The sequence below is a fragment of the Fulmarus glacialis genome, unplaced genomic scaffold (assembly GCF_000690835.1).
Source record: "Fulmarus glacialis isolate BGI_N327 unplaced genomic scaffold, ASM69083v1 scaffold44748, whole genome shotgun sequence".
Lineage (NCBI taxonomy): Eukaryota > Metazoa > Chordata > Aves > Procellariiformes > Procellariidae > Fulmarus > Fulmarus glacialis.
Window position 1 is genome coordinate 2,508 of NW_009227168.1, and position 72,089 is coordinate 74,596.

At 36.4% G+C, this 72,089-nt stretch overlaps 1 protein-coding gene across 1 annotated transcript; it reads right to left on the minus strand.

The window, feature by feature from the left end:
• Window positions 1-3,172: 3,172 nt before the first annotated feature.
• On the minus strand, window positions 3,173-47,863 carry PITPNC1 (phosphatidylinositol transfer protein, cytoplasmic 1). Its single transcript, XM_009583060.1, has 9 exons — window positions 47,719-47,863; window positions 43,735-43,823; window positions 43,279-43,286; window positions 31,286-31,357; window positions 20,226-20,321; window positions 10,987-11,142; window positions 10,172-10,235; window positions 6,555-6,673; window positions 3,173-3,600 (listed from the first exon to the last, which is right to left on the minus strand). The coding sequence occupies exons 1-9, from the start codon at window positions 47,844-47,846 to the stop codon at window positions 3,595-3,597; spliced, it is 738 nt and encodes a 245-aa protein (XP_009581355.1). The 5' UTR covers window positions 47,847-47,863; the 3' UTR covers window positions 3,173-3,594.
• Between the last annotated feature and the right edge of the window lie 24,226 nt (window positions 47,864-72,089).

A 72,089-nucleotide genomic window follows, 5' to 3' on the forward strand; every position in this document is an offset into this window, starting at 1 on the left:
TTGTAATGATTGTTCTATATGAAATACATAAAAGTATGAGCAAAGCTGGGAGGAGGTCTTAATAAAAACCCAAACAAACTAATCACGTTATTTGCTCTGAACTGTATTCTCCTTGATGAAAAATTGATGAAAAATTCCTTGTCAAGTCCTAGCAGAGTTGCATCATGTAATTCTTCAGTCACTGTGGCAGAGAATAGGAACGTGGCTATTGTGCCAATTCAGCACATACTCTAAAGATGTACTCGCTAAATAATCACATCATTTATTTTTGCAAAAGAAGTGATGAACACGTGCAAAATGCTCTCTATTTTTCTCCTAATAAACATGTTTGAAAATACAACAGAAAGCGCTGTGAAAAAATCAGTAATGAAAACAACCCCTTTGCCTCAAGATCTTATACTGAAGTATTCAGACCTTCCTTTTCATTTAATTTTGTGTGGTTTTTTGTGTTTGCTGGTAATATTCTAGAAAAAGTTATCCTACCTTAAAAAACAAACAAACAAACCCCAACCAAACAGAAAAAGATATTTAAAGATTATATTGACCAAATGGGTAATGACTAGTGGGGAAAGCAAAGCAGAACACAGCAGAGGGTACTTATATAGGCAATGAAAAGCTGGGGTATTTCTTATCCAAAGTAATGAAACATTACAGATCTTTTTATTTGCCTTCATTAGGAAGCAACATGGAGGCAATGCGGCTGATCATGATCCTTGTTGTGACCAACAGTGAATTCAGGCTGTTCGGTCAATAAATCTGGTTGGTAATCCTCGACAACAGCACTGCTCGGTGGAAGGGCTACGGCAGCAGCACATGCGGACGGACACGCAGCATTAAGCTGTGATTTTTCCCATGACGTGATCAGTGTCTTTCTCCTACATCTCTGTCATGCACCTATTAAGATGTGTCCTATTCAGGTATGTTAATAATTTTCATACATGCCTTATGCCCAAACCTACTTAATATGATAATCAGTGTATCCACATGGGATTGGAAATCAGTCAGTTAAATATAAGTAAAGGTATGACTGCTTTGGTCTAATAATCTCTATCAAACCCAGATGCCAAAATGTATATAGAAACAGTGATATGTAAGCACAAGGACATTATCACTAGAGCTGAGCAAATTCTTCTCTGACAAAGAAAAAAATCATTGAAAAATAGATTTTCAGGTGGAGCAGACATAAACCATTTCCATATAGGTCAAATTCAGGAAATGAAAAAACAACCAAACAATGCTTTATGTTTTCAAAGGTTTCCCTTCTCTGTCAATGTTCCAATCTTGTTACTAAATAAATAATAATACAAAGACTAGACCAGTTATAATCATGAATACTTAATCTGCACACTTTTTAAGCTGAAATCATAAACTAATGTAGGAAAGTTTTGTTTGCATCACTACAGCAGCTTCTTTTTAAACAAAAAAATCATCACCCATTAGTTTACTAATCACACAGAATTACTAGCTCTGAGAAAAAAAGCAAAGCAAAACATGGACAGTAAGAGGGAGAATGCATGAAGTCAGACCACAGCTAACCTACAAAGAGCTCCCAGATTTTGCTAGCTACAGGATTTTAACTATCAAACAAATAAATTCTTGTTTTCAGTGCAGGTTGGCAGTGGAATTACCTCTCCTGCTATTAAAACTACCCTATAAATATCACACATTCAACATAACTTCTACTGGATCTACAGCCATTGAGAAGTTCAGTGCATTTAAGCCAGCCAAATCACAGCATTGTGCTGAGATGGCACAAATGCCCCAGCCAGGTAAAAGGCCATCCCCAAACTGATTGTTCAATATTCAATGATAGTTCAGCTCTGGAGAACTCTCTTTTTTTTTTAATCCATGTACCATGTCACTGGCGGTACAAAATATCACCTGCTTTGATCATATGATTCAGGTAATAGCTGTCATTCACTGGGAATTGAACAGTGGCTTATTTAACGTCTGCTACAGGTACCAATAGAGACAGATACCGACAGCATTCATTCGATAGCAATTTGTATGAAAGAGAACAAAGTACCCCAAGTGGGGGTCAGTGGGGAAAGTTTCTCACCGAGCTTACTTTTAAAAAGGAAGGAAGGAAGGAAGAGACCACTTCTGCCATTTTTTTTTCTCCTCCTTCCACAATCTACACTTCCCTACCAGGAAACATCCTTTTCTACATTTTAATTCCTGAGATTGAAGAGTGATTTCACATGCAGACCAGGAAGAGCACTTCTGTTTCCTTAACGTCACCCTACATGGGACTGAGCAGCCCCACAATTCATTTGCTTTTTAAAGGGACTGATTTTGTTCACCCCTTCCCTAGACGATGGTAAAGCCTGGAACCAGCTTTCTGTTAGCAGAGATTGTGCTGTTTAGGAAAGATGCGAGGCAGGAAAGAAAATGGAGTCTCATATTTTCTTTCCTTTACATTCAAGGTCTCACAGGGTAACTACCACTCTTCTTCCAGTGAGGAAAAAGACAGAATTCATTGGTTTGCTTCTCAACTGGCTCAATTTAGCTGCTTTTTTTCAATCTTACATATGGAACACCATTGATGAACACCAATATGGACTTCAGAGATCACAAAAGGACAGGAGAGAGCTATTAAAATACATTATCTACAAGAAATAGGTGGTTTCTTTTACAAATTCTGTGCAAGATAGAAATAGTTCAATGGCCTCAAAGTCAGTATAATTAATTACAATTGGGGCTTCAATACCGTGATATTTTAGGTTTGAAAAGTTTTGTGTTTGTTAGCTAGGCCCCAAATCCTGAGTCATATTAAGCAAAATGTGAATCTGAGTGATTGCTGTTGGTGTTCAAGTACAATGAGTTACAGGTCAAAGGTTTATGAATACATAGGAGAAGCCTGAGAGTAGGAAGGATTTTAAAATCGGCTATAAAAGAAGAAAATGGGAGGGTTTTTTTCCTGTTAACCCTGCATTCTAGTTGGCACTAATTTGCCTCAGAAGTCCTTGGCAGCTTACTAAATACCTACTCCTAATTATAAATGCTATGACCTAGATGAAGATTTGTAGGTAGAACACTGCTACAGAAAGATTTATTTTCTTTTATAGGGTTCCCCTCAGACCATTTCATTGTACGTCAGTAAGACGCACCATATGGCTTGAAACACTACTTTAGGAATATATAAACTACGTTCTCTTGCATGCACTTCTCTGAAAGTTTTAAGGATCAAGTCTGAGGAAAGAAGTAATCTTTCCACACCAGTAAGATTATTTTAAGAAAAAAAACAACCAACAAACCACCATGACCTTTGTAGAAATTGAGTTACGTCACTCTTGCTGTGGTAGACATGGCTTATCAGGAGGAAACATGCTGGGTTAATTTAAAGGGTTTTTTTCGCTGGATCTGGAAGAGTGAGAGTTTCTGGAGCAGACTTTTTCCGAGGCCGGTCTTTGGGAACTGTTAGGAATTCAGGCGCATCTGTGGAGAGAGGAGTTGACGGAGCACTAGATGGAGCACTGCGGGTTGAAGAAGGCATGGAAATGTTAGAGATAGATATTGCAGGTGGGAAAATCCCAATCTTCTTGTTGGTAGCTTCCTGAGTTGCTCGTTCAAACTCTCGGACTTCATCCATTGTCATGTCTTCAACAAGAAGGAAAGAAAGATAAAGGCACATTAGAATAATTTCAAATGATCATTTCATTAACTCAGTTAAACTACTTCCATCCAAATTCTAAATCAGGGAATGATTGCTTATCATGCATATCATTAAGTGATTCTCCACATGAATGCCTTTCTATTGTAATGCATTGATTGGAATACAATAAGTGGCCAATTTAAAGAAAATGAAGTTAAATACATTAATCACATACTAATGGTTCTTCTTTTACCTGGGTCTGAACTGATTAAAGAGTGCTACCTCTGTAATTGCTGGAAAAATCAAGCTATTTCATAGGCAATTAAAGAATACATTTAGAGACACAGTAAGCAAGTAGAATTTTTCAGAACTCCAAACAAAATAAAACTAATAGGTTGTTGGGTTTTTTCCCCATCTAAATTATGAGCATGAACAAGTAAAGGGTTGTCATCGGTTTGTTTGTCTACTCTAATTATCAAGGGATGAAAAATTCTCTCTCCCCCCATGCACAGCTTCTATTGACTTCCAGTTGCAGCTGCATGCACATAACTGAGGCTGTTTTGCTTTTCTACTAATAAAGCCTAAAGAATTCCCTCTCACTTGATAAAGCCACAACACGCTTTCCAACTTTTCCATCCAGAATCTGTTCTGAAACATTTACGGCCAACTGACAAATCCACTGCTTAATTCCCTGCAACATAGAGGCAAAATGAGATGAGAGATTAAAGCCACTTTGCAATGGAAAATCGGGTCCACAGAAAGCTTTAAAAGCAGCAAGTGTCTTCTCATGCAGGTGACAAACGTGTCACAGTGCTGTGGAAACCCACAAGAGGGCAGAGCGATCCCAGCATAGATGTGCTCTGAGCTGAGCCGTGCAAAACTTTTTAGATAAAATCCCAAACGAATGACATCTGCTACAAACTGGTAAGTTGAGCAAAAAAATCAGCAAGACTCTTCTGAAACCTGCTGCTTCATGTGTACATTGCCTGCAAGATGTCCATTGGGCCAACTGAAATAAATTTTATGGTTTTTACTGAACGTCATGTTAGATTTGTAAATTCGAAGTATTTATTTAAACCATTTTATAGATTTTTTGAGCTCTGAAAGCTCAAAAAAACCAGAAATAAAACCACTAGATTTTAATAAATTTAAAATTCTCACACACTTGGGTGTCTGAGAGATGGGACTGGCAATGGTGCTTACCGTATGTATGACAACTTTAAGTACATCGATACTTCTTAATATTACCCAGCTGCATGCATCTGTAGCCTTGGCTGCAAATGTTATGTAGAAGAAGCTTTATGTTGTATTACATCATCATATTAAATAAACAAAAGCATACATGTTGCCAGCTGCCTTCTCTCTTCCCTGCAGAATACATTCCAGGGACCTTTTCAGCCTACATTGCTGTGCCAGTTATTAGGAGTGAGGACTAAGCTATTTTCACATCTGAGGTAAGTGGTAGAAATAAACAGATGGTCTCAGAGGAACTGTACCTACTTGTGTTAGAGATAGATTTGAACCTGTGTTGCTGATTTACATTTTGTTTCACACCCTGTAACACTGTGTATAGTGTTTCTGAACTCCAATGTTTTAAAAGCACCCTGACATCAAAGGGAGTCTATGCATTCATTTCAGCTATTTTTGATTGAGGACTTCTGTATAACATGAAACAAAACTTGTCTGGGATAAATGAAAGAGGACAGGAAGATGTCTCAATTTGCTGGCCATTTAAGTGAAGACTGATTAAAGTCTTACTAAATGGTATTCTCCAAGACTTGTCCATTTTAAACTCAGACATTAAATACTTACTGTCTCTTCTATTGGCTTTTTAGCTTACACTTGCTTTAAATTCACTTCACTTCTGATACACACTCAAGTAAAACCAGACCTTATCCTGAGCTAAGAAGGCTCAGACTCGCTTTTTGTTTCATTAATGACAAATTCTATTCTGACCTCAATGGCAATTTTCCACCTGGGAACTACGGATGGCAGACTTCATTCAAAGCCAAATCCTGAAATGTAGAGCCGAAGTCAGAAGTGATTCTCAATTTACTGCTCAGCTAAGGAGTAACATTGAGGAGCAGCAGCATTAAAAACACAAGAGTCACCTTCCTGGTTATTGCTTGGACAACATCTTCTCAGGCTGATGAGAATTTTTACTGAATAAGAACAAAGGAAAGACTTCAAGCCCTTCAGGCCTTGCCCCATACTCGTTACATGAGTAAAACCATCACTGAGTTCTACAGCGCAGTTAGGAGAAATAAAGGAATAATAACATTTCAAAAGCAAATACCACTGCATCTTTTCTATTTGCAGATAGTAATAATTTCTAATTTTATGCCTCTACTTGAGGTGCCCAAGTTAGGAACTTAAATACTTTATGAATTTCCAGACTCTGAATCAAAGAACCTACACAGAAGTCTGCCCTTCTCCACAAACTGCTGTTACATACTTCCGAAAATACTTCTCACCTTGTTGGTAGCAATCAATGACAACATTAAAATGAGTTTGAAAAGAGTGAATAATTCACTAGCTTTTTTTTTTCCTGGTGAAGCAAACAATTTTATCAGTCCCATAGAAATTTTCCACTCCCCATGTTCCTGACTTTTTGACTGAAGCACTCTGAACTCTTGCATTTATTAACTATTCAAATAATAGAAGGTAAAACTGATATTTAACTTCCTCTTTATGCATCCAACGGAAATTTGAGAATTGTGTTTTCCTGGAAGACACGGAATTGTATATGAGCCCAACCCCACCCTTTCTTACATCAGTGGCAGTTTACAGTGCAAACGAAAGGCAGCATTGCACTTCATGGAGAAAGATTCTGTTCCTACTGAAGGAGAACCTCCCCAAAATTCCACTGACTGGTCAGCAAGATCAGTTCATTGCTCTTCTCTGATCTGTGCAGTTGTATTAGCTGAGGATGGGCAATATGTTTTAAGAATCGACATACTCTTGCTTTGGCATGGCTCTCTATTTCATCCACAGTAGATGAATGTTGGTTGCAAACTTTAATGTTGGTTTTTTCATGCATATTTTTCTCGTATTCTCGAACATCATCCATAGTCATATCTGTAAAAAGTTCAAAATTGTTGGCATTTTCCATTGATTCAGTGCAAACTTTATTTTTTTTTAAGGAGAAGGTTCTAGGAACACATAGCCTTTCAGCAGAAGCCAAAAAAGGATTTTAAAAAAAGCATGGTGCAACTAGCTTTATGAAAATTGACTCATAAAGGTAGTTATATCAGCCAAGGAAGGTGTAAGAAGGTTAAGTCAAAGGGAGTCAGAGAACAAGAAGGAGTGGAAATTGTTCAGGAGTATCTGTGTAACATAAGGTAGGCAAAAAGTACTGAAGTGCAGGCCTTGGCAAAGGCCAAGATCTTCTAAAAAGATTTTTAGAAGATCCCTTGGAATAAAGGATAGATACAGAAATATTATAAATATTTACTTACCTTTCCAGGAACTTTCAAAAAGATTTTATGTTATCTTTGCATAGTACATCTCATGACTAGCAAGCATTCTTACTGTTAGAACACACATCAGCTTAGATTCCAGAAACTAACACTTAATTATACTCGTAATTAAATTAATAGTGAATACGTTAACAGTTTTGTAGCCTCAAGCAATTTAATGAATTGTAAGAATTAGAAATATTCCACAAATCAGGCTGATTCTACCAGTAGGATCATTTATCACTGTCTAGGCATGCCTGATGTCAAACGAGTGCATAATCTGTTAGGTGTTTGCTATGTAACTCAAAGCAATTATTACAGATTTTAAAAAGATAACCCACACTTCCAGTAAAAACATAAAGAATCCAATTAATTGACTTGTGACCTTACTCTTTTGAGTATTCCCATGCTTTCAATAAATCTACTTGCAAGTGTGGTATAAGCTGTCAGAATTTTGGTCTGTTCTTTACAACGGTTTGATAACTTCAGAGCTTCATGAAAATAGCCATCAACTTTTTACTGTGGTAATGTACACTGTGTTTTTGTTCTTGAGGCTATCATTTTTCTCAGGTTTATTATGTGCCACTTGGATTTGCAAATTCTTATATCACACCACTCCTTTTTATGTGGTATAAGGTTCTTGCTGCATTTTACGAGCTAGCTTTTAAGGAAAGATAAAACTTTAGCTGTTATATCAGTAGCACAACGTAATACTTCAACAGTGAAAATGAAATGCAGTCTAAAATTTTGATCAAAAGGAAACACAGATTACCACTAACTTATACTCTTTTAGCCTTTTCCTTTTACTGTTATCTGGAATGAAAAACAAGCTCATAGCCATGTCAGTAACATGCTAAGGATGCATTTTGCCAAGCAGAGAACATGCTCTTTATTAGTAAATAACACTGTGAAAATAGATTTTCTTAATAATAAAGCTAAATACAGTTTAGTAAATTTAATGACAAGACACATTCATACTTACAATATCAGTAAGAGTAATCAATCATTAATACCCATAACATAACATGTTGTTTAATAATTGATTTTATTACACTGATTATTTGATTCAGTTTAGCTGACTTATATCATCTCCAAGTCCTTCTCAAACTTTTATTTTGAAAGATGCTAATAGACACGTTGAAGGCACACAGATGCTTTAAAAATTGTATTTTTGAAAAACTCTCCCTACACACATAAACATGTCAAGAGCAGTACCACAACAGTTTTACAGATCATATATATTAAATTGAACTGGATGTATACAAATTGGATCTCACTCATTTTGGATAATGAAACACTTGGTTTCTAATCAGCAAGTCTTACCAACTGTTACACTTCAGAACAATGCATAAGGCTACAGACAGCATAGAGAGTTACCTAAACTAACTTTCTGCACTTTTTTTTTTAAAATGTCTTGCTATATACTTGGCCTTTATTCATACCTATTTTAGTAAGCCCAGATTTTTTAGGTTTTGTACTTAGCCTGACAATTAAGTTCTAAAAGCACACTACATTATTTAGTAAAAAGACTCACCGTGACAGTAAAAATCCACAAGATAATTGTGTATCATAATATTTCATTTGTGGAAAGAGTATTTTTGACAGGGTGCATTCAGAGTTAAGATGGGAAAATCTGTGGTTAAATGTTTTTAGGCTAAACCTATTCCGTACATTTAACTTCACGATTACTCACTTGTTATCATTATCAATAACTCTGCTGAAGTGCAGACGACTCTTTGCTTCCCAGTAACATTTCTTTATGTCTTGCTTTAATAGATATTTTGGGTAGATTTGGGGCAAATTTGTGGGCTCAATTTTTACATGAAGTCAGGCTTCTGTATTTAAAGTTATCAGTTTCCCTGACTTCGTACAGGGAAAATAACAGATCACTATACGTCAGGTAAAAAATGAAAAAAAAAAAAAATTACAAAATAAAAAATATAGTATCTCTTAAGGACTCCTTCTCACTGGATACAAAATTCTCTCACTAGTTTATGGCTATCCCAAAGTAGAAGAGATTTTTAGTACATTTCAGTATTTCTATGATCACTGCAGCACAGGATTTTCATGCACTATTAAATTTATAAGAACATGGTGATTTCAAAAGCAAATTTTTCTATATTCTGAAAAAATCAGCACAATGAGTTTGTTGTTAGATTCTAGTGTCAAATTATGCAGGTTTATGAAGTCACTGTTGATGTGTGTGTTTACACCAGCTGGGCTAATTGACTATTTTTAAGCAATGCAGAATGTTTCTGAATTTTGATGAAAGACAGGTGTCATTCCTACCCATGAAATGCCCAAAACGGTGCTTCCTGAAGCTTAAAGAGGGTCTAAATAAACATTCTAAATATATTCCCAAATTGCTATTATACGTTCCAGGAATGTCTTGGAAACTGTTGTACAAGTATCTGTGATTATGGATACATCTTACTGAAAATAGATGTAGAAAGCACAAACCCTGTGAGCTTATTTTACAAAATATAATTGGCTGTTTTGATATTCAGGATTACTCTGTACTATTGGAAGTGCCCATTCCTACAGCTGGTTCATGGATTCAGAACAGTTTTTGCATGCAGCTGCTGTTGAATCAGACCCAGTAGGTTTTACATTTATATCCATTTTTCAGAAAGGACATTAGAGCTCCATCTTTTCTTTATTGCAATCCATATTAACAGTTTAAAACTTTCCTAAAAAGCTAAAATTGTGTCGGATCAGAGACCTTAGGAGTTTGCAGTATGGAAATGACTGCATTTTAGTTCAGTCTTAATAAGCAGCTTTATTCAAACCTGCATGTGGTTCTCCATATAGATGACTCTTGGCAGGGTCAGCTTCTATCTGCCTACAATGCAGGGTGACTGGACTGATGCATATCTGAGATGTATGGGATGTAAAGGTGTCCCTGTATGCTGCCTACTGGCTGCCTAAAATACAGCCTACTCTTGTTACAAATAACCTGAGCTCCGTATGTTCCAGAAAAACTGAACATAGTTCCATCTCTTTCATGAATAACTTATACCAGGACCTGATGGTCCATGAAAGCAATGGAAATCTGTTGTTAATTGTCATAAGTTTTGCATCAGCCCTTTTAAATGGGCTAAATTTGGAGAATACTTACCGTACCACTCATCAACCCAGGCAAAAGCCTGCCGGTGACCAATCAACAGTATATCTCTGACCACCTGCAAAACAAGGAAAAGGTCAAATAACTTCTCTAGCCACAAAACATTTTAGAAAAGTAACACTGTAGTCTTTCAACATGACTTAAACTGAAAAATATTCTGACAGTTTTGTCTCTAAAACGTCATGCCCTAGAGAGTCAGACATACTGGCTCTGCAGGTCTTGTAGTCCAACCTCCCACTTGAGGTGGATCTGTTCCAACACTGGATCACATTAGCATGGCTTTGACTAGCACGGGGAGCCATTTGGGATGTGTACAGAATCCATTAATCTTTGGGAAATTAGACGTTCTGGAACTCTTCTTTTTCCTTGTTAGTTTTTTAAACGTGGAAGGTCAATACTTTGAAGACTATTATCATTTGGCTGTTATACCATTAATTAATTAATTTTTTAGCAGACTGATTGGAAAACTTTCCCACTACCTGTTTGTAAGAAATTCTGCATATCATTGCTACATATATGGTACTCATGTATACTCACAAATACTTTAGCTCACATATTTATAACAGTACTGAAAATGTTACTGATAGTTTTTCTCAACCTTAGACCTGAGCAGCTCCAGGTTTTGTCAAGTTTATACCCAGAGATGAACTCTTTGGCTCTGCTCCAGATCTTTCAGACCTTGAGAGAGGTCTGAAAGCAGATTCGGCTGAGCTCCCTAGCTTCTACACAGCCATAGTTACCTTCCTGTGCAGGGTGGTACTCAAGTTCTGCTTACGTGAAGGACAAGAAACAGCTCCTGTTTCACTGACCTTGTGAACAAATTGCTCTACTCTGGTTTGAAGTCCCCAGACTTCAAATTTCACAGTCACAAGTTTGTAGGAACACATAATTGGCTGATGGGTCTCTCTCCAGCCTTCTTTTAATTGGCCTCTCCCAGTCTTCTGTGACTTGAAATATTTAGGATCCTGCAAAACAAAGAAAACATACTGAGAAATGCAGGAGAGTAAGTCCTGTTTGTCAGTTTGCTAAAGTATATGCTTTGATAAGACATAAAATATGAAAACATGCTAATAAACATTATGAAAAAGTAATATGAAATTGACTTAAATAAGCACTAGGATATACTAAAATCAAATCCTGTCTTTTATCCAACAGCCAGAGAATCGATGGCAGCATATTCTTGCACATGCTTTGACAATCACAGCATCTAGGACGTTTTCTGCTGTAGGAAAATACATTATTGCAAGTCATTACAATACAATGCACTCCAAGTATTATTTATGCCTTTGAAAAAAAAAAAGTGGCTTCTTCAGAGCTTGCTTTTCCACTGCCTCAGTGTGATTTACTAGTACCTTCTGCCCATGCCTGTCTTCCTGAAGTCACATCCAATTTGAGCTTTGACACATCAACACTGATGTGACCCTGACAATGCCATTTTCGATTTTAAGTGAACTTGTATATCCAGGTGGGCAGCTAAGTATGAAACTCCTCCAATTTAGCCATCTCTGGTTACAACTGAGTTACGGTATCTTTGGGCAAAACACTGAATGACTACTTTCAACTCTATCTCTCTTTTACTAACTGGAAAAATCAAATAAATTGATGTTGAAATTACAACAGCAAGACCAAAAAACCAATAAGGACATTAGTTCATCTTTAAGGTTTACTTTTATCCATACAAGATACAGTTTTATCTATCAAAGTGTTATTTTCTATATTGGTATAATTCCATCTCACTTTATGTCCTGCTAATTACATCTTGTAAATAGAAATAACTTATGGTCAAACCTTGATTTTCAAACCTTGAAAATAATGTGATTCCAGTAAATTCATAGTGGAGCTTCTAAAATCTGTCTTCAAGAATAACCACCAGTGCCCATCAGTGTTGCCTTCCCCAAAGCTGAGATCTGGGAAGACCTTTTAAATCCCTCCTTTGTTATAAAAGCAGTTAAACATGTATTTAAGTATGTGCTTAAATTATGTGCTAAATGGAAGACAATCAGAAGAAAAACTAACAAATTGATAAGACTACTCTGATCTCAATTTTCTTTCATTAATTGTGAGCTTGCATATCATACAGCGTTCTTTTTTTCTAATGTTTCATTATCTCCTGACTTGCCCTCTGATTTTATCCATAAACTGAAGCTCTGTCATTAAAGCTTCTTTACAAAGCTCTAATGAGGTGATAGTCTTCCTTCTCTGTGAAAGTCATTGCTTTTATTGCTGACATATTCTTTTCTAAATAGAAACTTTAAGCTCTCGGTATAATAACGTTTCAATGTTAAATCACCATAAAAAACAATTCAGCGTCATCATATATCAGAGCAACATACCACTGTATATCACAACTCATAGTCACATGCTGTTGCCAATCTTCTCACTCAATAAAGCTTGACCTCAGATTGATCTACATATTTTCTGGTTGAGAGTTGTTTTATAACTGATAGTACTGACTGAAGCAATCAATATAATAATAATAATAAAAAGAAAAAGAAAAAAACAAAAAGGGAAGAACGAAGACGTAATATTCAGAAAGGAAAAAAAGGAAAATCAAAGGAAAATAGTTTAATGTAAGGAAGGGTCTGCTGTTTCTTACATACACATATGGTGCTAGGGTGATGGAACCATTGTCTTGATTAAGCTTTTCAGATACACACTTTAATAATGAGCGTTACGCAGCGATACTTAATACCCCTTCAGCGATAACCAGACCTATAATGGAATAACTTCAATGCAGTCCAAAGGGATTTAATGTAATGGATTTGAGTCAGTATCAAGTACTCAGAATTTATAAATAAAAATTAAATAGTGAACAGCTACCCTGCATGACTGCTCAGTCATGCATAAAACTTGGTGTCTCGTTCAAACTGCAAGAACTCTCTGGATGCTGTGAAAGCAATGTTTTACTTTGCTTTGTTTTGTTTTATTTTTGTGAAGTTAACCCAGCAGACAAGGGGATTCATAGCGGAAATTGTTCTTCCATTGGTGACCTACAAATAACCCACTGACTGCAATGCAATTCATCCATGACATCACTCCTAGTTGCAAATTCCTTTAACAGCGCTCAGAGATGGCACCTTTGCTTCCCTAAATCATGTCCATTTTTCTTGAAGGACATGATGTTTAGTCACAAATTGGCTGGACAATTTCAAGCAAAGAGCCAGGCAATGATGGACAGTATGGGCAACTTATATCTAATAGCTTTTATGGAAATTCCTGCCTTTCTGAAAACACTGACATACTGATACTATAAAACTGTAGACTGATGAATGGAAGCCAGGAAACAGAAAGAACCCAGAGGAATAGATTTCCAGACTGCTGTGTGAAAGATCAAGATGTTAAAGATTTTACTGAGTGCTTGCTCAGGTGCTAAAACTCAAAGGTTGCGTATAAACTGAGTAGTGGGATGTAAGATACACAGCAACATTCAGCAAAGTGAACTTGAGAGTTTAACCTCTGGGCCATCAATTCAAAGGGCAGGAGTGTTTTACAGAGGTGAGTTGTTACCATAAGTAAAACTACCATCACTGGGCTTTTTACCCAGATGCTAAAAAATTAGGTGTTTAAAAGTCTTGGACTATTTTAGAAAGACACAAATTCTGGCTCAGCGATTGCTTGTGCTATGGTTCATAGGAGAAAGTATTTAGGGGAAGAATCTCTATATTTATCTCTATATTTTGCATATATTTACACCTTTCCTAGGCCTCTGCTATTGGCCACAGCCACAGGGAGCATACCACGCCAGAAGGACCTTTGGTGTGACCAGGACTGCTAATCTTTTGCTCTTCAATGTCTGATCCAAAGCCCACTGAAATCAATGAGAACTTTTGACCTTTGAAAGCCACAACCCAGAATGATTTTATGTGCCTAACTCATGGCTTCAAATTGTCACATTAAGATTCACAGCCTGAAATCCTTTCTGCAATTACGCATATAAGGTCCTTCAAAAAAAAAAAAAAAAAAAAAAAAAAAAAAAGGGATAATAATATAGAGGGGGGGGGGGGAAGAAAACAAAAGAACTAGAAGGTTGCTCCTCCTGATTTTCATGCAGTACCTCACTGGTTAGGTTAGTCAGATAGAACAAACTAGACTCGTGCCATGCTCACATCTCTCCTGGTCCCAGGAAAAGCCTGTACTTATCACGGCCGTTCTTTATTCTTCCTGTGAAAGGTATGGCAATTTGCAAAACACATACCACAGGCACCAGGCTAGAGCGAAGAAGCATACTCTCTAGGCAGGAGTTGTGGCACACATGAGTTTGAAACACTTCTGTCAGTGACTGGAAACTGGGCAAACTAATCTTTGGTCTGACCCCATTTTTATGTTATTATTTAGATCATTAATTTTGTGTGGCCTTATTTTTGCTTTTAGCCACCCATGCCTTCCTTTCTAGAGAAGCCATCACCCAAAGAATACTGCGTCTATTCACTGTTTTCCCCTTAATTTATCTACTGCCAAAATACTCAATCTGTTTTAAATGTAATGGCATAGCTAAAATCTTTTTGTTTAAATAACCTTCTCGTCCTTTTATCAGACACAATTTATTAGGAAAGCCCATCTGGCAAATCCTTTTGCTACAGAGGAGCAAAACCTACTCTGTATTTGCAATACATTATTGCCAGGTGCAGAGTGATTTAAAAATAGCACTTCTGCTAACATAGCAGAAACATCATTACCCATGAGCTAGGCTTATTTGAGAATAAAATGTAAAATTACAATAAAATAAAGGCCACAGTGTGATGGATGTGGTTTCAAATATAGCACTCTCCCAGTGTTTCTTACTTAGGCCACGTCTGGCGGGTCCTGGCTCAACATGCTTATTGTTGGAGATTCCATTATTTAGCATTTAGCATTTATTTACTTAACCTTCCTCATGGACTGCAGACGTCATGGGCATCAGATGTGGAATTGTAACCCCCTTTCCAGGAGGCAAACACTAAGATGTTGACAATATGGCACTGGATTGTTGCAATGGCTTTTCAGATTTAATTCTGGAATGTTTTTTTTTACTTCAAGTTAAATAATGAAACACAGAAAACTTCCAAATCTGAATGGGCATGCTTTCCCTTAGCTTTGTCATGGTACCAGACATGATTTGAAGATCCCATACTATTCTGCAGCTGACACCACCTCCTTTGTCTGTATGCTGGAATCCTGTATGTTTCCTATAAGGAATCCTATGGAATGTCTTGTTATCCTCGTCACCGATCTGTCTCGAAAATGACTTGCTGCTTGTATGGCCATTTTAGCATGGAGGAAGATCCCCAAGCTGAATGTGTTCTCCAGAGGTGAAGGCGCATTGTGTTAACGCCATACATCCTATTCTCTCAGTGGACGCTACTCAGATGTCCCAGAAACAAAGGTTCTTCCTTCCTTTTAATGCATGGATTTGTTTTTTCAGACTCCTATTGAAATATATTGCACCACTGTGCTTTTGAAGTGCAGTGAATTTTTTTCTCTCTTTAAGCTGAAGACATTTTGTTTGATTTCAGAACCAATCCTTCACGGTTTTAATACACGTGATCTGGCATTTCACCACCAGCTGTAGTTGCTAGGTTTTGGATTTCAGCTTATACAGCTAGGGCTCTGGAAAGATTTATTGATGTAAAGATGCTACTATAGAGATTTATGTGGAGTCATTTTTTAAAGACTTTTTTTTCTCTTTTTGAATTTCCATTAAAATGTATTTTCTGGAAAAGCCAGCTAAATACTTCAGAATTGTAAATACTGGGACAGTTCTGAGGTGTTAAAATATGATAATCCAGCCAGCCTTTATGTAATCTCACAACTGAAGTTAGTAAGGAAAAGGAAATTTTCATCTGTTTTTGCTACGCCCTGTACTGAACTACTGCACTGACACGTTGCACACATTCACTGTGGGGGCTTGAGACAGCTGTATTATTTCAACTACCGTAATTTTCTGGCTCCGTAATGTGACAGCGGTTTTGTTATTCTGAAAGCACCTGGACAGTAGTAAGCTGGACCTATTACAGTGCAGCTGTGTAAAAGTCAAAAAAGACAGCAATTCAAGAACACTGCATGAAATCTTTCTGTTTGGAGGTAACTTAAAAAGTTTATTCCATTTGTCCAACTCTCAACTGCTTTGTTATAAACAGGAAACGAAACTGTTAATTTTGAGAACTTGAATATGGTGGCAAAGAACATTTTGCTCGATAGCTCACATCTACAGTAAATGTTTCATTTCAGTGAATGATTCACTTGAGGCCTTCACTCTTCAGCACAGCTCAGTTTTATTCTTTTCTATAATTCAGATAAATATATATGTCTATATGGGGAATACACGATGGCTGGTGATACATATTCATTGATGGTAAAGTCACAAGGGAATGACTTTACAAAATGTACAACTACTCTTACCTGTAGGCTTGTACATTCTTTATACAGAATTAGAAAATTCAGTATTCAGTGTAATACGTACATTCAGATTTGGAAACATATGTGACTCCTTACAGAAAAACAGACAAACCTGGTAGCTTGGATCTAGATTCAAGCTTTCTCAATTTGGAACCTCACATTTAAACTTCTTAAAGGTTTAAGGCCTTTTAGGTGAATGCTTGCAAAAAAAAGCTTTATTTAAGATGTGGCAGCACCACTATGTATTCTGGTGGCTACTTCACAATGAAGTTTGTAGATGGTCATTAAGTTAAAATTAAGTCATCTGCTTTGGGATACCCAGAATTGCTGCAGTTATACCTCCTCCAGCCTTCTACAAGGGCAACTCTTTTGACAGCAGAAATCAGTATACGTCCACGGAAGACAGAATTGGACTCTGTGTATGTGTTTGTAATAGCTAACAAAACTGTCTTCTGATTCACTGTTTACTTGGTGATTTAAGTCCTTTTGACGGATAAGCCCTCCATTCTTAAGGGAATTCAAATCACTTGGATGATTCTGGTCAAGAGATCACTCAGTATTATTGGCAGAGGTTCCTTTAATGTGTTCCTCAATGAAACAATAGCTCTCCTTAAGCCTCCAGCTAACTATATTTTTTACTTTTCAATTTTAGTTAATATTTAGAAGAGAAAAAGCAGATATACACGAAGTTGAATTCAATAATTTTCCCTTCAACCATCATGATATTTTCATGAAACACTTGTCCTTCCTCATCAGTACCAGCACAAGTCAAAATGAGCTATGCAATTCAAATGGAATATTACACACATGAAGATGTTTTATACATTTTGTCTTTTTATGTGTGAATCATTATTATGTAAGTTACAATGGAAGGAAGAATATAGATCTGTTTATAAGATTCATGTCAGGGCAACTGGAAAATAATTTTTTAGATCATAGGTGCTAGGAAGCAGAGAACGGTTGCTTCACTTGTTTGTACTGAGCCTGATGCTATGAGTCCCTTGGATATCTCCTGAACCCTCCTGTGGTAACTGCAGTATTATTACCTCTGTTGATGATATCGGTGTAACACATATACAACCATATCTTCTGTTTATATAAATGAGAAAAACAACACTAACGCCGCTATGGTTCGTTCTGTTACAATCAATGAGTTATCTGATGCACTAACTCAAAGAAAGGTTGCAGTCATGTTGTAGAAAGGGGCTTTTCATACAGAGGACTCTGAAAGATACATGATATTGACTCAAACAGCTCATGAAAGATAACTGAGCACTTTAAAGCTAAAAATAACCGAAATCACAAATACTAGCTTAATAGCAATTATGTAATTAGTGCTGTCTGATCACATCAGAAATCACCCTCGACAAGCAGGCTCATAAGCATTAACAAAAAGCAAACAGTTTAAGTAGTGTGTAAAAGGTTTAAATTATTTAAGCTACTTCTCTAATATACAGTAATACAACTACATAATGAAAATTGCAGTTAAAAACTGAAGTATATTTTTAATTGAAGAGGGATGCACTTTTGTCAGAATATAAAAGAAATTTAAAGCTCATTTCTAGACGGCACTAAGTATGCTGACCCTGATACAGAACTTGCTTAATTTTAAGCATGTGAAAGATCCATTGAAATGAAGAGATTACTAACATGCCTGAAGTTAAAATCATTCTCATCGGTCTTTCTGGATGGGAGTCCAGAATCTATCGTGTGGAATCTAATTCTTAAATCCTGAGGATTGTACTTCACTTTTAATCTTTAAACTTAGTATCAATTCAGATTAAATGCTTTAAAAGCAGCCAAATTGTTGTTATTAGTGTTAACTAAAATACCTTTCAAAAGCTTACAGTAAATGGTTTTTAGTTGTCTCTGAAACTGTTATTTGGAAAACAGAGGCCGTTTCTCATTTAAATAGAGTTACTTTTTTATGCTGTTCTAATTGACAACAAACATAAATTACATTTACAAACATTAAAAATCTTTTTATAGTCCCTAAATTATGTAAAAGGCCTAATCAGAAATGGGAATTTGGCTTCATATTTATCATATGGTAGCATAAAAAGCCCCATAGTTTGTAAACTTTGGAAGATACTGAATTAAACTATTATTAATTCAATATCAATTACAGTATGTGCACAGTTAAATGCTAAAGTGTTCTTAGTATTTTGCATGAATTCTGAAACAGAATTTGGTAGCCAACATACAAATCATCCATCAGTACAGAAAAAAAACAACAGATGCTGGGCTATTTTTGTTGTTTAAAACCATAGAAAATTTTGCTTGGCATCAGGTCTCTAGATTTGTCTTTGAAATAACAACACAAAGACTCTGAAATTCTTTTCTCACCTAACATGAGGCTGTTTTTCTATATCATAAGGTTAATCATATGGAAATTATGCTTAATAGTTGGCTATTAAAAATGGGAAGGAAAGCGGAAAAGCTAGATGTTACCTTCATGTTTACAATTTCTCCTCCTTCCAGAATGAGGAGATGAAAAATCTTACATGCTTTCTTTAAAACACAGTCAAATGCTGACCCGTTGAATAGCAGCAGTCATTCCTAAATGGAACCGGAAGACCGTGGAGTTCAGATAAGATGATGGGACCAATAAGCTGTTTCATGAGGTGTTATATAATTTTTGGTATGTAACAGATGGGTTTCATTATCTAAGGAAACTAAAAAAATTACTTTTCATTCTATTGTAGACCCCATTGTGTTTTATGACCCGTGCATAAAATTTGAATAGGACCTATAAATGGAAGATAACAAGTACCTGACTTTTTTAGTCTGAAACTCATGTCTCCTACGGTATAGAAATATATTCATTGGCAAGTCTTCATTTTCTATCCTAGAAATGATTATGTAGTCTCATTTTGTATAGTCAAACAGCTGCCATACTCATTGCCAGCTATGAATATATACTTGGCTCCAGAGGCAAATCATATCTCCAAAATTAAATGCAAGCATAGGAGGATCATTCCTCCCTAGCTACTTCTTGTGAACCATCATTTTTCAAGTCTGAGGTTAAAACATTGAGACCTCATCTTCACTTGCATGGTGGTTGCTGATTTCAAAACAGTGAATTGCATTGACCTAAAAGAAACAGACTCTTCAGAGATGTGCACTATCAAATATACATGGGAGCAATTTTCAAGGGAATTTTAAGAGAGTGAATGTGTCTGCTGCCACTGATGCTCTTTGGCAGATTTACTGCAGTATGTAGTACGCTTCAGTCCCTCTTGGTCTTGTGTCATGGTCGCCTCTGAGCAACTGTGCATCAACCCTATCCTCACTGCAGCATATCTGTCCTTTGCCTGGGCTTAGACACTCTGCATGACTTGTTAGTTGGGGCGGGATGCAAATAAGGACAACGGTAAGTTTGAAACTGCTCAGACCTGCAAACACTTAACTGAGCTTCGTGATTCAAAGAAAAGTCCTTTTCTACTTTGAATGAATTCAGCTGAATATCAAAGGTCTGGTACAGGATACATTCTGATAAGGGTATGAAAGCATTTCAAAAGATTGGAGGAATCATCTGCAAAAGAAAGTGTCAGGCTTTCTAAATACTACTGACCAGCAAGTTTTCGTACAAAAATAAAATTGTTTTGATTCCTGTGAAGGCTTTCCTGCAGCCTCTTACATTCCCTTCTTCACCAATCATGTTGTCTCTTACCTCTGATTCTTTGTAGTAACGCTCAGGAATTTCATCGCTGGCAATATCAATAAAGCAAACTTCTCGCTCCAGATCTTTAGCTTCTTTGTCAAAAATCTGCAAGAGTTAAAGAAATTCAACACCGTAACAGAACAACACACTTACAAAATTTACCTGGAATAATGGTTACAAGTCATTTTTAGTGACTTGAATAATGTATTCTAGGCTTGCGCCTGAACAGCTTCTGATGTAAGATACTGAAGTTTTTGCAGGGACAGTCACATTCTCTAGCCTACTGCAGACATTAAAGAGAAGAAAACGGCTGTCTTCAAGATCATATATAGGCAAGGTGTTCCTAATCAAGATTAACAACAGTTTGAATGAACGACGCTACAGACTTTTTGGGGAACAATCCACTATGTCAGATCAAGAGACAGTGGACTGTTAAATATAACCCATCGTGTTCAGCACTCGCTGCTCACACCACTGTTCTTCCTTGCACTGTTTGCAATGGAGACTTCGGTCACAAGTAGTAAAGTCAACGACTAGGATTGGTTTTATTGTGTTCTCTAATCTTTGAACTAGATTCCATCACTGTGTAAAAAACCTGACTTTCTGGACTCTGGATGTTTCTAACCTTTTCACTCTAGGGGCAATAATGAAATGCAGGTGTGTCATATGAACTAGTCAGGCTAAGTTGCCATTATACCGAGAATCAGTATGCCCTCAGTGGAAGCTGGAAACTTCCACTATCCATTTGTGCACACATAAAGCTTATTTTCATTTGAATCCTTTAGAACCTGGTTTTGAACACCAAGTCTCTTGTTCTGTGCAAGGCAAATGATGGGTATATTTTGAAAATGCAGGTCATCTGCATCTGCAGCATAGTATACTTCTGTGCCTGTGTCCATAATTTAATTATTTAGGCATCTTAGTGATCCACATGACTTATGCTATCTCTGCAATAAGTTTCTACTCATGATTCTGGGACTTGGAAATAACAGCTAGTTAAAAGGCTATCATGAATTAGTGCCATAAAATTCAGGGAAGTTGTATATACACTGTCAAGATCAGTAACAAGTTAACGATGTGTTTTTTCCTTTGGGGCACAATGTTCTATAGCTAACGTTTCCAGGAAGCATAAATATTTTTGTGGTTTTTTTTTTTTAAATCATGTAGGGAACGCTCTGTTAATTTAATTTCATTTCATCCTAGAGGAACAGTTAAAAATACAAAATGCCAGCAACTATTCAGTAACAAGAATGCTACTTTATTATTTCTGAAAGAAATGCGTCTGCCTACGTAAAGCATTCGAAGTGAGCAATGGGCTACAATGAACAAGTACACCAGCTGGTAAGAACAACACTGCTCAGGAAATCATCATTTAAATAAATGAAAAGCTGAAGTTTGACTCTACAATTTTAACTTGTCTTGGTAGTTAACAGCACTGGAATAAAACAGGCAACACTGAATGCTTACTGAACTGGATATAAAATGTTAACATGTCTGAAACTGCAGAAGAACAGAACAAAGGGAAACTCCAGCCTGTTTTCATTTGTGTGCTTATTTTCCTTCTCCAATCCATGTTTTGCAAAAAAAAAATGTTGATTATTTGAACAAATTTGAGCTGAGAGGTCCTTCCCTTGTAGTGCTCTTTCTTAGAATTGGGGTACATTTTTAAAAATAACGGTTATGATTTATATATATTATATAGGTTGCTTTTTATAAGCTTCCTCACTTGCTTTTTTCCTAAACAAATTCAGATATACAGAGCAGTCCCTAGATGAAATCAGTTGAACTATTTCTGAAACATTTCACCATAATCTCTGAGCTTTAAATAAAATAATGGAGATTTCTCTTCAATGGACATTACCAGGTCAGCTGAGGCTCTGAATCAGTATATGGTTTAAGTACAAGCCTAATAAATTTAAGCACATGCGTATCTCTGCATATTGGGACTATTACCCAGTATCTTATCTGAAGAAATGTGCCCTGCTCTATCACAGGTTTGATCCACATACTGCACCTCTAAGTAATATAGTTTTAAATTCTTTTTCTCTTTTTAAAATGCTTTGATAGAAGTGGGAATGACAGATGCCTTTGCCAATCTGTCAAAACCTGGAGGAATTTTTCAACCATTTCAGCTACGCCGTATTTGCTGCTTAGGCTATCTCTGACCATTTCCTCCATTCCAAAAGTTTGTTGAATGACATTCTCACTCTCCTTTGCTGGCAGAAGTTGTTGTCTAATCATTTATGCTTCTCCCCTTAGATTGTCCTCACAAGATTTGCAGATAGAGATTTAATCTTCTCATTCTATCAGCAGTAGAAAATAAGAAGTCATTAGAGAACAAGACTGATTTCTTTCTTAGCTCCAATTCTCTTATTGCCTCTCCTAGCCACATAATCTGGGATTGTCTTAAAACCTGTAGGGAGGATGGGTTTATTGCGTTTGTGATCAGAGAGATTAGAGAAATGTAAAAGTTTTAAAGGAAGAGATTAAAGGCCACAAAAAGAAGCATAAGGCTCCCAATCTGTGCAACTGTATTTGCAAATGTGCAGAAAATGAATGGTGAGAACAATCTGTATCCTTAAGAAGATGATGTGGAAAGACAGAATATTAAATATTATATTGGAAAGAACTGGACAGGCTTTACATTTGGAAGCCAAGTAATTAATTGAGATTGAAATACACAATCAAATGGAAAACAGAGAGTAACATTCAGGCTGAAGTGTCCTTTTTGCTGTGGGTTTTGATTTTTTTGGGGGGGGGTGGGGGGTGTTGACAGCTTTTTTACAACGGACAAACATTTATACACTTCCACTTTCTGAGAGGAATGAAAACTCATCATAATTTAGACAAAAAGTGGAAGAAAGGTTTTAATTGTGTCATCTTTACAATTGTCAATAGTTTATTTTGGGGAAAATTTTCAAAAAAACCCTGGCAGATGATTTTAGTACCTCAGGAAAGAAAGATCATATAGGATTACTGCAGAAATATAAGTGCTGGTGTATTTAAATTTCTTTCCTTCGTTTTCCTCATGGCCTACAATGCCATGTCCTAGCACATACTTTTCTGGTGACTTCTCTTTTCCTTGTAGCCAAAGCCAGAACAGAAAGTCAGGTTATGAGACGATGGTAAGTCAACAACAAATTTTGTATTTTTTCTACAAGTTCCTTTCCCATTTTTCTTCCTTTTGCTCTATCTTCAGGCTAAGTTGCTGGCTTCAACCTCATTCAGATGTAGGTAATCCAAAATTTAACTTTCATGGCCAATCGCCACAGCTAACCTGGTTTGAATATAAATAGTATAAAGCCAGACTCAGCTGAGTCCATTGATTACATTCACACTGGTAAACCCCTCCCTCAGCTACACTACTAGGACTCCAGGATCAAATCTGTGCTTGTTTGGCTTGGCTGTGTTCCATAATATATGATTCTCTCTTGCGATGTTTTTTTTCTATCATCAAGAGCAAAGAAGGTATTCAAGGGATTACCAGCTGGAAAGTTGTTCGTCTTGTCTTTACTGCAAAATGGTTTTTTTTTACCAGCCTAGATACAAGGAGTTTGTGGTCAGAGGGCTGTAATAAGGCAGCTAATTCACGTTTTAAACACTAGTGCATACAGGACATAAAATTTCCTGTGGAAATGGTTAAATACCAAGTCAACTTAAAATAAAGACAAGTTGTTAGAGATGAAAGTGATAAGGCAACCTATATAGAAAATTCAGTTCTATAAACAAACAAGTTTGAAAATGTGTGTGGTTTTTTATGGAAGCTATTTTTTCCGACCCTTGTGAGGCTTTAGGTGAGAGAAGATCTCTATGTTTTTCTTACTTGTTATGTTAGATCCAGATAGTCAGCCATTGCTGAGAAATGCAGCTAACACAGAGAAATGAAATGGGTAAGAGCTAAAAGATTTTTTTCCAAAAAAGCAGAGCACTCCTAAATTAATTACAGGCAGGTAATATGGTAGCAAACATGATTATTATCCCATGTGCTAAGTAATCGGACACCTATGCCTATCTACAAACTTAAGCCAAAATGACTACATTGTTCAATATACAACGCATAAATGTAATTTATTGAGTTGAGAATTTTGACCATAAATCAAATTTCCTCTTCTATTAAATCCTTCTTTGAGTTAATATCTATGCCTGAAAGCGTTGTTCTTCTCTCTCTGCCTCCCCATTTTCCCTGCCCTGCCAACAAAGCCAACAGGCATCCCAACAAACTTAAATCTTGACTTTGCAGTAGCTGGACATCACAAGATGACATCTTAATGGGATAGGCAGGCTATGACATGAATGGCATGACAAAAATATCTTTAAACATTAGAATTTTAAATTAAATCAAATTAATCTCTGCCTTTCTCATTATTATATTAATTCATTCATTGTCATTGAGCTTCAAGAAAATGGAAAAAATACAGTATGCAGCTAGAAGAGTCCCCAAGCTTAGATGCATATATGTAACACATATGCTCCTTTTTTAACTCAAGTATTGACATTTCACTGAAGCTTTTGGGTTTTCTCTGTATTTTCTCTCATTCCTGAAATGCAACTTGCATTCCTAACTATGCAACTTGCAGGTATTGAGCAATTTGTATGATGAAGAGCACTTTCGGTGAGTAGAATACATATGTAGCCATCATTTGTAGGATGGTTTAAATCTAGATTTCATAGTATATGAAAGTTAGAGGTATAACTGCAGTAAGGACTGCAAGAATAAGCTTTTCCTTTTTTTTTTTTTCCCTACAGGGGAAAATCTGGCACAAAACCTTCTCTCCAACTTGAAATTCTAATCTCCTTAGATTGCCATCGTCAGAACTACTGGCTAGTCTCCAATTTGTTATTACAGCATCCTTTCACAGGTTGTGTCATCTGGTCCACTTTAACTCTCATTTTTCTGAAGGAAAATTTGGTCTAAAATAAAAAACCACCTACTCAGAACTTCATCTATGGAGTTTTATTCAGTGTGTAACTTTTCTGTAAGTCATGTTCCAACCTCAGTTACCCCCAAAGTCCGTTAATTTGCTTTTGAGATTTACTTGGGCAAAGATGACAGGAATTGACCAATTTCAACCTGTTCACTGGTTATAACTATTTATGTGGACACACATAATTGGGAGCAATTCTTCTGTGGAAAAAGATTGAATCCCTCCCTGAGAGCAGTAAATTTGGCTCACTGAACAGCACGAGAATATCATTGTCTGCTGCAGAGTGGAACTCACAAAGGCAGTTACATATTTATCAGCAGCCTTGCTTCCTCCACCTTTTACCTCTATGTCACGACTCCTCTATTATTCCATCTCTTATAAAATATCTCATTTAGCTTTATACTTTCTGAACAGAAAAATGTATTTTTATGTAATTATGTCAAAGTAGTGATGCTTCCAAGATCATAACACACTATCAATAATATTTACTGGGATTAGTTTTTTTAAAGTCACATCTATTTCAAGTACTAGATTTACTAATTAACTTCAGTAGTTCATTTAGAAAAATCAAAAAGTGGAGGCACAGCCATATTACTTGTTCACTCTCTGTCAGTATCAGCCTTATCTTACGTTCTGCGATAGCCATGTGTGCTTGGGACATACTATTTGTAGTTACGTTCAACAAAAAGAGAGCTCTTCACACATAAGGAATTTTAGCCTCATCTCTCCACTTGTTTGCCTGTATTTTTTGAGACTTATTAGAGGAGGAAAGCTTCACAAGATCAAGATTTTTCATTGCAAATTATACAGGAGACAAACAGATACTCAATACCATCATACAGAAAAAGTCCAGGTACAAATGAAATCATCCCTAAAAGTGACCCTAGCTTTGATTTTGACATATTTTGCAGTGATGCCTAGCAATCCTTTAGACAATTTACAGAATGATATCCTGTAGTGCACTGAGGCTAAGCCAGGGCACAGCTGAATCCATTTCAGCTGAAATCAGTGTTTCATGGCAGTTTCCTTAAATAGTGAATTTACATTTAATTTACATGTGCTGTACTGAAGTTTGTTACAACCTAGTTTCATGTTACTAAGATAGGAGACAAAAATAGGGGGAAAAAACTAGAAATGGCTTTTCTTCTTAGCGGGCCATGCCTAAAATGGATTTTACTTTAGTCAAATGTTTCACAACCAATACCTCAGAAATACACACTAAGGATGAAGCATGATGAATGACCCAATACTGCATACTCGGTCACCTGTAGGGCTGCAGAATTAGAACTCACTGTCAGGAAAGGATTTTCTGACTTTAAATGATGGCACTGCAATTTACATAGGTTGCATATCAAATAATATCTGCTATTAGCTGGCTGGTTTTAGCGTGCTCAAGCTATTAATGTGTCAAATGATACTGGTGTTAATTTATAACTATGTGGAATACAGAACTACCTCTTGTTTTCATTTGGCAAATGGTCATTCTAGGACATGCATTTTCAACGCTAGATTATCTTTGAAAGGCAAGAAACACATTAATAATATATTTTTCTCTTGATTAACAAAGAATTAGTGCTGTAGCTCTGATGACTTTATCATCATTAACTGAGACATACTTACAAAAATGTGCCCAATGATACCCATACTTTGTCATCTTGAAATATAACTCTACCTCAAAATCTTTACTTCACACCTTCATTACTCTTAAGAATAATGCTATTCTTCCTAATAAATATCATGGCCCTTTAACAAAAAGAAAGACTACGCTATTTTAAGATCTTGCATGTCATTCTTTAATAATCAAGAGCCAGCCACTGAGTTTTCCAGTGCAAAATGTTATGCTACAAAGAGCAAGGCACTGCTAAGTTTTATGTACAGTGAATTTCCATTATTGACAACTACTGGATTATTTTTACAAGCTGTGCTTTTTTACTTTCCCCAGACACTATCAGATGGTACAAATTCACTGCCCAAATATCAGCAGAAATTAATTCTATGACTAAAAAAACAAAACAAAACAAAACAACAAAAACCAGTCAAACATAATGATCCTTCTGCGACAAATAGGAACATTGAAATGTCTCTGTGATTCAGTGATTTGCTTGAACAGTGTCTGCCTTCACTTTACCTTTGCTTTACCTGCAACTACAGATGGCTTTTTAGAAATTTTCACCAGGACTAGACTGTGGCACGCAAGAACAGACACGGAGCTGCAGTGTGTGAGATCATCGTGCATTGATTACACTTATCTACTAAGAGCCATGCGGTGGAGCCTTCGTAATCAACAGAAAGCCTAAGTTGGTGCATTCCCCACTAAAATTAAAAACAAACAAAATGTGCACCTGTAGTGTACACTGAAATAGTAAGATTAGAGATGGGAGAAAAGTGAGAGCAATACACCCTTTAGAAAAAAATTAGCCTTACGTGACATAAATACTGATCAATCAATAGACTGTTAAAAGAAAACAGTATCTGCCCAAATAAAAATAAGAGGTTAACAAAGTCTGTTCATGAAAACCACAGACTAATCATTTATTCACAAACAAGCAGTAACTTATACCACTCCTGCCTGTGATTTCTGACCATTTCATGAATTAGATAGATAACCTTAAGAATTTTCTTGTATTTAACTTATGGTTTTAATATTCAAAATACAGACTTTGTGTCTCTATATTCAGATTCCCTATTTGGTACTTTTTCTCATGGGGAAAAAAGTGTGCACTGAGTGATTAACATGCACTTTTATAGCTTGTCTGTGTTCACTGAAGCTGTCGTAGGCACCTGGCACTTCCCTCTTCCCAGCAGTTCCCACCGCAACCTTGACGTACGTAAGCAGCTGAAGATGCAATAGGGAAGCAATATTTTCACGTACTCTACAGATACCACCTACAGTGTCATTTACATTTTGTAACTTAAAATAAAAGTAAAATAAAATTTCTCTTTAAACTAAGAAGTTTACTTTTTAAAGGACCCGTAAGAGGAAACATTGAATGGACTGACTCATTGGTCTAGTTTCTAACACTATTAATGAAGCTATAAAGCTGCAAGGTAGCAGTGACAATATTTGATGTACTAATGTGTTCATCCAACACTGATTCTGTTTTTCGAAGGAGAGAGTTGCCATGCGAACATCTAGATGCGATACAGCAAAATCAGCTGTGCTGTAGCACTTGAAATCACAACTGGATGGATTTATGGTACTGCACTACTGCCATCTACACAAGCTTCATTAGTGTTTTATCTAAATAAAGGGGTTTTTTGTCCATTGTTCTTTCTGGCAATATTTGTATTTGTGCAAATCAAGTGCAAACTTTAACAGATCGGAATAACAGTGCTTTAAGCACATTTAGAATAGGTTAAAATGATGACAAGTCTAAGACATAGAAAAATCAAGTTCCAAAGCAGATATCGTTATCTTTCACTAGTTTCTTCTATCATGACAATTGGGAAGAAAAATCAGGGGGACTTTTGCATCAAGATATATTGCAGTAATTAGGTAGAATTTTACCAGGCAATGCAACACATTGAATAAAATAATTCTAATAATATACTAGCCTGCTAAATGACAACAAAAACCCGAGAACATTTATATTGCTTTCTTCCACTCATCAATGGAATTAGCTTTAGTATCCTTATACCTAATTATTGCTTTTTTCAATAAATATCTACTTTATTAGATAGCATGGCAATGAAGAATAGACCAGAGTTCAAAGATTTCAAAAAACCTGTATGGTCTCAAAAAATATATCTAGAAATAGTTGAGTTAAAATCAGATATGCATTATTACCCTCATTACTGTAATATTAATATTAATTCAGTATTTTTTGCATTACAACTGCAAAATTTACAGAAGTATTTTTTGGATTAATTATTTCTTCATCAGCCAAGATTGATAGTTGTGATGAAGAAAAATATAGTGTATCTCTGGAAATCTATAGAAATGGATGCTATGTTTCCTGTTGTTTCCTGACCAGGCAAATGCAGTGAAATTTAATCTAAACTTTTCTGATATGAAGGAGAAATATACTTCACATTTTTTAAGTGATGTTTAAGCCTACCCATTGAGTAATAGAAACAAGTTTGACTCTTAGACCTAGTTCGGAGGTGTTTGGTTTAACAGAAGTCTCTCCACAGGCTCAGTGAGGTCTCTCCGTATTTACTAACCTTCCAGCATTTCAGTGCTGTGCCAGACACATCTGTCACCAGATCAATGTCACTGGATCAACAGCAAAAAAATGTAGACCTTCCACTGGTTTATTGTGTTCACACTAGTGAACAGCATAGCTCTCAGAATTACAAAGTCATGGAAATAAGGGCTGGAATGCAGCCCTCTGATTCAGCTTCTCTTTCTCCTCCCTTCAAGTAAGGGTCAATTAAATCTGTTAATCTTGGTTAATACTTGCTTAGTCTGTGATTCAGGTACCTGAGTATAAAGGTAATATAATAGTACCCCACAGGCACTCTGGTAAAAATTACATTTGAAGAGCTGGATTCAAGCAGAGTAGAGATCATCATCTGAGTACCCTATCTCTGTGTTACCTTCACTTTAAATTCACTAGTTGGGTACTATTCAGGGCTTGATTCATAGTATTTTAGCCACAAAGCTGACACACAGAAAAAAATTGAAAATTCACTGATTAAATAGCTTCAGTTCTTCCTCTGTTAGGCATTAGTACAGAACGTGTCTTCTCACTGCTGACATTATAATGTACCAGAAAATTAGTCTGCACCCTCCCAAAACCAAAGGTGTGGGCTTGCTCTGAATTAAAGTGCTGCCAAAAAGCAGAAGTGAACATTAAAAATTGCATAAATTACATAATGCTCATATAATTGGTAATGTAATACACTTCTTTTTTTTCCCTCTCTCACTGATCTGGATCTGGCTTAGACTAGCAGTGACTGAAAGTTGTTGGTATCTGGTGGCTAATACATGATCTCTGTCCTGTTCCCATTGGGAAAGTGTCTGTATGCCAAAAACATTATGCAAAATTATACCTTGTTCTTTTACATGTAATTATTCTGCCATAAGCAGTGCAACAGCTGTCAGCCTTATTAACGTGCGGGTCCAAGGCGGTTAGGGAAATGTACCTCCCATCTGGAGAACAGAACACTTTAACCTTAATAAGGCTGCTAGAGGGACACCCCTGGAAACTGAGAGGCTCTGTATCTCAGACCCCTTAAAATCTGCTTTACTGCCTTCTTCTTTCTCAAGAATGAGTTTAAACACTCCTTCATTAAATCTCTGTATTACAGATCAATTTTCCAGACATTTTAACCTGTATTTCACGCCCATAAGAAACTTCTTCCCTTAAGTCTGCAACAAATTACTGTTTAAAGCATACCAAAATAAAACATATAGAAATATATTCGTGTATTCATCCAAGGGTGGAATCTTTACATGCCTGGATTTATCGAATGTTATTCTTTTCTTGCAAGTTGTATGACTCTGCTTTGTTCCCTGTCAGGGCAACAAAGTCTGACTGACCTGCCTTCTATTCCTGAGCATCACTCGACAGGCAGCTGCTGCCTACTCACTCCCACCCTTCCTCCAGAGAGGATTTTGCATAGTTAATTACCCTTTTCATCTCTAAGCTCTAACTCAGACCTTTGTAACTTCTGGTAAGTGACTGCCAGAAGCATCACCTCCATAGTCCAGCCATTGTTCCCTTGAAGTTGTTTACTGAGATCTCTCATCTCTGACCATTGTTTAGTTTCCTGTTTGCTCTTCCTAACAGCTCCTTTGAATTCAACCCCCTATACTCAGAGAGAATAATGTGAAACAGATAAAGTGGAATACAATTACACCCAAAAAAAAAAAAAAAAAGAGCGATCTTTTCTTTACTCTCCACAAATGTTCATCAGGACTAAATTCACATATGTAAATTACGTTGTGTTTAGAGAAGTAACAAGTAGAACATGAGATGCAGCAGGGAGGTTGTGTACATGAATCTTTCATTTCATGGTGCTTTAGAGGTAACTACTCTGCAAGCTGACAAGCTGTTAATGACCAGGATACCCAGGTAGGTGCAAAGACACAAGCATGATTAGGCCTTTTTCCCAGATTGAAAGACCTACAAACCCCAGATACAGAACATGATTAACTAAAAGGATTAAATAAAATTTTGCAAAAGCCATCATACTTACACTGTCATTGCTTCCTTTGTTGTCCTCGTATTTTGTCTCTATATGAATGGAGAATTTAGGCAAAAATGAACACTGCAATAAAAGAAAAAGTATGTTTGACATAAAAAAATATGCCTTGCTTTATCAGCTGACATATTCAGTACATCCTGTCTGGTATCAGCTTTCTTATTTTTTTCAGATTACTTCAAGAAAAAGAGTAGGTGTACACAGAACATAAGAGCAAAGGGTTTTATGATTCTGAAAGGATGCAGAGATTCTATCTAAAAGCTGAATATTATAATGAAGGTATAAATAAATTAGTATAAGTACTCTGGAATAACTAGATACAATAGTTTTCATGCTCACTATGCCTAAGAGTACAAATGTCCTGAATGTGTTGTTATAAATTCAGTTCACTAAGATCTCGAGAGCAACTAGATATTCACCATCATAGATTAGTCTATCCCCATACAAAATAAATCAAGGACACTTCACTAGCTGCAGGTGCTAACCAAATAGACAACAATGCTTTGATGTGTGACAGCTTTTTTGAACTGTCAGTGAGAAATGAATTTTAGCATAATTTCCTATTAATGAAATTAAGATGGATTATGAGCTGCTGTGGAAATTCCTTTATACTAAACCCAAATCAATCTTTAGATAATAATGCAAGAAAATTAGGAATGCACAGATGTTTTTCTATTAAAGATAATATTTCTGAATTTTACATGGGAATAAATTTATTTTTCTATGGAATGCTCAATTTAGTTGGCTTATCAAGACTAGAATTTATAATACTGGGCAACATAACTCCAGTGGAAAAAATATTTCTAATATCTTTTCTTTAGCATTTCACAGTTGTTCTTTCAAATCAACTTTTCAGATAGGCAGCAGAATAGATAACTAAAAAACTCTGAAGGATACTAGTTCAGCATTTTTACCATTAGTCATCAGGTCTTTTCTTGCATTAACTGCCAGTGAAACTGAAGTGCCAGTTCCTTGTATGATGCATCACTAATACCCTACGGCAAAGTGTCTTTGTAAAGACTATGACTATTTCATGTGCTGTACATACAGATTATACAATGAGGACATTATGATGCCTCAGTGTTCACATTGCTGTTGGTCCAAGTTTGGACTTGATAAAATTTGGAGAGTTCTTCTAAGGGAGAGGCTGATGACTAAGAACAGAGGTGATTTAGAAGGCCAGCGGTAGTGCAACAAAATTGAAATGAGAAGCCAGCTCCTTTGAGACTGCAGAAAATATATTCCCGATTCCATGGATTTCGCCCAAGTCATTGTTCAATCTTCTTCTGATCACAGGATATCTAGTACTCAATGAGCACATCTAGAATCAATCCGTGTTGGAAAAAAAGTGAGAGTTTTGCCAGAATAAGGTTCTGGTGCCATGGAAGGCTTCTGGTCAAACTGTCTTCCCATTAACATAATAAAATACTCCCATGCAACATGTTGGTGCTGCAGATGCCCAAACCGCACAGGCTTCTCTTCAGATCTTATAAATATTTTGCCTTTTATTAAAGATGTCTGTGGAGCAGCACATTTATGAGTTTCAATCCAATCTGAACTGTGAGTAGCTCTCAGTCTATGCAACTTGTTCATTGAGTGAATATGTGGGAGGGAAAAAAAAAATCAGCAGGATGTGGAGTGCAGGATGGGGCAAGTTCAATGACAGATCTGCTAGCTCCTATTACCCATATTTTGTGGGCAATTAAACATTTCCTATGTATACATCTCAGGAAGTGCCAGCTGAAAATATACAGTATTTATAAGCAGTCTGTCAGAACTGGGGATCTTGTAACACAAATTAACACCAAAAAAAATCCAGATATTCTCCCAACTGAGGTTTCACCATGTATCTCAGTATGCTGCTCCTATTCTGGCAGACATCCAAAGGCATCTGCAAACAAAAGCCTCAGCAAACAGTAGGCACTACAGGGAAAGAAGATGGGGGGGGGGGAAAGCACCAAGCTTTGTCATAAGGTTCTAATTTGTATCTCCAAAATTAACCAAAAGGTGGAATGAACATCTTTGAACTATATTAACGTTAGCTGGATGAAGAGATGAATAAAAGGGGTTGATTAAAAGAATTCTATAATCAAATGTTCCTAGAGTAAGAAAAGTTATAAATGTGATGTTACAAAAAAAAAAAGGAATGACCCAGGAGACACAGGGATGCCAGCATGTCCTAAAACAATGCTTTATGTCACTCAGAGGATTCATATTCAAACAGCATACACCAACATTCTAGCTGTTTTCTGTGTTTGCAGGAGAATATGGAGGGTTGAAAAGCAAATTATTACTGGAGGTGGATTATGAAAAGCAGATTTTAAAAAAATGTATAATCTAATGACAGACATCTTCTACTGCATCGTTTTTACAGCATTTGGAAAATAACTACATTGGTGCTAGGGTGGTAAAAACATGGGTTATTGATCTAAAAAATTTAGTATATGGCAGCCTTGTATTTTACAAAGATGTAACTACAGCGGTCACAGTCCAGGTGTACAGAGGTCTTGCTGACAACAACCTAGACCTCTGCATATGGGCATCCTATGGGAAAGCATCCTTGAGGAAATGAGAGGAGACTGCCAGTGAGTATTTTATCAGCAGTTACTAGTACTGCTTACTGAATGCAGTAACTGGTACTGCATTACTGAGGACTCAATGCTTAGGTCTGAATAACAGCTTTTAAAAACATTTTCACTGAAAATGGTAGAGATGTATGCCATACTATCTACGATACACTAATTGTTCACAACAGTTATCAGGAAAACACAGTTTACTAGCATTGTGTCTGCGTATTTCAAGATTACTGCTCTAGGCCATGTTTTACTTACATGTTAGTGTCTGTTAAGTATCTGCCCTCTTGATTTGAGGACCAAAATTTAATTTTCTTTGTTACACAATTAAACAAAATCAACACCCGCTAAATAAAGTCTAGTAATTGATAAAAACAGAATGACATCAATGATCTATCACTAGTGGAAGGGCCATCAAGTCTATAATGCTTGAGCAGATTGAGTATCTAGGTCAGAGCTTTGTGAGTTTGCAAACTTTTAAGTTATACAGTCTGAGTTTAGTGGTTTGCCGGAAACCTCAGTGGCTATGGAAATTGCTCTGCCTATGCTGACCTTAATGGCCCTGGGCAGTGCAGTTCTCTCAGCTCTTTTAAGAAGTAGCAGGATCCACCACAGGACTTGGTGCTGCTTTCTGTCAATTGTCAGAAAATTCTATTGACAGAAGGAACTTCAGTATAGCATCTTTCACATTTACAGCTAATACAAAGATAACACCCTTACCAAAACAGCTCTTCATCCCTGGTTCTGATTAAAGCATCTTTGCTTATGATCTAACTATAGAAATTCAGGAGCTGTTGGATTGAGTACATTTTTCAACACTCAAACACATTTTTCTTTGTTGCTTTTTAGGTCACAGTTTCAGGTACAGCAGAGGACAAAAATGCAAAATACGAAAATCCTTTGTCCTGTTGATCTGAAGCATGGCTACAGTTTCAGAGGAAATTCTGAGTAAAGCCAAATTCCAGATTTCTGTTTTACCTTGCTATCAAAAAATATCTACTATTTTCAACCACTGTCTAGAGTTTATCAGCAATGAGTCAGATCATGATATTTTGAAATGCAGCCATTTCATATATTGAACTTAAGGCTGCTTTAGGCTGCCTGTAGCAGCTCAGCAAGCCACTGCTTGAATCTAGTTGTTGTTTCCTGTGACCCAGAATCTAAACTCTAATTAAAAAAAAGAGATCTCCTAGTCTGGTATTTCAAAAAAGAAACGTTAAGAAAAGACTAATGATCTTCAGAGTATTATAGAAGAAGAGTAAGTGCCATTTACCTCAAGCCACCTCATTAGAGAGCACAAAGTAATTTTCTGCACAAAGCTACCAAAAGTCAACCTCCCTGTGTATTTAGTATAAAGGCAAGGGCTATAACAATCTAATTTGAGATTATAAATGGTAACATGAATTTCCCCCAAATGAAAACTAAAATTCACCAAAAAGTACTCCATTGCAAATATATCTCTTAGAAACTCAACTGACTGGCAGCCACTGTTTTAGCAGCTGTGGGGGGTCTCTGGCTTTCAGGAACACTTAGCAGGGTCCAAATTTTTGAACATTTCACAGAATGTGTCTCATGATTCATCAGCTGCACTCTGACTAATTGGCAGAGGGCTCTGGCAGAACCAGAAAACTGTTTATGCATCATTCAAAAGACTTTATTATTCACCATGCAAAAAGTTGTTGGGTTTTTCTCCCCTCCTTAAGTGGCTGCATATTTACTTAGCCAGGGATTAAAAGTGTTACGCAACAGTCAGAATCAAACTTGGGAGTGAATGGTAGGTAATAAACCTTCCAATAGATTTTTTTTTTTCAAAGCACCACTCCCTTTCTGCTCTGCCTCCCCCGGGGCGTGTGTTCTTCCAGCACAAACCTGGCAGCCGATCGATACACTGAGCGCACACAGGAATGCACAGGGCACTGTTTCCAATTTTCCATTTCGCTATCTCTACAGCTTGCAAGGTTCCTCTTTGAAAAAAATAGTGGCAAACTGCATCTTTAACTTGAAATTAGACTTAAATTCTACATAATAAGACAAAGTCTTCCTAGTGTCTTCAATGATAAGGTTTCTTTGTGTAAAGCTCTCAAAGGTGGCGTCTTTCATATTGTCACCTCCAGATTTTTTCAGATGTGTTATAATCTGGTATACCTATGACACTCAAAAACAAACAAGGAGAATATGCTGGGGGTTTTGTTTGTTTGTTTTTTGTTTGTTTTTTTGTTTTGTTTTTTTTTTTTTTTTTAAACTTTCTGTATTTTGCACCTCTTTTGGAAGAACCAGGAGAGGTTGAAAGCTCAAGAGAGTAACCAGTGAAATAACCGGAGTCTGTAATAGTAATTACCACACATAAGCATGGGTATTTCCAGATTAAAATAAAGTGAAATGAAAGCAGCATATGGAAAACACAGACTGCAGTTGCATTTTCAATTCACTACAGATAACCTCTTGAAAAATGAAAGGCCTATTTTTAGCATGATGATTGATTAGTGTTGCCATAGCAATAAGCAACACTTAGAAGAACAGGGTAGAACCTAAGTATGCCAAAACACTATGCCAAAGTCTTAAAGAGACAGTCAAACACATATGGTGTTTCACAATTGTTTTATGGAGAGGACTGTAATAGTCTTTGCATAGTAATTACATCCGAGGTGGCTGCAGGAATTACTATAGTTGCCAGTAAATACGTTGGACAGAGGGTAACTCATAAAGGTTTCTTTACCCTCTGTAACCTGCTTTGTGTGAGTGCTATTTCATCAATAACATTTTAGCTAGTTTCATTTCCATTTGGTTTCTTTCTGCAGAATGTTCAAAGAACTGCTAGAGACCTCATCATTGCACTTCACTTCTCCTGCTCCTTGTGAATATTAATCCACAATCCTTGGGAGTTATTTTTGTACAGTAAAAATTAATTCCACTTTTTTTTTTAAGCAGCAGAAGCATATCCCCCTAAATCTTAACATAAAAACCTGAAGAGGCAGACATTTCATGTAAATGTTCTCTCTGATCTCCCACCACTTTTCAGATTGACGATTTTTTCTTTTGTATGGTCACATATACATTATTTTGGCAACACAGGTGGAACTGGATCCTTTACAGAGCAACCTCCATGGAGCCTAGAGCTAAAGAACACAGTAACTGCTACAATGAGGTGAGACTGGCCAAGCAAAATTAGATTTTTTAATAGGGCTAACTTCTAGATACCACATCCTTTGAATTCGAAATTTTTGGGCACTGTTTTGGTAGTCAGTGGGTAACAACAGCATTTCTTTATTGAAGATCAAAAACCTGGAAAAGACAAATGGAGTCCCCACTTCTCATTAATAGGCAAAGGAAAAATGGGGACCATGGGGTAGTGGAAGGTCCCCAGACTTACTGAAGCAGGAGGGGATGCCCAGCACAGCAAGGGGCAAGGGCAGGAAACAGGCAGACACACACACACACCAGCCCCGGAGCAACAGGGGGCATTTATAAACAAGAAGGATGGATGGAATGGGAGGAGGGATGTAACATGGGAGATTGTCAATGCCTCCGGACATGGCAAGGACAGAACCGAGAGACCTGGATGCGGGAGAAAATCAAAATCACACATGGGTATGGATAAACAAGATGTCGTCTGTACAGTTTATATGCAAGAAGATATGTGAAGATAATATAGTGATATCTCTACAGCATATTTCAAATTACAGTATTTCCTTCAGCTATTTACAGAAAGAATAAAGATAGTTTCTTTAATTGATTATTCAAAGTTTTTTGGAAAACAGCCACCGTGTTATTGACTACCTTCAGAATACTCCGGACAGCAGGGCGTGTGAGCACACAGAGCTGCTATGTGATACAAGATACTTACTGCACAAACTAGCACCAATCAGGATGACAAAGTCGAAAGAGAATAGATGGAAAGGGCTGGGCAGGGTGATGCCAGAACTTGGAAGATGTGACTCAATGAGAGGGAGGAGAATTTGGAAAGCAAGATAAGCACAGGAAGGTGGCAAAGAACAGAAAAAGCACTGTTGAGCGGAAAGAGCAGGAACAATGCAAAAAAAGGGCTTGAAAATAAGCAAGGGAGTTAAACTCTCATAAACAAGCTCAGGAAGAAAACCACTATTTGTTTGTATTACATACAATAACTTGAAGATGAAACAGTCAACTAACAAGTTGCCTCCAACTACTGTGAAACTCAGCATTTATCTCTGTTTTGGCCCTCCCTTAGGATCTCCTTCTCTGATACATGGGAAAAGTAACCTGTTTATTGAGGAAGAATGGAAGTGAGAAGCAGCACGCACAAGTGAAAACAGTCTGATGAATTAGAGAGGGGTTTGGATTGCTTTATAATAAGCCAGTGGTGGAAAAAGGGAATTCTCCCAAGCAGTTTGATTTACTCTGTTTCAATGGGATTAAGCTATTAAATAAGAATACAGGTTTGCAGCTTTCTAAAAATATATTATTTGTTTCTTATAAATACTACAGAGGTCCCTCCTTTTGCTAGAATCTCTAAAGGAACCAAATCTGTGTTTTACTAGAGTAATGTCACCAGTTAGCCTGTCTTCTAAGTTGGGGGATGAGAGGGGAGGAATTTTGGTAGTAACTTTGTATTAGGCTCTAATCCTGCAACACAGATTCTGTTGCATTTTTGATGCAGACTCTTCATATATTCAAGCTGGAGAAAAGTTTGTGCACTGAAGACTGATGGGTTACATCCAAATTTCAAGCACTGGTAATCAGATAAAGAGAACACAGGAAAAAAACTCTCCAGATTCCTTGCAATGTTTATCTGAAACAACTTTTTTTCCTTCTCAAGTCATCTGATTATAAAAATAACAATTACAAAAAACATTCCTTCCAGATAATTTACTTCATGGACAAACTGGCAGCTGACTAAGTGAAGCACATGCCTGTTCTCAAAAGTAATCAGAAACCAGCAGGTCAATAATGGAACATTTAGCAACTATCACTCTGGGGCCTTGACACATACCAGATGAAATAACTCTATTTGCCTCAGTCATTTGCTGTAGAAGTATTACTGTCATTGTGATATATCATCAAAGGAATCGTTGTCTCCTGCTTTCTGTTCCATAACTGTTTTTCATAAATATTCTGAATTTATATCCTATTCCTAAGTTAATTTGAGACATTGGCAGGTTGAAAGAATGCTCTTCCTCCTTGCAGAGAGTAAAACATGCCATTTTTAATCTTTATTTTGCTTTATATACTTATAATTGTGAAACTAACAATTGGCCATAGATCATGCATAAAAAAATTATCCAGCTGTTTTTAAATTTCAGTCCCAGAATTGAAATATTGCTAACAACACTGGAGCTGTTCAGATCAGAGAGCAAAACTATTTGAAATTATCCCTGGTAAACACCTGAACTGCACTTTCAAAGTCAGAAGAGTTTGCTTAAATTCTGTTTGTATTTTTCCTAACCTCTTTGTACACTTGATAGCTAAACTTTGTTAGGCTCATTTTTCAGTGTACTTTGATCATATGACTTTTTTGTACCATGGTTGAGTCACCATACGTTCGTGATCTGATTATTTGTTTGCTTGAGGCTCCTCTCTTTTTGTCCAGAATCTCAACTGTCACTTGAACAGGTCAAATGGATATTTGCTCGGTGCTGCTTATTGTCTAACAATATCCCAATGCAGGTAAAGAAACTTACTTCTATGCAATCCTTTTTCGTTTGGTCTGCAATAGAGACAGGTTTGCTTTCTAGTTAATTATTTCTAATCTAGCTGGACAACCTCAGAAAGAAAAATAAGAAAGCCTCCTGAGAATTCAGTCATTCTTGTCCACATATCTAAGAATAGCATAAATAGTTTACACTAAAGATACATATTTGCAAATGCTGTGATAAACTGGCACAGAAGGGTTTCTTGGGAGCTGCAAGGCATCTTTCCTCCATCCTGCAAGTGAAAAGGGTTCCAGCCTGTGACTAGCAAAGGAATTCTTTCTAAAAGCCAGCAGCCAGCAACACTCATTCCCAATAGCATGTTTAGCTTGACAGGAGGCACTCACCAGTACCCAAGTCCTGTAATTGCTCACAGAGCAGAGTCCCTAAGAGTTACTTCTACAGGGCTCCCCTGTATCCCAAACACAGTATCCCAAATTTATGAGCTTAACATCAACCTAATCACAATATTAAATGGACTTATAAATAAAACTTAAACATTTATTTTAGCAAGATATCTTGTCAGGTTTTTGTTACAAGATCAAAACCAAAGCAACTCCTGTTCTAAGTTTAAGAGACTTTCTCACACACAGTTCTTAAGTAATGCCCCAGCCACTAAAACAAGGGTTTGAACTTTATAGGAGTGTCTTATTCTCTAAATAGTACCCCCAAATTTGGATGACTTCCTTTGGCTTCAGCTTCGAAAGTATTTTTTCTGCTTCCTCCTCCCTCTCAATAAGCAGGAAGCAGGATTAGCTCAAGCTTTGATACAGCATTTCTTGGGACATTACCCATGTCTCATCTTCCTGATAGGAAGTCTTTTGTACTGCAGTTTTAATGAGGCCCTCCTCCACAAACAGCATAGTGTACATTTTAAAATGCTCTCCTGACATTACAATATTTCACATATTACACACCACAAAAGCATCACTTGTGCTATAGTTCTGTTAAGCTCATTATCTTTTTGATACAGCATTTCTTGGGACATTACCCATGTCTCATCTTCCTGATAGGAAGTCTTTTGTACTGCAGTTTTAATGAGGCCCTCCTCCACAAACAGCATAGTGTACATTTTAAAATGCTCTCCTGACATTACAATATTTCACATATTACACACCACAAAAGCATCACTTGTGCTATAGTTCTGTTAAGCTCATTATCTTAAGTGTGTCATTTGCTTTACATATTATTAATATGGTTGTTGAGACTTGGTAGTAGATCAAGCAGTCATCTCCTGCTGTTTGCTGTCAAATTTAGGGGTTTGCTGTGTAACAAATACCATTCCTTAAGGCAGATGCCATCGTAACTGGACTCAGATTATAGAGTACTAACATCATGACACTCTGATTTCCATTCCTGTTTTCATGCATCCAATCACTCTTGGCTTTTTATACTACCACTGCAGAGAACAATATTCTGGAAATTATTTTCAATGCCTGCTGAGCTTTTTTTCTTAGAAGATGTCCTAATTTCAGGTCCTTAAGAAGGTCATTATTTATTAAATCCATAATATTTCACAGGAAAACCAGATTGATGAAATTATTCTGCATTGAATCTCTGAATGCTAGTGTATGTGCTTGAATGCAATTTCTCAACAGCCTTCATATTTTACAACTGAAAAACCTTAAGACTATCAGCACAATTCAGTCTGTTGTCCACATCCTCTTCCAAATCACTAATATACACTGAAATAACACTACTGAGCCTTTAAGGTCTTTGCTCTTTATTTAGAGTGGAACTTAGGAGGTTAAGTAAGGTGTGAACATACTACATAGCAGTATGGACTTGACTGGATAAAATTATGCTTTATTTATCCAATTATTGGCCTGCCTTTAGAATCAGTTTTCCTTGAAATGAGGCTCAATTTAATTCTTAGGATGTCCCACAGACCCTTTGGGCGGAATTTACTATCTTTAAGAAAAGGCTATCTTACATATTTTGGGCAATGTCTGTGGGTTCTTTCTTTCTTTCAGAATTCTCTAATGAATACAGAAGATCAAAATTTAGAGAAATATTCCAGACAAGGATAGGAATTATTCCCAGTGGTATACTTTTGTTCTAGATTCAACAGTTTGAGGCAAAAGCACTTTCTCTATTTCCCTTGAAGATAATTTCATAGTCTATCAGCTCCACTAAAATATATTTTAGATTTCTGTCTGAAGTACAGTTTCCTTAATTTCATCCCAATATTTCTAGTTCTGTTTCCTTGCACCATGGTGAGTAATTAGTCCCCAACTCCCATAGGCAGTTATACTGTCACTTAGCGACTGTTTTGCCTACCTTCTACATTTGTAGACCGATTTAATTTTTCTTTACAAGTCTCTTCAACCCTGCAATCATTTCTGCTGATGCTCTTGAACGTCTCTTTAGCTGTATACGTTCTACAGACCTTCACCAAAATGTGTTGCAGGTGTTGTCTCATCAGATTAGATAAAGATCACCTCACGATTCAAATTCTATGAGTACAGCATTGCTGTTTTGATTATGTATTGCATTTCAAATTCAGCCATGTATTTCTGTCTGCCACCACCCCTTTAATCATTCCCACTTGTCTCTTTCAGTTAAAGAAAAAAAATTACATTAAAAAATTCCAATTGACTTTCAGTTAAAGAAAAAATATACAACAGAGTGTAAGTATCAGACTTCAATGCAACATAGCACGTCATCTTCCCAGCCTAAGATTAAACCTGCTATCAAAAGGTAAGCCCTTAATTAATGTAAACTGTGATAGGCCCTACTGAAGGTATCTTCTGACGAAAATAGCTGAGAATCTGTCCCCTCATTACTACTGTCCATTATGGGACACTTGGGTTTCCTCTAACAATCAAATGAATTTTAAACATGAAACAAAGCAGAATATGTAATAAGTATCTACAGTACATATTGAAAAGCACAGTTTGGTACTTTGGATTTTCAAACCTGGTCATCAAAGTTTCAACTATAAGTCTCCAGCTTTCAGATCTGAGCCTTTAAATCCCTTTATTTTTTCTCTTTCACATTTATCACATTAAAATCTTTTTCCTCTCCATATTCTTTACTGGTTTTAAAAAAACTGCACAAACATTTTGAGCACTGCAGAGTTAAGAAAAACAAGTGGATTATGTTTTATCTACAGTCAGAAGTTCAAACTCAGTCAAGGCAGGAGTTTCTGAAAGGTCCCTTCACCTGGAACTTCCTCACCATCTCCTCCTCATCTTCCAAAGGTTGCTGAAAACTTACTGCATATTATTAAGGCCAGCACATTTAAAACAATTTTTCTCATCATTTACGTGCTATATTTTGCCTTAGCTCTGCTAGAGGGAATAGCTGATTTTTCTGGGCACCGTGCCCAGATTATGTTTAATTTTGTCTACAGTTTGTACAGTTTCCCAGATACTATACCAGAGATGAGCATTTTATAAGTTAATAAAACAATAAATAAAATCAAATCTGTTCTCATGTCTCCACGTAATAACTGGAACCTTAAAAGCCTTACCCTGATTTACAGAAGCTTCTCTTTGTTACAGTCAGTGACTAAAAATGTATCAAATTATTTTGAAGTGATAAAAAATAAGGTAAATAATTTATAGGATCCCCACAGAAACACTTCAAATTTAATCTTAAATTTCTTAAACAAATAGCTAAAATAAAGTTCCACTATTGAATGCATTATGTATTAGTTATATTAAGAAGGAATCAGTTTGGATTCCACTACTATATTTCACATAATTATTCTATTTTTAGAATAAAAAGAGGAAGAAAAACTTACTGTGTATTCTGATTTCCAATTGTCCATTTGTAAAAAAAAAGAATGATGAGGGAAAAGAAAAAAAAAAGAAATGTGAAATAAAACAATGATGCAAGATCCTTACAGTAAACATACATTAATAATAAAAAAATTTGCATCAGATAATCTGCTGATTTATATTTGACTAAAGTCTATGGGACAATAAAGAGTACAAGTCAGCACAGAATCTAAGCACCTGATGTTTTCTTTGCAAGGAAGAAATTGCATAGATACAACACCCCAGTGTTTACCTATCCATAGTCTATAATCTTTATTTCCTGATATTAGTCAATGTAAGATGGAAAAATATACGCAGTTCAACAGGAGTTGTTAAAGTAACTTGGCATCTGTGGCTCAATATGTAACTTGGAGCTTCTGAAGATAAGCTAAACTATCCAAAAAGTACAAGTCGGTAATCATTTCTGCTTTATTCCTTACCTGTGATTGTATAAGGATAATAATTCCAAGCCTTCTCTGTAACATAAAATATTTTGGGAACAACTGCTCTAGCCCAGCTAGGCAGTTTGCTGAAAATAAAAAGAAAATATAAGATCAGAATATGTTATGACTTATGAGTATTGTAGAAAAGAAGATACTTCCAAACGTGCTCATAATTTGACAGGTATTTCACAGGCTACAGCAATACCTAGACTTCAGTATTTTCATCTCATTACTACGCATTCTGTCTCAGCTTTCTCCACAAGCATATATGAAACCAAGTCTGTTTGTTCCCCTCTCAAAGTGAGCAATATGGTGCCACTGCAATAACCTCTGATCAGATTTAAATTGAGGTTGCAGATTTCAAGAATTTATGGCCTCAAACCTTTGGTTATGGACAAACTCAGCAGGTCAGACCATACAAGGTGTATCTGTGTCACAGTACTCTTAACCACAGGGAGGCACTCTCTAATAAGAGGTCATGCGTAAATACGTGGTTTCAGTCCACTTTGATCCCGATTCCATTATTTCTTCCTAGAGACTATTTCTTCTTCCTCCATATTCTCTGCCTGCGCACAAACCCTTACGTTCAACTCACCTAGCACGCAGTTTTTCCCACGCTACCAACACCAACTCTTGAGTAGGAAGCTGTTGTATTAAAATTAACACATCACTCAAAATACCTCTATGAGGCTGGTAGGTAGTATTAGTCCCATTTTGCTGATGGGAAAAGTAAATCAGAAAAGTGAAGAGAATTAATGGAACTGATGTCATAGCTCAGAGCTCAATCTGTCAAGATAACTTACCAGTGCGGTGGTACAACAGCAGTAGAATAAGAAATGAAAGATGTGGATACAGCACATGGAAAGAACATTAAAGGGTAATTATATAATACTACAGAAGAGTGGGAGCATTTTCTTTACCATGGATCTTAGGTCTCTCATTTCCAGAACTCTGGTCACTCATGGTACCAAAGAAGTGATGAACAAACACACGTTTTAAAAAGTTCATGAGAATTCGTCTTTCAACCCTTTCTTAACGACATCAGTTATAACCACTGAAGCTGCCAGTAACAAAGATGCAGTACTAGTCATTCAAAGGAAGACAGACTTTTGGAGACCACAAATATCACTGTACTTCAGAGACTCGGTTAAAATTGTATTAGTCTGGGAATGTGTCGAGTGGATCACCCAGCCTAAGACTGAATCTTGACTGAACTAAAGTAGATGCTTTCAAACCTCAGTTTTCCAAGTGTAAATGTTTGAAATAGTTATGTTTAGATAACTGTGTGCAGAAAGTAAATTAACTTTCCATATTAGCAAATTTCTGAGGAAAATACAGAGTTTGGATCATTAAGTCTTATTTAACCATGATCTAGCTACACATAAATATTGTATTTGTCCAGAGGCAAAATGCAGACGTTAGTACGTTATCTAAAGATTCCAAGTCACGTGCATTGACTTTTGCTCTTTGATGACATTGCTCAAAACCAGATTCTTTTCTTTACATAAACCTTTCTTGTGTACAGTCTTTTAAGCAGCATTTTACATACTGCATGATAGACTTCACTGTATCAGATCTTTTGTTTATTTTGTCAGCCTCTGTCAGTGTCTTTTTATGACTATCTCTCTGCTCCCTCCCTTACCCTTGCTAAACTTTACTCTGATGCCTAAATAATAAATACCAGAGAATGCAGACTTTCAGCTTCTGAAAACAATGCTTCAGCAGAAAATAAACAATTCTGAATATAACTAAGGCTTACACTGACACTAGAAAATTTTACTTGTAATGTCTTTGTTAACATAGAGCTGCTCATTTTGCACTTTTTTTGGTTATTGTTGTTTTTAGCGTATTTGCCTGTCTACCTACCTTTGCCGATAACAAATAATTTTATGACCAAAACACACATTATACTCAGAGTTTCTAGCAAGTTACAGTCATAGGAACACATGAATTGTTCCAAGGGTCCATTCAGAGAAAGAAAATATAGTATTTCTATTTTAGCAGCACAGGTATCCGTGAATCACATTCTCTTTTTTTTTTTTTTATTTCTTCCTTCCCCAGATGAAGTTCAGACTTTCAGCACATAGGGAGGAAGTGTTTCTTAAAGGCATTCCAGCTGAAACCATTGGTAAACAAGAAGATCCTCTGCAAGAATTAAAGTAGTATCAGGCAAGAAAAGATAAATGAAAATAATGCACAAATCTTTCCAAGAAACCATCCTGAATATATAAGCTAAAATTTCTTCAGAGAGCAAAATAAAGTGAAGTAAAGCTAGCAAGTTTATTAGGGCAGTGGACCCTGGAAGACGAAAAGATGAAGGGAGAACTGTGCTGGTGTAAGGAGTCCTGTTCCTCAAGGAAGGCAGGCAGAGAAGTTTACAGCACATCTTGTATGGCAGCATGTCTCCTTGAGTGAAGCCTTCCAGAGAGATCCTGGCTTCCCAGCAAAATCCATAGTTGCCTGAAAACCTGCTGATCCTTTCCACAAAGCTTTAATAGTAATGCAATATCTGGTGGTATTGTGACACCAAAACCAGATTCACATGGCAATTCTGGTGATCATTATCAAGGAGTATTCACAATTACCATTAAACTCAGTGAGCCCAGCTTCAAACATCCACCATAGCTTTAGGTAAACTTCCCAAGTTGTAGGCACACAGATATTCCTTGTCAATGTTTGTACCTGTCTTTGGGTAAGAGATCCTTTGTTCCATTGCCTACACTACCAGAAACTACATGCTTCCCAAGTATGTCTTGTACAGGCTTTCTAGAACACAGTCCTTGCGGTTACTCTGAATTACCCTGAAGTGGTAATTCTGAATATGCTCTTCAGTGCTTAAAGCCTTCTCTCTTTTTAACGTGAAAGAAAGAAATATCCAGAAACATTAAAAAAACCCGCAACTTCTGGGAGCTCTACAACAGGAACACGTTTATTGATTTTTCCCAAGTTCTGTATCTACCCTGTGAGAGAACAGAGTTACTATCACAATAATATTAAATGTTGGCACGACATATATTATTGGACTTGTGTGTGTGTGTGTGCGTGCAACATTACTGGTGATTCAATTTAGCCTGAGTTAAGGTTAGATATGTCAGGATTGCAGTGGAGGAGTATCTTGCAATTTAGAAGCAATAGCTATAGTGTTTTTATGTCCACTATGAAATGCTGCAGAGCATAAGTTTAATAAAATGGAACAGGCTCGGGGGAATAGAAGAACTTCAGAAAAGCAGTGATATTCAATTTGATCAGAAGTAGTAAAAATACGAACAGATTAGCAATACATTTCACAGGACACAAAAATGTATATGTATATTAAAACATCTCTGGCCTTTGAGTGTGGAGGCATTGATCCCCAGCAGTATAATTTCACCATAGGAAGAGACACATATTTCACTTTAAGAAATGATGGAACTTTGGGGAAACAAAAGCAATTTTTTCCATCATGTCTTTAAGCCTATTAATTTTGGTACAGAAGGTCATCATTGTACAGCCTAATGGTCATTCATAATGTCAATTAACTTTGCTGAGCAAATCTCGTCGCCAAAAATGGGATACTGGCTTTGTGACACTATCATGAGGTGAGAAATCCTTAAATCATTTTAGTGGTTCGGTTTTGGGGGTTTTTTTGGGGGGTGGGGTGTTGTTCTTGGTTTTTAGTTTTTTGGTCATCCCCCCCCCCCCAGTTTTGGAAAACAGAATGACAAAGACTTAAGTGTAAAACAAAAGAAAAGTTCTGATTTTCAGTACATCCTTAACTTCAAGTTATAATTCTTTCTTTTAGAGAAGATACTCTAGAAAAAATGACAACTAATCCCTCTATTTCAAGCCACTGATCTATCCCACCTTCTTCTTCCTGCGGCTACCAAGAAGCGGCATGGGAACATGTTCTACTTGAAACAGCAAGGCTATTGCCTGGAAGGGATACTCCATGCAAATTTTTATTACAGCCCATGCTGAGAGAAACAGTTTTATTGCACTTGCCTGTTGAGATAGACCCGTTTTTCTGTTAGCTGACCGTTGCCATGGTTTGGATCTTCATAGGGTTCATTCTGCACCACTTCCACACCTTCACCTCGGTCACTCTGCTCATGGCTATGCTTGCTTATCATGTACAGCTGTCCAATTCTGTACTGCAAAGCAGAATCAAGAACAATGTATTAGCTTTATGTAATACAAGTGTATTCAAAAGCCAATGTCATACAATGATACAGTGGTACGTGCAAATAAAAGGTAGTTCAAGGGCGAAAAACAGCATTTTGCAGCTTCATTTAGACTTTTGAGTCAGGGTCCTCCCATGATCTTATTACGTCATCACTTGTGGAAAAAATAACAAAAACTGTGCGTACACAGATGTAAAGAATCAGGCTTTAAGCACTAAAGAATCTGTACACAGATGTACAAAGATGTACAAATACATTTTTAGACTGTATTTGTAAGTATGTAAGTTAAGCATAAATAAACAATTGATCTACTACTTCCACATGCTGACATGCAACGGGATTTTAACCAGCAGGTGAACTCTAAAAATTCTATGGGACACAGGATTCTCCGAATGCCGAATAATGAAGCCCTGTAAAAAGATTCAGAAGAACTATTGCTGATTCACAGAAATAGGAGCACCGACTCTTAAGAAAAAACCCATGTAGTCTCTAAGTCCTTCGAAAAAGAAGTTTGAGACGAGTGATTTCGCAATATTATTAAAATTAATTTAAGCACTTAAATGATCCTTTTTCTATAGGCTCTGAAGTTACTTAGGAAGCCAAAACCCAGGAGGGTTGACCCAACATTGCTATCACAAAAAAATAAATTGTTGTACCAGCAACTGATATTTTTTTCAGTATGTCTGCATCTGCACCAGGGCTTTTGCCTCCAGAGAAATGTAACAAAAAGTACATCCTTGAACCTTCATTAGCAAAGATTTTAGAGTAAAATTGTACCTTTTTCTGGTCTGAGATTTTATTCTCACTTAAGTCCCTTCCACATTCTTGAACACACCATGGTTCTTAAAACAAACTCTCTTTGGACCTACCCAGTTTTCTCCATTTGGATCCCTCTCTGCCCCAAAGTAATTTATTTAGGCATACACATGCTAACCACTTCAATCACATCAATCACTTCAAATACAAAGAACAACCTGTTAATTTAGAGAATGGCTGAGCTACTACACAAGTTGCCAAGTACTAGCTCAGCATAAGCAAACAAAAGCATAGTGACAGTCTGACCTCAGAAAACTCTATGAGATTCTTGTGGTTATTACATATTACAAATAGCAATCCTATCGCAGATTTTAAAAAGCCCAAAAAGCCCAAATCAAAAGAGCAATTAGCTGGAAAAAAAACCCCAAACCATCACAGACCTTATTAACAATTGCCAACAAGACAGTCTTACTAAACAAAACGATAAGGAATAGGATCATAGAGGGGCTCCCTACAGAAGTTCTTTAAATTCCACATAACCCCATTTCATTCCCCTGCAGCAGGCAAGCCACAAGAAGGTAAGAAATTTAGAACTTGCATCTTGCAGGATCATCTGCTTAGGGGACAGGGATTTCCCTTCTCCAAGCACTGAATGTACACCTTCTACTTCCTTTCCAGCCACACACTACAACAGTGAAGCAAATTATTTGCATCAAAAAAGTGCCTTTCAGCTGATAATTCCAAAGTACTAAAAATGCCTTAAGTTTATAAAAAGGGTGCTCTGGGGGCGCGATGAGGTACCCTGGATCTATTTTCTTTTCCTCTAATCTAATTAGGTAATTTCAGTGGAATTTTTTCTCATTACCTTTCTTCAAACATTTCCTCACAGCAAAGAACATAACCCACTCTTAAAACCTGTTGGAACTAGTGAAACAGAGGACTAGGGAAAAAAAATACAGTTGTCATAAAACTAGCAAGTGTCATATGGGTCAGGTCAATTAATTGTGAAAATGCGACCCTTGTAACATTTGAAAAAAAATCAGTAAATCTCTGCATAAGTGCTGGCTATGCAATTTAGAGGTGCCTGAAAATTTCAGTGTTACGCACATAATGTTTCTTCCTCTCCTTTTTCCTCTTAATTGATGAGAATTTATGGCCTTTTTTTTTTTTTTATTAGAATGATCATTCTTTCTCTTTATATCCTATATAACCTTGGAGAATCTACTCTCTTACTACATAGAAATGTTCCTAAGACATTCACGAAAATTATAAGTAGAATAATGCTCTTTAAACAATTTGATGCTGGCACTACCTCCTGCCTATATATTCAGGTTTCTCATCTCTGGTACCTCTTTCACACAAAATGTCCCCATTTAAGAGATAAACCCTAAAATTATTTTTCTTGCTAATCCAGTTGTTATCTACCTTAGTCTCTACTGAATCCTTTTCTTCTCTGTCTCATCATGTTTTGTCCTAATCTTCAAGGCTCTGAAGAGCTGCAGTCCTCACACATACCTTTTAACTAATTCCATGAAAAATTGTCTTCTCTTTTTCACTAACAACAAATGAATGCACCGGTACACAGGCAAGGCAAAGTTTGTGGACAGAGGTAGTATATTTTATTTGATCAACTAGTACAGTTGGAAAAAGGAGAACTTTCAGGCACATGAAGCTGTTCTTCAGGTCTGAAATCAAAGCAACATACTTCAAAGCTGAATGCAAGTTGAGAAAAAATGCTTTGCCTTTAATTAGATATGTATCGATTAGACCACCTGAGAGTAAAGATCTTGCTGCCTGTGGAGTGATAAGGATGTTAGAAAGGAGGAGAGGTGATAAGGTGCTTATCTTCTAATGGAAAGAAAGAGATTAGTAATTTATAGCCTGTGGAACATGAAAACGTTAGGTTAGGAGAGGAGAAAGGAATCACAATTTGCCATAAAGCCAGTATTTCTATTGAGATCTCTATTGAGATTTTTATTATCCCATAAAGTTAGGACTTTTAGTTGCCATGGACATCTCTGCAAAGTGTTTCATGATTGCACATATCACTGCATGCTTTGATTTCCTACTTCCATGAAGTCCTTTGCAATTTTGCTCTCAGTTTTAACGGTCAAATACAGACCTTTCAGTTTCTACTGGAAATATTGGCTCAGAAACATCAAGACGAATGTACATTCACATTGACAACTAACAATGGGGTTGTACTAAAGCATTCATTTGCTCCAGCATCATGAATCAGAGATATCCACCTATAACACCACCACGTTTTGCTAACAGAGATTGTTGTTCTTTCATGGGCCCATACCACCATAAAATGCTAGCAAAATATCAAATCACGAAGACTGTAAATCAATCTGAGTACCTGGTTAAGTGTGGCTAAGCTGCATACCCACTGCACTCTTCAGATGATGATCAGTGTTGTCAAGTAGAAATTGCTTTACAGATGTTGCACATTCAGTGCTTAAAGAAAGGTTCTACTTCTCTTACGAGACTCAAAATCACACACACTCCAATTATAGCTAAGATCTCAGAGAAGGTGTCCAAGGCAGCTCAGCATGGCGCTTCTCACTTGGGAGATGCTGAAGAAAACTGAAGGCACCACAGAGGGTGCTGGACAGCTCTTCTGAAGGAATCCTAGCTACTTGCCTCTCCCCAGGCGATGGCTTTCCATACCTATGGATCTAACACCAGTCAAGGGGAAATACCAACCTTTCATAACTACTGAAATGACTGTGCAGTCCTGCTAGAAAGCAGCTGTATTCTGCAAAAGAAACATACTTTTTACATGTACTTCAAAGTAAGTAACTTGGCTCCTTTGTGTGCTATTCATTTGTTTTTATCTGGTTTATAAAATGTTAATACCATTCTAGAGCAGAATGAAGAAAGAGTTAACTTCCAAAATTACAGCACTTTACTAAACCAGAGAGTACACAAATATTATTTCAGATAAAATAACTTTTTAAAAAGTGTATATTTATATTTACATGAATAAAATCCAAAGTAAAGAAGTGTCTTTTAGAACTTGCCGAAATTTAAATGCCTGAAAAAAAGGTCACAGCTTTTTCTAAGTTCTGTTGATATTGTGGAGAAATATCACTTAAGAAATGTTTTATAGCAGTAAACAATACTTATTATTCATGCAAGGATATACTGATGTGTCACTATTATTTATGTTGCTCTATCACAATCTGAATTTCCGTGTTCTTAGCTGTAAGAATATTTTCCAAGACCATATACTGTTTTAAGGAAGTTAGTAAAATTTCACGCAGTGGCACCTGATCTGAATTTGGTTCTGGAGAAAAGCTCTTTGTCTGGAGAAAACTCTTCAGTTTAATAGGGGAAAATTTCTTCAATATCAAAGGAAGAACTTCAACAAACAAATGCACTGAATGTAGCGTTAGAGATTTCTAAGGATATTGCTACGTAGCTTTTTCAGTAGACTTAATGTTTCTCAACTCCTAATGAGTTAGACATTGTCTCAGTGGTGACTTCACTTTTCCTTCAACAGGCAGATGGTGTTTCCCTATTGGGAGTTTAGTCATACAAGAAACAAGGTTTATGTTAGCAACAGCATAATGATGGTCAATCTGATTTTGTTTAAAATTATAAGTGAGACCAGAATAATTTTTTTGGTGTTCTTGAGATGGGGCGGGGGGGGAGAAAAAAAAGAAGAAAAAAAAAAAGGGGAGGTCCACCTACACATCTTTCATTTGTAGAACTCCCATTGAGCAGAAGCTGCACAAGAAATCCTTACACAAACACATTTGAATTTTTTTCAGCCTGACCAACTATTGCTCAGTTTTTGATCTAATACTAGTCTTAGAGTACAACCTTTCAAATTTCATGTGAAATGCAAAAAGTAACATTCCCTCAAAGGAGAAATTATGCCAAAGCTATCCATAATATGAAATTTTTATACCATTCCTTGAAGTTCTTATCTGAATGCTCACTGAAAATGTAACAGATTTATCATTGGCTTCATCTTATATTGCAATTCTCATATTCAAAAGAATTGTTGAACCCTTTAATCTACATTTACTTTTCTATAACTAGACTAAACCATCAGGTGCTGCCATTTCAATTTATGCAATTTGTTGTTCTAAGTCAGTAGTGAGATCCCTCCCTGCAGTTAGAAGCCGGAGTCCAGAAGATGCTGAATGTCTTTTATACCTACTAAAGGTAATCGTTGTTCAGCACACTGCATTTTGACAATGGAAAGTATTTCTCACACAGCGATTCATGCTAAAACATGCCAGTGGCTTCTAGTCCTGTCCTCAGAAAATTGCAAAGGTAAAACAGAAAAAAAAGAAGAAAACCAGCAAGAACTAAACTGAAACAGATCTGTATTTGTGCACAAATGTGCTCCTTTGCAGAGGCAGTTATAAAGGGCACAATCCTGCCTCCATTGATAGCAACAGGTGTTTTGTCATTGACCTCAATTTTGTAAAGATTTACTTCTAGCAAGAAAAGATAATGAATCATCTTAATCATCAATTGTATCTGTCTAGCTACACTGAATCCAAGGACATTGATTATGGCAAAACAGTAGCAATTTGATTAAGGAATTCTGATTTATAGACTGTTCTCTCTTTAATAGAAAGCAATCTTGAAACTGACTGATACGTTTCTGATTTATTTTCAAGTCATAGTCTTTGAAAGGCTCTTTGTGTGCTCCTTGGTGAATGTGTTCCGAGACTTCATTTCAGGCCATTTTTTTACTAAAAAGGTTAATAGGAGTATTATTCAGCACTTGTATAACAATTTCCATGTTTAGAATTATTTAAAACAAGTTCTGATTATTCCGCAAAGTACCACCATGAGACAAGCATGGTGATCCCCAGGTAAGTTACTTGTCCAAACATGCATAGCCTGTCACTCTAAGCAATCTCTTAACAGCGATGTTACAGAGATATTTTATGTCTGGAATAACTTGTTTGAAAATGTACTTGCTTGAGTAAAACTATCTTTGTTTAGGAGGATACCCTGAAGTTTCCTCTAGTGTGTTTTGTTTTGATGTTAGAAAGCATTGTTTTCAGTCTCGATCAAGACCTAAGCCCCACACTGCCATAAATATGAAAAGTTTACAGTTAGATATTGAAGATAGGCAAAGAAAGCATTATCCTTATTTTATATTTGATTAATTGAAACAGAAATTAAATTAATACCTCAACCTTAAAAAAGATGTCTGTGATAGAACAGGGAATTTAACCTCAAAAGCTCAGTGCTTTTACCACAAGACACATCTGTAATTTTTTAAAAATTCTAACCAGTAATTACTTAAACAGAAGTGGTTTCTCTTATCTCTCTCACTGACTATAAATCCTTCATGTTATTGTTGTTATTAGATATCATTCTGTCTGCCTTCTGAAATGGCTGAAGCCTAATGCATCCTCATGCTCATCCGGAGGTTAAAGCAGAGCCCTCACATGTGGGCAATTATAACCCTGGCTAATAGAGCACCAAGATTGTACCTTCTGATCCCCATACTTGTGTAGATGATGATTCATAGCTATTAAGAATAATTTAAGAAAATCTCTTCCACGACACAAGCTCCAGGTTCTGACAAGGTGATTTGTTTTCCTCGTTATTAGCATACCTAGATTGGTTTTAACTAGCATAGAGGAATGTACAATTTGATGTTTCATGTACTGGTGGATTTGCATTGGCTCCTACTTGGCTTGCTTTTTGAATCAGGTTTTTGTTTGTTTTGTTTTTGTTTCATTTGGACTTCTAGCTCTCTGACCTACTACTTGGCAAACAACAGAAGTGAGTATCTCTCTTGCTTGATAGTATACATTAACCACCACCTCAGGGTTTTACTGCAGGACATTGCTACAGAGGGAAATTAGTCACACTTGTAATCATTGCAGAGTTAGAAAACTTTTTGCCACTGAAATAATCATCCTCTTTGCCTAGATAGCCATGTGCAGGAAGAAAATGAACTCACTGTAAATTTGAACTTGGAAATCTCTCTTATGTAGCATAACTTAGCAGTGTGAAGGTAGCCGTTTATATTTCTAAAATAGTGATTTTCCTGGTAAAATAACTACATTGTGGGCTAGGGTCATGTGAAAAGAGTACTGCTGGTTTTGACTGCTGGGAAAATCTGCAAGGAAGGCATGAATAGTAAATAGAGAACACAGAAAGGGTGTGTTCTTATAGCCCCAGTGTAGTGCCTTGCAGAGATACCCACACCACCACTGAATTGATATTAGATCTCCTTTAGCCTGGCTCAATAGCAGTGTGGAGTCTGCACTAATACATTATTTGACTTCTAGTTTCTAAGCTAAGATGTTTAAAGCAAACTAGGCACCTTTGCACTGCATTCTCTTTGCCATGTAGAAATATCCTAAGTGCAAAGAAGTTTTTATGAACTGTTACTTTAAAATGACTGTCCCTGAGGCAAAATATGAGAAAGTAGCTCCAGAAACAAAGGTAGCTTTCTAAATTACTGTCTTCAAAAGCACATCTATTTTTACCTCTACAAAAGATCAATCAACCTTCTGAAACAACAGAAGGTTGTTGACTCGTTAAAAGAAGGAATACCACCAAAAATCTACATGACTGACCTCATCTAATTACAGATTATTAGTGAGGTGCTACAGCTAAATGAGTGCCATATTTCCAAGTGTCATTTTATCTTTGGGTTGAAACACATTAGAGGTGTAGTTTGTCTTGAAAATCAGTTGTACGAAGCATCTGAATTGAACAACAAGGCAACACAGGAAAACCCAGCAATGAGAAAAATGTGCACAGGAGAAAGAGAAGCCATGTGAGAAATCTAGACGGTATTCACTAACAACCAGTGGGAGAAATAATAGATGCAAGAGAATGAATGTTAAATATTTCAAAGGGTTATTTTGCCTACAGATCATTTTATGTGATTAATGCCATTACTGCTCAGGACAGTAATCTGTACAAAGCTTCCTACACCAACTGAACAGTAAAGATTAAATTTCCAGCAAAACACTGTCCCTCTTACAGGATGTCCATTGCTTCATCACAGTAGAAATGAGGGAACTGACCTTGCCTGTCTAGTAGTCCTTAGACTAAATTAAAGCTAAGACAGGAAAACACAGAATGAGCTGTCAGGAAGGCAACAGTACAGTACTTTGTGAACTAGCATACAATAAACGGTTTAAAGTAATTTCATTTAAAAAACCAGACAGATGAACAAGGTCTACAGAAAGCCTTATCAGGAAGGCTATAACAACTATAAACATCTAGGTTGTGATGCACTGTTGTGATTTGAGGCCCTAGAAAACCATACAAGTCGTTTAGTGGTATAAATGTCACTTACCCTAGTAATATATAAAGAATCTGACTAGTTACAGTTTAGAGTTGAACTTGAAATTTTTCTTTCAATTAACTCCTGCATGCATCTGTGATTCACAATGCACTATGCATCTGCTGACTTGCATCAGCAGTCTTCTTTAGTATTGCCCAAATTCATAGGAACATGCTTTTGTAGCCTCACAAACAAACAGTTGCAGTAGGAACAGTTGACTGCTGCATGCTGTGAAGTGCAATTCTTACTGCTTTGATGTTTGCTTTGCCTTTTCAAGGAAGAAATTACATCTGTTTAAATTCCTATGAATGACAGTTCAGCAACAACATATTGGATGTTCAGAAAGAGAGTATCCTCCCCTAGTATTTTCAGCTAAAGATACATGGCCTACTCTAAATTTGCAGTGTCCTGGCACATAATGGCTTACAACCTAAATGAGTGATACTGAAATCAACAGGAGCAGGTCCAAATCTGTGGTTAATAGGTGTACAATAAAAATGAAAATTAAGCTGCAAATTTTCAGCTTTCATGCAAATGTTTTGCCAAATATAGCTCATGTCCTGTTCAAACGGTAGTAATTTTATGTTTCTACACCAGCTGTGCTATTGAAAAAAGCCAGCTGTTTATCCTGAATGTACAAGCTCATACAATTCTTAAGAATCAGTTTTTATTAACAATATTTTACAGTGAGTCATCTGGTTAAATTTTTCAACCGTTTACACTATGTGCTTTTTACATAAATACCGATAATATTCTATTATTTAGATTTATGAAAATACATACATTTCCTACAAAGGATGCATATATATTTTCCGGAGGCTGTCTAAAATGTCCTCTGTTCACAAAAAACAGAAAGAACAGCTAAAAGAGACTACTTATGCCGCGTAACCACTTATAACCAGTCTGTCAGTAATGCGCATTGAAACACTCTTCGCATCTACTGTTCCCTGTTTATGAGTACCTGCCTCTGATTAAGCCACAAATATGTCTTAATTGCAGCTTATTGTTTTTCAGGCACAATTCACTTTGCCTTACAGTGCAAAACTGGTTTGATAACTATCAAATACTATTGACATTTTTTCTAAGTCAATACAAAAGCGTATTTTATTTGTTAACCACAATTCATTAATGAGACTGTAGTTCTTTTGAAGGCTGAAGCTCAAGGAGCTGTTTAGTAAATCTCTTAAAATTTTTAGAATGCAGTAAAATGAAGTAAAACTTCAACATAATTTTTGTAGAAGTTACTAAAGTTTTTTTAGTAACTCAAACTCTTTTCCTGGTATTCCAGGAAAATACTGTTTCCATTTCAGATATTCCAAGAAAAGTCGGAATGGAAAAGCATAGGCTTCCTTCTTGATCACTGTCACTGATCTCTCTTCAGCACTGTGCACTGGCCCTACATAAAGGGTGACACATGAATCTATTTCGCTTGCAGTGAAAAGTAACATTCTCCATGTATTAGGGATGGTGATCAAGAAGCCTGCTTTATTAAACCAGACAGCAAAACCTCTCGTGTTTTTCCATTAAAATGAACAAGATTTGGGGAAAAAAAGACATGAAACTAAACTTGTGTGCCATGCATATTAAACACATTTTTGTTGGCTGGAGAAAGGAAATGCTGTGGACAGCCAGACAATGCAATGCATCAAAGGGCTTGAGCCGCAAAGCTGAATTTGAACATAAAGATTAACTTCTCTGATGTGCAGGATTTTTAAAAAATTATTTATTTTAATTCAGCTCAGTTTAAGCTGGGAGTATTCAGAGTTGCATACATCCTTTGACCCTTTCAAAATTCAACAGAGTGCGGAAATGGACTTGGGAGTTAAGTTTCTCTTTAACTATAAATGGACCAAACACGTGTGCATCTATTCATACTTTTAGAAATTATTTTTCTCTTTTTGCATGACTAATGATATTTGCTCAAGGTTTAAGTAGAACTTCTTTCCCCTCAGGCTACTTTTCTCTAATTACTCTTCTTCAGTAATTACTCATTTTTGTGACTTACAAAAATCTCTCTCAGAACAAACATATCAACTTTCAAGTACAGAGAATTTGATGCTTTCAGAAAAAAATTTTGCCTGTAAACTTTGAGTTTAGAAGCACCAAAAGAGTACAAAGGATTCCATAAACTTTGTCAGAATCACAGAGGGGAATAATTTTGCAATAACATTTTTTGGCAAGCAAGTTCCTTATGATGCATTTTAGGCAATAGAATTCTGCTTATAAATATGAAAAAAGGAGAACTTTCTTAGGATACACAATATAAAATGAGAAAAACTGAACATCAGAATTTAGTACCTACTATTTACAAGCTGAACAAAACAAATCCAACCTGCCTTCTGATATCTTATTCAGAAGAAAATGAAATTTTGTTTGCTACTTCCAATGAAACAAAAATATATTCACAGTCCAGAATATTTGATTATCACAAATACTTCATCTTACTTTCTGATCATCTAAAATAAAACTGACTTCAATTTGATTTTTAAAATGCACTCATTTTATGCCTGCATTCTGAAGATAAAAATAATGATAGATACAATTCTGTGTCTGCAAATAGTTGAGATCACTCCTGCATCTCTGTGTCTAACCTAGAGATTAGGGTGATGAAGATATTAAGGTTATCTAAAGTCATCTGATGAAAGGAAGTACGTAAGAGCAAGACTTGAATTATATAAGAAGGAAATGAAGACATAGTTTCCTCCTCATTCCCAGATTTATAAGATACACTGAAATCTCAAAACTAATACCAAAAGAAGACACAACTTTTCCATTTTCGTTCATTAGAACAAACATTTGCAAACTAAGTACCTACTCTCTAACCTGCAAGTGACAAAAAAACCCCATGTTGAAATAAGTCACCACTGTAGCAACTTACTATTTTTGCACTGATGCCTTTTTTACATGCATGAAGTCTCTAGTAAATGTAGTAAGTACATTCAGGGGAGAAATCTGTTTGCTTGCTATTGACTTATGGAAAATCAAAACCGCAGCCAAATAAACTCTTGGGCAAGAAACCTGACGTTTGCTGCAGAACGCAATGCAACTGTGACATCTGTGGAGTGCACATGCTGGAGAAGTGAGGCTGTTCGGGACAATACGTGCTTGCCATCTAATGTCTTTGTCTAAACTAATTACAGAATATAGAACCTTTCATTTAAAACTTTTCGCCCTTGAAGGTGCAAGTACTTATACAATATACAGATGAGTAGAATTGCAGCTTTCCAGCACAACAGAGAACGGAAGCTCTTACGTAAGCACGAGTAAAATTTCCAGGAAGGCCCACATTCCTGACTAACTGACAGACTCCAAAGCTTCCAGATCAGACATTCTTTCAATACCACGTGTAGAATAAAGGGAGGATGAAGGCAAAGAATTACTGCCAAAGGTCTCTATAGGCTTAATTCAATTTTATCATAATCTAGAAATGTGAAGCTATATGGTCTCCAGATGTTTTTAACAGATGGTGTCACACCATTAAGCATTCTACCAGCGCTTATCTGTTTTTACTGACCAGTGTCAGATCCCAAACAAATCCTGTAAGGAAAGTCTAGAACATTACAAACACAACCAGCATGTCCTCTGGAACAGAACTTGGCAACAGTACAGAAAGAGGTACAGAAAACTACAACAAAACTGCAGATTTTAACCAATACAGAAGAATTACACAGGTCCGTCATACTTATGAAGATTAGAGAAATAAAAGCTTTTAAAACGTTTTATCTTCACAGTGCATGAATTTTTAAAATCCTGCTACCGAGACCTCAAATGCAATATTCTTTCACATACACTTTTAATTATCATATCTGCAAAATGCCAGTGAAAATTTTAAAGCTGACACCAAAATAGTGCATACTGTCTGCCATAATATATTATAAATAATACAACATAATTATTCTGATGAATCCAGTAAATTGAAGGACTGCAAACCAACTTACAACAAAACCTCAAACACTTACAACGGTCCAAACATAATCCCCCAAAACTTCACATGGTCAAAATACATCATTATAAGCATACACACAGAAAGGTAATTACCTTTCTCTAAGGAAGTTACCCATACTAACAGAGTTAAAGTGATAATGCTTGGGTTAAACGGGATATAATTTCTCGAGCTTATACAGCAAATAAATATCTCTATATTCTGCAGAGATACCCACAGTCTTGTTATACCTGTAGGTCATAGCCAGCAATTTAGCAGTGAAGATATGCAGCGTGTAAGAGAATCCAATGCTACAAATGGAGCCTTGACAATCTATCAGAGAACTAAAAAACTCTTTTAGGACAGATATTCCTGCCCTAGTTCTGCTGGATACCAGCAATAGCAGTAATGATCACCAGCGATAGCAGAAGAATGAGTAGCTCCTGGTTCTGTGCTGGGCTGTGCACTCTTCTGAAACAGCTTGTATACCACAAATAACAGATAAGACAATTTCTCAATACTTGTAAGTGGGAGTATCTTTTTCCACCACAAAGAATTTTCTTTGGTGGTCAAACTTTCTGCTACAGAGAAGTTTCCAAAAGACCACTTAGGCTGGAACAGATTCTGTTGAGTTCAATGGAAAGACTCTCCTGTTGACTCCAGAGAGCTTTGTACGTAAGTGAACAAACAGCTTTTCTGCACTTTCTACTCTAAAGTTAACCACTTCCTCATTAGTTAGAGCCAGCTGCGTCATTTGGAACGTATCCTTTGGGTATAAGAGTTCATGGTGTATGGTAGCATCAGGGAATAAAGCTGAAAACCGTAACAACAAAATGTATAAATAGATAAGATCTCTTTATAGAGAACCTGGTTTTCTTCCTCTGGTCCTTCAGACCACAGCACAGTGCTCTGCGATAGTCATGCGATTACAGTTTATGCAAGTACTCTGGGCTGTAATCTGCTATCAAAGACACATGTTTAAAATTGAAAACATATAGCTCAAAGACTTTAAATGTATACACATTAGAAAAAGCTGGTTTTGTACAAAAGTCAGAGAATTAATCTGGAGCATTCTGCTGTAGACCTCAACAATTGAAAAAACAAACAAAACCACACACACACAAAAGCTAAACAAAAAACCCCTCACCATAGTGTAAAAATACAGTTAAAAAGATATCATTGCTTCCTTTCCTGCTACCCCATGGCCTTCTACTACCCAAACAACAAACTCTCAACAAGTCATTGGTTCAAACTCATAGAGAGGAAGTGGTTGCTGTAGCAATGGCAACCCAATGAAAGCTCTTTGTCTAATACATTTTTTATTTTTTATAGCATGCAGAAAGGGCAGATGGCAAGAACACAAACTTGTTGCATGCCGACATAGCTTGACCTTCCACTAGTTTGTCATCTGCTTGTTTGATAAACTTATTACTTTTCATAAAAATAAATAATTTGGAAAAGTTTATAGAATTCTTTGACATATGCTACGTGGCTGTAAATTATTCCTCAGGAAACACAAAAAGGTATAATTAAGGAAAGGGATGGAAGAAAAGATTAAAACATGAATGAATCTCACTAAAAATGTCCATGACCAAACTGGCCTCACAGGCCGGTCAGTAATCAAATTTTAGTCTAACGTACTTTTAAATGCATGTGGTTCAATCAAACAGTCATAACAGTACATAAGAGTATTACTTTTAAGTTCAAACATTGCTTTTATACTGTTTTAGATGGTTTCTACTATTTCTACAGGCACATGACAGTGAAGCATTTTTATGAAAGAATTTTTTATTCTAAAAACTTTATGAACTATCAGTTTTGTTAACCAGATAATGCTAAACTTTAATGTGAATACTCAGTGCTTTATTCTACAGCTCAAAGGCTAGGCAAATGCATGTTGAAGAATTTTGTATCTAACAAACTTAAGTGCTCTAGTGCACTGTTTCTCAGATTTGTTTTAATGTAAATCTCTCTCCCATGTTTGAAAACTTTTGGGATGGGAAGGGAGGGAGGGGATGTCACACTACCTACTAGTGTTCCCAAAACAGGGAAAACTCTGGAATGTGGTATTTTAAGCAGGGCCTGAGGTCTGGAGCTTGTCTAGGAATATTTTAGCTAAGTAGTTCAGAGAATAGATTTAATGGGAGCTTGTGGCAAACTGTTACTGCAGGATCCACACTGTCACTTTCCAGCCACTCGTTAATCTTTGTAATATCCCATTCTTCCCTCTCTCACATTCACTGCATAGAATGAATACATATAAGGAATACTAATGGTTAATTATCCAACTTTGAAACATAAATTCTCTATTTCACTTTTTTTTTGTTGTTTTTTTTCCTTATGCTCGGTGTGGACTGCACAATTCTCCTGAGAAGCAGATAACCATCTGGACAGGCAGTGCACTCTGAATTCCTTGCTGCCATGGCTGAACTGCTATCCAGCACCTCAGACAGACAAATTAAAGATATACAGTGTCACAGCAGGGTTTGCATATTCTTCAGCTGCATCTTCCTTGATCATCAGGATCTGATACACCTGCTTCCCAATCTTGGATGATCAAAGCCAGTCCCTGCCACTGCAGACAACCAGGCTAAACGGTACTTCTTGAATCTTTCCTTCTATCCAGGCTGCATACAATTAGTTAAAAACAAATAAATTAATGCATAAAATTCTACTCTTTGATTGAAAGGATGGTAATGAGAAATTTGCTGTCTTAACTGGTCACAACTGTCACAGAGCCAGCTATCAGTTTGGCTCTGTGGGAAGCTTGCAGTGTTACTTCTGTTGGAGCCAAATGGTTGTCTTGCTGTGAGCACAAATGCTGACAAGTAGGGCAATATGTGGGAAGAAATCTGGCATTTCCAGTGGGATGCATGCATGTGTACAAGCAGTTATGGGTTTATATACTGAAAGTGTATACTCTAGTTGACTACACTAAACCTGTCACGTGCCCATTCTCTTATCATGATTCTGAATAGCTCAATAGCTACCTGATATAATCTGGATGTCCAAACAACTCACACCAAATAAACAGCTAAGATACATAAATGAAGTTACTTAATAAAGAAAAAGTACTCCAGCTATTACAATAAAATAGAACAGATAGTGCAGTGGTCTTGAAAATAATATTTAATGCCAAAAGGGGAAAAAATAAAAAAAAAAAAATAATTTTTTTTGATTGCAACTTACTTCTTTAAATTTAAATTGCACAATCAGTAAGTACTATTTAAAAATATTTAAGATGTTTAAAGTGAAGCCTGAACACAGAAAAGGACTTAGTGTTGCAAAACAAAGTTCATTTAGGGAAAGGAAAGATGCAAGACTGCATTCAAGTCCGCTGGATGACAATACAGTGTTCTCATGTCATTTTCCCATGGCACTTAGTGATATTAAAACTACGGAGTCTGGGAAGCATGACTGATTATTGCTTTATTTTCTTATTCTTTCAATAACTTCTAACACACAAACACATAATGACCATCAACATAGAATACAAAAGCTTAGATCTGACAACCAAATAAGCCTTCCAAAAGGGCAAACAGTGTGTTTAATTCAATTTGATTTAGTGAAGGGTCAGAGCTCTTTTACAACTCAGAGGATTCCCATCACCTAGTTCCTTCTGAGTTACTGAGAACAAATAGAAGATTTGTATTATAGTACCTGAATTATAATAAGTGGAAGAGGAAATGAAGTCAGAGTTTCACCCTTGGATTCATCTTTGCTAGTTTTTCCTATATTACCTGGCTATACTGCCTTAATGAACACCAGAGAATTCCACATACAGCAAATGTGTGTCACATAGTTCCCTCCCATCGATACACACCTAGCAGATCCAGCTCTCGTATCAGTCTTCCACCCTCCTTGACTTCTTTTTTACATACAAAATACGGTAGAGAGAAAAAGGATAATTATGCAGCATTATAGTTCTGATGGCCTCTTGGTGGCTTCCTAAACAAAATTTAGGAAACTTCCTGAGCTGCACTGGCCACAGGACTGGGTTCAGAATCCACTAACTGCAGCTGGCTCCCTGAAGGTCACTTCATTTTCTGTGTCAGAGCTCACACAAATCGGGAAACCAAGCTTTTTGTACGCTGCCTTAATTTGGTAAGTCTGTTTTCTTGAAAAAGACCTTAGTTTTTCCTCTAAGCCATAATGTATGCTATAGAAGCAGACACAACATACTTTTCTATAGCCAGAAGGTTTGAATTTGAGGCTTGCTATTTATACTGTTATTCTAGTCCTTTACTCTGCCACAAAACCCTGACAACCCCAACTATTCGACAAATGACTTCCCTATCACAAAGAGAGCCAGAACGACTAAAGATTCATTCATATGAATAAATGCCTATGAAGGATCAGGTTTCCTCTTTTTTTTTTTTTGACCTGTGGAAATGAAAGGATAATTCAGTATTTCATTACATCAGGAAGATAAAACTAGCTTTGGTTTTCCACTTACTATTAAAGGTAATCATGCAGGACTGAACTACTATAGTATTCCTTTTTTAGATTATTTTCTTTCCCTTTCTATCTATTGGTGAGATTTAGATCACAAAACCATCAACCTTTACAAAATGGATGCTTTTATCTTTGCAGCTAAGGTGTTTGTGAAGTCAGTATGATGTGAAACAGTTTTCTACATTATAATACATTTGCCACGTGATTAACTGGAAGATGTCACTGCAGCATTACTATTTCATCTTCGTGAAGACATGCATTCAGCGCAACAACAGAGCATAATATGCACTTTCTCAAGTGTAGAAATGCAAGCAATCCCAAAGGGAAACTTGCAGAGACACACTTGCCTCTCCACTCATCCATAAATCAAATGTTTCATTAAAGCCATCTGACTGACATTTCTCCTTCCAGTGATATCACAAAGAAAAAGTGCCATTAAATGAATTCTCAGGTTACCATCGGATATTGTCTTCAAAATAATCTTCTAGATGGCACAACAACCTCTTGGAAATTCCTAAAATTACAATTGCCCCTGCAAGAATACCAAACCATGAACAAAAATGTATTTTATCCTTTCAGAAACACACTAAAACATAGAAGAAATTAATCTTAGCGTCTCAGAGAACACCATCAGCTTAAAGATCTGTATGAACAGCTTTTAAGCGAGAAGCTCAAAGAAGTAGAACAACCTTAAATTTTCTTGAAAGGAAAGATTAGATGCGTTTTTAGAAGGTTATATGAAGAGGATGCGGAAAGATGATGAGATTTAAGGGCTAGCAAATAATTCATCTACGAAACAACATGAAAATAATAAAAAATAATACAGACATTTACTGCAGAGCAAGCTCAGCGTGGACTGATTTGTTTGGTTCAATTGTGCTGTGCTACCATGGCTAGATTGTTTCCAACACTCGGGCAGATAATCCAGGTGTAGATAACTGACTGCAATATTGCACTCAGAAGTGCACCTATACTCCTAGCTCCTTCTTAACTTTTGCTAACTTTGACTTTTGTTTCACTATTATTTTTTGGAACAAAAGATAAAGGAGCTTATAACTGAAGCCAAATAACCATTCTCAGCTCCTACTGATCTGTATTTCATTTGAAGACGGCCACTGCCTTGATGAATCTGGCTTAAAATATCATAAGCAGCTGGCAGTTTCACTTAATAAAATATTGCTCTGACAATAATTCCAATGAAGCTGGTTTACTGAATGTGTTGTGTATTTACTAGCTGTACTGTTTATATTACTAGCAATGATGTTGATACTGTAGCAGGTCATTGCCAGTTAAGTAAAACACAAGTTTATGTTACCATCAACTATTTATTTTAACATTGACATAGGCAGTATATTGTGTAAGTAAGTAGCAGTATTTTTCTGTTAGCAGAATTGTATTTAAAATTTACAGCATCAGTAATATTAATATGAAAATGAGCCACTTACATTGAAGAGAGACGTATCTAAAGTACAAGCAGAGAAAGTAACAGATTACCTATCATTAAGCTTGCTGACAACTGCCATTAGAAGAGATTGTTCTCTTGTTGGTAACAACTCTGCTAAATTTTAGTTGCATGAAATGTTCTACTGTGTCTACTTTAGGCTCAGGAAACCGCAATCAAAATGGCTCAGGAATGCTTCAGTTGCTGGTAAGAATAATAGCAATTATTAAATAAAAAAGATTTATTGTATTAGAAATAAATGTTGTAATTCTTTTCCTTTGGAAAAGTGCTTAGAGCGGTCTAGAAAAGGGACTTGAAATTCAACAGACGTAGTCTTTGCATAAATACCTATCTTACGCTGTTCACGTGAAAATCTATTCATATTTAGCCCCTTGGCTAAATATAAACCTTTAAATTTAAGCCTTTGCAAATATAGTTCCATATTCTCAACAGAAGCTTCTTCTCTTCTATCATATGTCATCATGTACATTTTAAATTGTTATTTTATCCATTATCCTCCATTATCTCAAGTGCAGAAGTCTGCGCAGCGCATTTCAAGGTTCCAACACTGATGATAATACAGAAAGCGGCTCACACGAGGCCATATACTCAAGCTTTTTTCCCTCAGAATGTTTTAAAAGCCCCCAAAATAATTACAAACAAAAGCTATGCTTAAGGAAATCTTACCAAGCTTGTAAAGCTAGACAATCAAGAGTTATGGAAAAATGATGGATGGCTTATTGGATATTAATGCACTTTTGTGCATAAACACTATGGCACAGTTAAATTATCAGGTACCACTTTTTCTCCCTATTCGAGGTAGTTAGGTACTACTGTAGATGATTTTACATAGGGCTTCTGCTCCATTTGCTAAAGAGCTGAAAAACATACTGGGAAAGGAAAACTGTGCCAGCTCAAGGTCATATGAATTGAAGAAGCCACATCAGCGTGTATCCTCTGGGCATCACCAGCACAACAGTACCCAGCTGTGATGCATAAGGATGAGAAATTACAGAGTAACACAAGGCAAATTGCTTAAACCCAAATTCTTCACAAGGAATTGCTATCTCCTCATCATCTAGGCACCCCACTTGACACAAGAGATCTGATTCAAAGATACAGTAAATATTTACCAAATAGCTAAAGCTAAAGTAGCTAAAGTCAATAAGAACTGTGTTTTAAATGGGCTATATAATTCCACTCTGAAAAATCAGGTTCCAAGTGTCCAAAATAAATGAATATTTTCAACTATCATGTCTCAACACATGTTCTTCATCTGCAAAATTAGAAAAATTGTTCATTTTACAAAAGTGTAATGAAAATAAATTGATTAATGTTTTGGAAAACATTCAGACACTTTAATGATAAGCATCACTCAAAACCATGATAGACAGTGGTTCCAACTCCAGAGATGGGTAAGAAGTTACTGAAAAAAAAGACAAAAAACTAAATAACGAACAAGTGCCGTTCACTTAGCACCATCCAGCCTTTCCAGGAACCAGTTTTATGGAAAATATATTCAAAAAGCAGGCAAACCAAAACTGTATGGGCAATGTTAATTTTGGCACCTCCTAATTCTAAGTGCTTGTCCTTGAACCCTTAAATAATGATTTTTAAACCAGCTTATGTTGATAAAAAACGGAATTATAATTTCATTGCTGTTTTAGAATCTATGAAAAAGGATATAGGCTACTGAAATCTTTGTAGACAGGTTGCAAATGAAATAGGTATGAACTTGGAGTGGCAGCTTTCAGATGTACTTTTTCCTGTTTGTGCTGCCTTTTTTTTTTTTCTTCTTTTTTCGTGGTTAAATAAAAGCATTCAGCTTTCAATTCTTATCTTTTGGATGTGTTATATTCATGCTACAGGAAACAAAGATCAGTATTTTGACCCTGTGGGTTTTTTTCCTGAAAACAAGACATTAATACAGGGTAGAGTAAGCAACAGCAAAACTTCATTTTTTAAATTGGAGAAGCAGCAAAATTAATTTTGAAAGCTTCTTCATTCAAGGCTGAAAGCCTTTGTACAAAACTTCATCCTGGAATGATATTTTCAGCTGTAATATAGGGGTTTGTAATGGAAATGCTGACAGGCCCATAATTATGGAAGCACTAGCGGGCACCACTATAATAGTATATCAGATAGGCATACTACTTAAATTCGATACAAGGTATCAAAAGATGTTAGTGTCTGTCCTCATTAAAGCAGCACTTAAAATTCCTTTTAATCTCCATGATTCAAACTATTAATTCGATGTTCAGAAGGACATATACGCTGGAACTAATACTTGCAATGAATACGTCCCCTTTAGTACTTCAAACTGAATTGGTGGATCATCCTAAATGTTTAAGCTAATAAAAACTGCAAAAAAAAAATTGTAAGAATAAGAACATTTTATTTTACAGGACAAACTGAAGCCATGTAAATTAACATAAAATTGAGACATTAGTTCCTGTGTTCTATAACATTTTAAAGCTTCTTTTTATATCCAAATATGCAATGATAGATCTGTGATGCAATTACACTTTTGAATACTGAGGGGGGAAAAGTTTTATCACCTGTTTACTGGATCTTGTTTGACAGTCAGTTCTATATATTAGTATGAAATTCTTGATGCCTGTACAAATTCCATGCATGCAGAGAAAAGAAGATCAAGCCTGAAGATCCAGGAGGTTAGCTGGCTGAATAATATGTTTATAGCCTACATAGATTTTAATGTTACATTGTTAATCCCACCAAAAACATTCAATAAATTGGTAGCATGATTATAATATGTACAGTATATTCAACTTCCGTAATATATAAATTCTGAAATTTCATCTCAGAGTTGTGTACTATAATAATGTTCTTTTTTTCACCAGACGCAGAAATACTAGTGGAAGGTTACCTTTGAATTATTTCCAACCATATACTCTGCTCCATTTCATGACTCCAACACACTCACTCCTATTTCCTTCCCTACATTAAGGTGCTCGAAAACAATAGAAAGAGTGAATTTACCTTTCCTGCATCTAGCCAGAAAAATCAATTTCTTGCGGCTAAGTTCTCCTGAACAAGCACTTTTTCGAGCATAAAAAATTTCAAAAAAAAAAAAGTATGTATTACATTCTGTACAAATCTAGGTATACAGCTCTTATCAGGTAAGGAAATAACAAACGTCACAGAAGCTTGCCTCACTGGAAATGGGATTGATGGTGTTTTTGATGATTAGGTAGAGAAAGAAAACATCTCCCTGAACAGAAAGTACTTTCCCATGGAAAGCTGGTATAGTACTATTTTGAGTAATGCCCTATTTAAACACAGGGACACCCTCACTCTGTCACTCACACAAACGTGATTTGCATGTTTTGGTGGCTTGTAATTCTGTCTCAGACTACAGTAATGCCTTATAAAAGATGATTCAGAAGATTATTATATCTGCGTATTTTCCCATTACTGACAGTGAAGACTTCCATGGGCCATCAGTTTCAGCACTATAGCCACTACATGAGAGCATCATGAGCAAAACAAAAAGATCCCAACATCTATCGATGTCATTCCTATTTGAATGTGGAGCATAACTGAGACTGCTAGAATTCCTGCACTTGTGGTCAGGGGATGCTTTAATCTTCTTATGAAGAAAACAGGTCTTCTCCTGAAGAGGACAGGTTTAAGATGTTATATTGACAGAAGACAATTAAATTGCCTAAGTTCCAGATAGAGGTCCACATGAAGAATTTTTTTACTGTTAACTCACTTGCTAAAGAAGGTGAGGCAGTAAAGTAACAAGTGCCAGAAAAGAAAAACGTATCAGCGCTTACCAAGCCAGGCTCATCTCTCCTAGAAATCTACTGATGGGACAAAAATTTGCTTCATCTTGTGCCAATTTGTCCATATTATATATCATTTACCAAATCATCTATTCCACAATTTTATTAAAAGTCCCTAGGAAACAGTTTGAATTTTCTAACATAATTTGGTCCTCTGATAGAACTGAGTTAAAGAAGACGTAAATGTGAATGTCATATGCAAAAATGACTTGTAATAGTACTTTGTGGGAGAGTAAGACAAAGAGCACTTGCTTGAATCATGAAACCAGGTGTGATTTTTTTTCTGGCATTGTGTTACACAAACAGTAACAGGGAGATCTTCAGCATTCCAGAAACAAAATATAAATATGTGTAACATAGAAGTATACCTTCCTAATGCAAACGTCATGTTCTGTTCAAATGCTGGTCAGCTATTATGTTGCCATCAGCATTTGATCATACGCTTTGATTTTTCCTGATCTTGCTTCCCGCTGACCATTATACATAGGAGGTGTACCAGTTGGGTAAGTATGAAAGATGGAAATATGTCAGAGAAAGCTTTGCAGGTGTATTTGGTTTTTCAAGGCCATAAGATTTTGACATGACAGTAGTTGGTAGTCCACAGAAATACTACTTCCTTTTTAACATTAGGTCTTACCTTAGACAAATTATTTTCAAGTTAGTATCTTCTTACTACAAAACTACCTGTCTTAATTATAATTTTTAACATAGTTGGTATTAACTTGGTCCATTGATTATATTGCAAACTGATTGAATATATTATTATAATCCAAAGACACCACAATTGAGGTAAATCTTTAATTCAAAATTCACAAGTCTGCAGACGTATCCTCATTTCCCACTGATAGATAAATGAGTAGATTTTCTTCCACTTTACTTAAAGCCAATGGAGTTCTACAGAGTGCAGCTCAGTACAGAATTTGTCTTGTATTTCACACACAGCTCTTCATTCAATGAATTCTCTCTTAGGATGACATTTTTGCATTCTTAATGCAAAGAAGGGAAACTCCCACTGACTTCACTGTGAGTAGAAGTGGACCTGAGAAGGGCACTAATCTTGCTTATCAGCATACTGTAGGAATGCTGTCAATTAATTACAACCATATGAAATGCTTGGCTGCAGATAGTGTACATGGTGTGCTTTTCACTTACTGATTTACAGTCAGTGGGAGGAGGTTATAGCAAAAGTGTAAGAACAAATTAAAGTTAGACATGGAAATTTATCTCCTTTTTCAAGATTGCCAATTCTGTGTGCATTGGGCATGAACCAGGACTGTGGTGATGAAACGACAGCAGAACAGTGTTTGCTACTGGCAATGACAAAGCCTAGGTAAACAAAAGAATCATGCCTCATAACACAGTATCCTATTAGTTTAAATGATAAGCATCCTACAAGAGCTAGTATCTAAAATAAAGCAAATGTTAATTCCTTTCAGAGATAAAATGATCAGAAGAGTACTCAGCTCCAAATGGAAACTAAGGAACATGACATACAGCCAACCAGCACTTGGCAAAACAACTTATAATATAATATGGAAATATTGTTGCACATCACTAACAAATATTGCTTACCAAAAATATTAATAAACCCCCTGAAATCCTGATTGTTAGCATTATTGCTACCTCTCTGATTCTCTTTAAGAAGCAGTCCCCATATAGTCAATGATTTCAACATCAAAAGTCCTCTACCAAAGTTTTGTGCTTAAATGCAGTAAAGCAGATAACCATGCTAAAAAAAAAATCAGCTGGTACTCTAATTGGAATTCTGTATCTTTGCACTTACAATTAATTCAACATATTGTGTTGGCATTAAATTAAAATTCTATACTTTCACCAAGTAGGACAGGAGTTGTATTTATTTGCTTTTCGTAAGATTTTCATTTGCTATCATCAATTCAATGTATCGAACAGAAAGCTGAGAAAGAGCGTATGAGGGTGATTCCTATTACTCAAAAAAAAAAAAGAAAAATATGTGAATAGCACAGCTTGGATGCATAAATATAGAGGGAAAAGTTAACACAGCTTTACTGAAGAGAAGTCATGTCTTAATCTGTCTCTGAAGGGGTCAACAGGTATGTAGACAAAGCAGACCTAGCTGATACGGGCCAATTCAATATCAAAAGCCAATATTTTGCCAAGGTCACTCTGCAGATGTTCTAAAAGAAACGAATTTGCCATGAGATAAGAAGAAAGGTCCTTACACGGATAAATCATTGTTTAAAAGATACAATAAAAAAGTAAAATAAATAGACAAGTATCACTGGAGAGAGGACACCAGTGAAGTCCCAGAGGAATTTGCGCTAGGTCTTAAAGTGTTCAACATACTCATTAACAATGGTAGCATACTCATCCACAACTTATTAAAAAAAATCCCCAATGAACAATATACAAAAAGAACAAGTGATAACTTGAACCCAACAAGGATGGAAAGCTACATTTTTGTAATTAACCTCCTACAAAAAGGATTTAAAAGAGAAAGTGGGAGGCATATTATAGAGAGTACAAAGAGAAAAAAGGAGAG

Bases quoted from the DNA above. Each gene is read 5' to 3' on its own strand.
- PITPNC1 (XM_009583060.1), bottom strand. From the start codon at position 47,846: ATGATAAGCAAGCATAGCCATGAGCAGAGTGACCGAGGTGAAGGTGTG. The intron at 43,824-47,718 runs GCAAGTGCAATA...TTTTATTTTCAG, and splicing joins AAACGGGTCTATCTCAACAG to CAAACTGCCTAGCTGGGCTA. The intron at 20,322-31,285 runs GTAAGTATGATG...TAACTCTTGCAG, and splicing joins ACAAAGGAAGCAATGACAGT to ATTTTTGACAAAGAAGCTAA.